Source organism: Schistocerca nitens, chromosome 6 (assembly GCF_023898315.1).
Source record: "Schistocerca nitens isolate TAMUIC-IGC-003100 chromosome 6, iqSchNite1.1, whole genome shotgun sequence".
NCBI classification, from domain to species: Eukaryota; Metazoa; Arthropoda; class Insecta; order Orthoptera; family Acrididae; genus Schistocerca; species Schistocerca nitens.
In genome coordinates this window covers 325,694,977-325,767,065 of record NC_064619.1, presented here as the reverse complement: position 1 = coordinate 325,767,065, position 72,089 = coordinate 325,694,977, and positions in this window count along the sequence as shown.

Here is a 72,089-nt window from a genome sequence, read left to right as displayed (position 1 = left end):
ATGCTCACAGTGTAACACTGCCAAGGAGTTATGGGTTTTAAATCTCCCTCGTGACCAACCTGTTTTTCACAAAATTATGAACTGTCCGACCGGTTATTGCGTGTCTGTTCGCAGTACTCAAATTCGAGTATGTGTCGTGCCGTAATGTATGTTTGCAACAGCGACGTATAACGAATGGAGCTCCAGACGTCCGTACCTCCTATTTGTTGTACACAGGTACCACATTTTACGCCTTCTGTGTTACGTTTTAGAAGTTTTCACTCTTGAATTCCACGGTTGGAACATAGTTCACACCCGTTTAGTTGTCTTAATTTATGTGAGAGGTCTATGCGGAATCTCGCCTGCTCTCACTGCTCATCACATTTACTTGCGACGGTCATATATTCTTACCACATGTCTCATATTCTCTGATGAATAGTGAGCGCAGGCGAGATGCCGCATACATCTCTCACAGAAATGAAATCAACAAATGAACGGGTGTGAATTATGTTACAACCGTGAAATTCGAGAGTCAAAATTTCTAAAACTGAACGCAAGATGCATAACTTGTGATACCTAAGTGGAAAAAATAGCTGGTACCTACTTCTGGAGGTCCCTTCGTTACACGTTGCTGTTGCAAGTGGACATTACGCCACGACAGGTGTATTAATTTGAATAGAAAGAGACGTCAATGACCGGACAGTTCGTATTTTGTGAAAAAAAAAGTTGGGCATGAGGAAGATCTCCCCCTTGGTAGTCTAACACCGTGACCACACGACGACGACATGAGTCTCGTTAATTTTTCTCGATACTGTATATATTGGGTTTTCAACGTTCACTGTTTCTATTTTTCTTGTTTTTTCCACTGTTCAGTACACCCCTTTCCTGTCTTTATCTTTTAACTGTATCAGTTTTTGACGTGCTATCCAATGGGCCATCTTACACTAAATCTGAGGAGGGTGCGATGTGGAATTTGCCTTGTGAGCAGCGGATGGAGTTATGAACGTTACGGCTCATAATATTATAGAAAATTGACGCTCGCAGCCTTAATTTGCCTCGGCCATCACATGTGTATCCGTTGTCGTCAACGACTCGCACACCACTCACATACAGCACCATCTGATACAATTAACATTATGAACGAAAATAATCAAACATACGCGACCGCAGATTACTACGTTCGTCACATATGCGACTGTTCACTTGCTCGACCCAAAACGGATAATGCAACACTTCTTGCCAGTGACATTAAACGCGCAACCGAAGTCGACCAAGGCCTGCACCTGTCTCTAAACAGCGATGATAATGGAACTGCTGTATGAAAACATTCGACCAATCAGGTATAAAGGAAAATACTCGCTATCTTATAAAGGTCGACTCCGCTCAGCCATTGTCTCCAGGTGGGTTGTGACGTTGGAACTCATAAACAAGCTTCGTTCGTCCCATAACATGGAGCGAGTAGGGCTTGCTACGTATTGCACAGTACAACAATTTGATAGATATTCATTTCCCATAAATGTAAAAAGAAAAAATTATTTTTAATATGAAAGTGGGTTTTTTTAATGTTAATATTGTTAGCGCTTTTGATCACTAGAACGTCAGCAGACACGTGAACAGTGTGTCGCAAGCTTCCACTCAAGCATATGACAGATACCGTATGGTATAGTACATCCAAAATGCCTCTACCGCTAGATGTGCAGTCGGGTGGGGAAGCGTAGGGAGCGTGGCAGTGTTGGGGGATCCCTCAGAGTGCTGTAGGGGAACTGCAGAGCGCTGGAGGGGAAAGTGCCACTCTAAACTTAAACACACATTCACAGTTTTGGTGAATACTAAGGAGGGCCCTCCACGCCCACCCTTGCATGGTGACCATTGAAAAAAATTGTCACCTCTTCTTTGATTAGTATCTAAAAAGAATTCCACTGAAAATGCAGCGATTGATTGTTAACCATTTTTAAATTTCAGAGAGGAGTCATGAGTGGGGAATTTTTGGTAAAACCCAAATATTTATGTTGTTGCCATGTTAAAATTTACTTCTTATCTAAACACTCAGTGGATATTACACAGTATCACCTCAATAACATGTTGTGCAGACGCAATTGCGAGAGAATTCTGAAACAGTGGTTTATCCAAATGTTCAAATGTGTATGAATTTCTAAGGGATCAAACTGCTGAGGTCATCGGTCCCTAGACTTACACAGTACTAAAATTAACCTAAACTAACTTACACTAAGAATAAGAGACACACGCATGCCCGAGGGAGGACTCGAACCCGGGCGTAGGGGCCGTGCAATCCGTGACGTGGCGCCTCATACTTTGTGGCCACACAACGTGGCTAGTGGTTTCTTAAGTTTCTTAAGTGAGGAATTGAGGAAAAGCAAGGTCAGCATCTTATGACAAAGCACATACTTGGCACAAAATAAACGTGTAATGATTTATTTTATTCCAAAACCCAGAGCATTTCTCGTTTCACTAGCTATTAATGGACCTTCAGAATTACTTTCTTTCAACAGAAAAGTCTATAGTTAGTGGAATATCACAGTGGATAATGCAGTTTTGCATAATAAGCGTACTGTAAAATACTCTCCTCTTTGTATGCTATCATTTGCAAGATCTCATTTCAATATCTCAAACCGTTTATGAAATACGAGGATATCTCAAACTGTTTATGAAATATGAGGAATGTTGTCGATATTTAAAACTGGCAATCGCAAATGAGTGTGGTACGTCAGATCAATTTTCTAAATATTAATAACAGACCAGTCTAAAGAAAAATTCAGTGTGTTCGCAACATATTATGTAATATGCGCCAGACGCTAAATCATAGCGAGCCCTGTTTTTCATTGCAAGCTTTTTGGAATTTCGGGCAGGGTCTTATTTTAACGGAAATATCACAATAACTATGACCATTAACGAAATTAGGGGTCCATCATAATGAACCAGACATATAAAGCTACAAGAAAAGCAAAAATGAATTTTTTCACTGAATAGTTTCTGTAAAATCGTTTGAGAAGGATTTCAGGTCGTGCGTGTCGATTCTGTCATCGCCGACCGGCCGAAGGTGTCAAACGCTTGTCGGCCTCCCCTTCTGAACAAACTAATGAACTCGCCCAGCTCTTTGGACGAAAACTAGTCACTGCACATTGGCCACCATTCCCTGCGCGACCGATATGACATCGTAGCCCACATCACCGCTGTCTTAAATATTGTGTGACGTGGTCTACCGACTAGAAGCACTGACGACACTAATGTTTAATAAAGACGATTCAGATTTTTTTGTAATAAAGACACAGCGCCATTGTACATCCATAGACATTATGTCTAAAATTATTAAAAATCTTCTAGGTTGTTAAGCTGCATCAGTCTCTGTTGCGACGTGCTCTCAGTGCTGGTGAGTTATATCATTATGAATGGTTGCCCCAAAATAGTGTTCCCAAACCAGCACACAGGAAAGTCAGTATACTCTATTATACCGGTTGGTTATATTGAAAGGTCAGCTGCTCACAGAGGTGCAGTGTGGGCTCTAATTATCGTATGACAACCAAACTTGGTAGACATTATATTGCATTAATGCAGAAGTGATTTACGATGGGAAAATATTAGTTCCAATTTTGACCACCAGGATCAAATCTACAACCATAAATGTAAGAAAAACTTAAAGAAATGTTTCCATATGTAAAGGAATTAGCAACGGGAGATGGGCAGAAAAACTTTAACAAGTGAGAAAGGGACGTAATTTTTATTTTATCATCAACTGCTATTTACACAATTTGTTCAATATCAGCACCGGAGACGTCGATCGCATGCTACATTTGTAAAACGAAGTCGTCATTAGCTGCTTGCAGAATTTCCAGTGGAATATGAACAATGTGTTCCTGTATACTGGCCTTCAAATCAAAGCAGAGACAAAACTTGTCGGTGGGAAACACTTGTTTTCTATATCCCCCACCCAGTAGTAACAAGGATTAAGAATATCTGATCTTGCAGGCCTTGCATCTGGAAAACCACTGGATGTAATACGTTCGTGGAATGTTGCTTTAAGCATATCGTTCACTGAGCGAGCGACGTGAGGTGTAGCCCCATCTTGCACGAAAACTGTGGTTTCTACATGATTACATGCACTTCCTAAGAAGGAATCGCGTGCTGTACAGGGAGTTCTCCATAATATACAGACGTCAAGGTACACCTGACTGGCAAGCTGGGTGTATTCTTTCAAAGGAGGACGGACTGAGAAGAAAGGTGCTTATGAATTCACACCAAACAGTTACATATGGTGAGTGCAATGGCTAATCGTGCACAGCATGCGGTTTAACAGTACCCAAAATTCGGCAATTCTGTGTATTCTATAGTGTAAAATGTGCCTCGTCAGTCTACAGAACATTACCCGGCCACATCTCATCAACTTCAGTCCTTGCCAGAAAGTGAAGAGCAAATTCAGAACGTGGCTGAGATAGTGGGCTTTCGGTTGCTGCACTGTACGAGTAAGAATGTACAATAGAAAGCAAATATTTTCATGCTCTTGACCAAGAGACGGACGTTTCCTGTGACCCTGGAGAACTAAACGAGGTACGGTCAACATGGTCTGTTACAGCAACAGCAACACCATTAATCAATAACTTCTACTGGGATAGGACACCTTCATCTTCCAGGTACCACAACAGGCTCACATGTGTTTTCGAATTTCATTATCATCAACTTTAAACCATTTAATAACATCGAGCCTCTCCTGAGACCTCTCGGTCGGCGACACTCACTCCCTGCCATTCACATAAAACAGTTTCACTAAAAATGCACAGTGTCTCTTCTTGATAGCGTAACTGTTCGCACGTCATGGCTTGTCAAAAGGCAGGTGGATGTCGTACCGTCATACAAACAGTGTACAGCGCCCCATTTGCGCTTGGTGGCCATACTTGGAACTAATTTCTTTCCAGCGTAAATTGGTTCTGCATTAATACATTAGTGTATCTGCCAGCATAGTGAACGCATTATTGTGGCCTAGATAGACACGAAGCCCACGCCTACCACAGTAGTACAAGTTTATATGCCTAATAGCTCCGCAGATGATGAAAAGTATTATGAGATAAAAGAAGTATTCAGATAGTGAAGGGAGACGAAAATTTAATAGTCATGGGTGACTGGAATTCGTTAGTAGGAAAAGGAAGAGAAGGAAACGTAGGAGGTGAATACGGAATCGGGGTAAGCAATGAAAGAGAAAGCCGCCTTGTAGAATTTTGGACAGAGCATAACTTAATCATTGCTAACACTTGGTTCAAGAATCATGAATGAAGGTTGTGTACATGGAAAGGGCCTGGAGATACTGGAAGGCTCAGATAGATTACATTATGGTAATACAGAGATTTAGGAACCATGGTTTTAAATTGTAAGACATTTCCAGGGGCAGATGTGGACTCTGACTACAATCTATTGGTTATGAACCGTAGATTAAAACTGAAGAAACTGCAAAAAGGTGGGAATTTAAGGAGATGAGACCTGGATAAACTGACTAAACCAGAGGTTGTACAGAGTTTCAGGGAGAGAGTAAGGAAACAAATGGCAGGAATGGGGGAAAGAAATACAGTAGAAGAAGAATGGGCACCTTTGAGGGTTGAAGTAGTGAAGGATCAAGTAGGTAAAAAGACGAGGGCTAGTAGAAATCCTTGGGTAACAGAAGAAATATTGAATTTAATTGATGAAAGGAGAAAATGTAAAAATGCAGTAAATGAAGCAGGCAAAAGGAATACAAACGTCTCAAAAATGAGATCGACAGGAAGTGCAAAATGGCTAAGCAGGGATGGCTAGAGGACAAATGTAAGGATGTAGAGGCATATATCATTAGGGGTAAGATATATACTGCCAACAGGAAAATTAAAGAGCTCTTTGGAGAAAAGAGAACCACTTGTATGAATATCAAGAGCTCAGATGCAAACCCAGTTCTAAGCAAAGATGGGAAAGCAGAAAGGTGGAAGGAGTATATAGAGGGTCTATAAGAGGGCGATGTACTTGAAGACAATATTATGGAAATGGAAGAGGATGCAGATGAAGAAGAAATGTGAGATATGATACTGCGTGAAGAGTTTGACAGAGCACTGAAAGATCTAAGTCGAAACAAGGCCCCGGGAGTAGACATTCCTTTAGAACTACTGATAGCCTTGGGAGAGCCAGCCCTGACAAAACTCTACCATCTGGTGAGCAAGATATATGAGACAGGAGACATATCCTGAGACTTCAAAAATAATTTAATTATTCCAATCCCAAAGAAAGCAGGTGTTGACAGATGTGAAAATTATTGAACTATCAGTTTTGGTAAGTTCCAGCTGCAAAATACTAACGCGAATTCTTTACAGACGAATGGAAAAACTGGTAAAAGCCGACCTCGGAGACGATCAGTTTGGATTCCGTAGAAATGTTGGAACACGTGAGACAATACTGACCTTACGACTTATCTTAGAAGAAAGATTAAGGAAAGGCAAACCTACGTTTCTAGCATTTGTACACTTTGAGAAAGCTTTTGAAAATGTTGACTGGAAAACTCTCTTCCAGATTCTGAAGGTGGCAGGGGTAAAATACAGGGAGCGAAAGGATATTTACAATTTGAACAGAAGCCAGATGGCAGTTATAAGAGCCGAGGGGCATGAAAGGGAAGCAGTGGTTGGGAAGGGAGTGAGACAGGTTTGTAGCCTATCCCCGATGTCATTTAATCTCTATATTGAGCAAGTAGTAAAGGAAACAAAAGAAAACTTCGGAGTAGGAATTAAAATCCATGGAGAAGAAATAAAAACTTTGAAGTTCGCCGATGTTGTAGTTCTGACAGAGACAGCAAAGGACCTGGAAGAGCAGTTGAACGGAATGGACAGTGTCTTGAAAGGAGGATATAAGATGAACTTCACCAAAAGCAAAACGAGGATAATGGAATGTAGTCAAATTAAATCAGGTGATATTGGGGGAATTAGAATAGGAAATGGGACACTTAAGGTAGTAAATGACTTTTGCTATTGGGGGAACAAAATAACTGATGATGGTCGAAGTAGAGAGGATATAAAATGTAGACTGGCAATGGCCAGGAAAGTATACCTGAAGAAGTGAAATTCGTTAACATCGACTATAGATCTAAATGTCAGGAAGTCGTTTCTGAAATTACTTGTGTGGAGTGTAGCCATGTATGGAAGTGAAATATTGACGATAAATAGTTTAGACAAGTAGAGAACAGAAGATTTCGAAATGTGGTGCTACAGAAGAATGCTGAAGATTAGGTGGGTAGACCACATGCTTAATGAGGAAGTACTGAACAGAATTGGGGAGAAGAGAAATTTGTGGCACAACTTGACTGGAAGAAGGGATCGGTTGGTAAGACATGTTCTGAGGCATCAAGGGATCACAAATTCAGTATTGGAGGGCAGCGTGGAGGGTAAAAATCGTAGAGGGAGACCAAGAGATGAAGACACTAAGCAGATTAAGTAGGGTTTAGGTTGCAGTAGGTACTGGGAGATGAAGAAGTTTGTACAGGGTAGAGTAGCATGGAGAGCTGCATCAAACCAGCCTCTGGACTGCTAAGTTTCGCTGCTGTACGACAATTACAGTACACACTGCATCTCCGTGAATATTTGCACTTTAATTACTACCACTCAGTATTAAATCATAAATAAGTTGATGAGAAGTATGAAGACAAGTATACAATAGTTCCAGTAATGCAGCCTCTGCCTGAGGCTGGGCCCTAATAACAATACAGTAATTGCCTCTGCTGGTTGCAGTAACAAGTCTCACACCTCTATGACAGATTTCAGACGGTGACTCACTTAACCGGCAGTGACTGAAGAATTGCCATTGCGGTTCCTTGATGTGACTGGGATGGTTGGTTGGTTGATTTGCGGAAGGGACCCAACAGCGAGTTTATCGGTCCCATCACATTAGGGAACGCTGGGAAAGAAAGATGGCCATGCCCTCTCAAAGAAACCATCCCAGCATTTGCCTGAAGCTATTTAGAGAAGGCATGGAAAACCTAAATCAGGATGGCCGGACACAGGTTTAAACCATCGTCCTCCCGAATGCGAGTCCAATGTGCTAGCCACTGCGCCACCTCGCTTGGTACTGTGGTATGTGACTCAATGGTGAGACTCGTTCTGTAGTCCTCAGCCACAGGCTATAATGCCAAGCGGTTGGTGCAGAGGAGTCACGTGGACGTCTGCCACAATCGGAGATAGCGAGCTCGTCGCCTGTTGGCTACCTGGCTGAATTATGTGATCATAATCGTCTGAGGCTTGCGGGAGGTGTGGCAAAGTAGTTCCCCCAGCCGACAGCGACGTCTCTTAAACAGGCACAGGACTTACGCCGTCGACTATGTTACCTGCAAAGCCAGGCACTCAGAGTGCAACGATGTGGGAGGGGATGTGTTTGGCAGGAGCAGCAAGACCATCAAACCTCTAGACCTAACAATAGGAAAAAGAGGTGCACAAAGTGGCTCAAAAATCGCGAATATGATAGGGTTAAGGGCACAAGGGTCGTATCGAATATGGAAATAAAAACACACATTGATAGAGTAAGGCGACGGTCGCGGTATCCCAGCGGTTCTAGGCGCTTCAGTCCGGAACCGTGTGACTACTACGGTCGCAGTTTCGAATCCTGCCTCGGGCATGGATGTGTGTGATGTCCTTAGGTTAGTTAGATTTAAGTAGTTCTAAATTCTAGGGTACTGATGACCTCCTATGTTAAGTCCCATAATGCTCAGAGCCATTTGAACCATTTTTTAAGAGTAAGGCAATAAATCTAGAACGGAGCGCAAACAGGGAGGACCAACCTACCAGTTTCTTCCTAACATAAAAGAAAGAACAGGGACGACACACTATCTTCGAACCAAATGAGCTATACACTGACTCTCGGGACGTGTCCCGTTCCCAGCTACTTACAAAAAACGGGACAGGGCATCACAGACATTTGTGAATGTGGAGCAATCGGTACCTCGGATCACATGATCTGGGAGTGTGTCGTTACGCAAGATATTACACACCTGGATAGGAATGAACATGGAAATGCAACAGCCTATAATATAATAAAGAATTATGAACTGTGACATAACATGAACTCGCTTAGAGCTAAGATATTAAGAAATTCAAACCTACATGGTTGATAGACAACCATGGTAACGAGACTAGCCACGGCAGAACATCCACCCACGACAACCTTCTGGAGCAAAGAGGAGACGAGTCTCGGGAAGAACCAGGAAGAACTTTCTGAAACCATGACGGCCGTCTCTCAAACTCAATACCTTGGGTGGCGCAGGAGCATAGCCCCTGTTAGTCCTGAGTTGCACCTCGATGTGCTGGTGGCTAACCATTCAGACAAATGAGAGATGCAGCTTGATTTTAATACCAAGTACAGTAGCATAATGTAATATAGTGTTGTAATAGTATAGTCCAGAATTAGAAATCACAAAATTTGTGACGTATCAGGGCCAAATTGTGTTAATAGACAAGTAGTGTGTGCCTACTGAATTCCGAATGAACAGATGTCTTTGCAACAGATAGTCAAAGGGAAGTATTCAGATTTTCTTAGTTATTATTATTATTATTATTATTATTATTATTACACACGTTACAGGCCTTTTATCAGACCACTCGAAACATTCATGACTACTTGTTCTTCGAGTACTTCTTCATTCGTTCACTAAAGGAGCTCTTCCTTTCTTCCGTCCACTTTGGCCTTTGGGCTTTAGGTGCTGTTTCTCTGGCATCACTTCCCACTTGTACACCTTGTGTCTATGGACGCCTTTTCAATGACGTCCGCTGAATCTGTTTGAGCTCTTTCCAGATCGGTTTTGACTGGTGTCAACCAGAGAGTAGCAGTCTTGATTCTCTGGATGTTACTTGAGCATTCTTTTAGTGAGTCTGGTCTGTGGAAGTCTTATTATTATTATTATTATTATTATTATTATTATTATTATTATGTTTTGATGTAGTTGTTCTACATAGGTTTCCTCGTTCAGTAGAATATTGCTTAGTTATAACTAACTCATTTGAAATAATTTTAAAATATTACGTGCTTTCTTCCTGCCAATTCACGTGCAACATCCGGTCTGATCTTTTATATACACTGTAGAGTCAAAGAAACTGGTACACCTGCCTAATATCGTGTAGATCCCCAAGAGCACGCAGAAGTACCGCAACACGACGCGGAATGGACTCGACTAATGTCTGAATTAGTACTGGAGGAAACTGACACCGAGAATGCTGCAGGTCTGTCCCTAAATCCTTAACAGTACGAGGGGGCTGGAGATCTCTTCTGAAAAGTACGTTTCAAGGCATCCCAAATATGCTCAATATTGGTCATGCCTTGGGAGTTTGGTGGCATGTGTAAATGTTTAAACTCAGAAGAGTGTTCCTGGAGCCACTTTGTACATATTCTGGACGTATGAGGGTGTCGCATTGTCCTGTTGGAATTGTCCAAGTCCGTCGGAATCCACAAGGGACATGGATGTGTGCAGCTGACCAGACAGGACTTTTACGTACGTGTCAACTGTCAGAGTGTGTTTAGAAGTATCAGGGGTCCCATGTCACTCCAACTGTACACGCCCTATACCATTACAGAACCTACACTACCTTGAACAGTCCCCTGCTGACAAGCAGGGTCCATGGATTCATGAGGTTGTCTCCGTAACTATACACGTCCATCCGCTCAATACAATGTCATACGAGACTCGTCCGACCAGGCAAATGTTTCCAGTTATCAACATTCGGATGACGATGTTAACGGGACTAGGAGAAGCGTAAAAATTTGTCTTGTGTAGTCATAAAGGGTACAAGAGTGAGTCTTCGGATCCGAACGCCCATATCGATAATTTTTCGTTGAATGGTTCGCACGCTGACACTTGTTGATGGCCCAGTATTCAAATCTGCAGCAAACTGCGGAAATATTGCATTTCTGTCACGCTGAACAATTCTCTTCATTCGTCGTTGGTGCCATTCTTGCAGTATCTTTTTCGAGGCTCAGCAATGTCGGAGATTTGATGTTTTACCGGATTCCTGATATTCACGGTACACTTGTGAAATAGTGGTATGGGAAAATCTCCACATCATTGCTACCTCGGAGATGCTGTGTCCCATTAATGTAATTAATACATCTGATGATATAAAAATTTAAAAAAAAGAAAACAAATTAACAGTTTTTATTTAGAATGCAGTAAAATGTTCTTATGTTTCTTGGAGAGCTATAATACGACATATTTGAATGCTTTCGCTAATTAACATTGTTTACAAAAGGAACAACAAGTAACATAACAAAATCGTATTTAATGTTTACAGTATAGAAGTCCAACCAATATTTCTTGCGTATTTTCTGTAGGCCGAGTTAATATTTCATTCCAGAAGGATGAATGACACAATTTCACTGTCAGGAACCAATAACACACATTGTTTAATGTCTTCCATTTTCTTCACCTTAATAGGTACTTTCGTATCCTTTTAGTACTTTTCATCTGGCAACTGTGGTTCTTTCCTTCGGTCAAATTTTAAGATGAAGTTATTGGTCTGAAACCCATTTATGCATTCCATTTCTTTCACAACTCCTGGCATCGATGATTTATAACTGAAATGATGAAACTTTGATATATTTGTTGGTACCTTGTCAGCTCTTGGAATATCTCGTTTCGATGTTTCAATAGAACAGCAAGTCTTCTTGTAAACTGATTGCCACCACTTCTTGAAGTCTACTATTTCATCTCCAGGCACCAAACGTAAGATAAAATTACTGTTTGTAGTTACTGTAAGCTCCATTTATTGATGAATTCCGTACATTCTCTTTCTTTCTTGAGAGCTCTCTTTATTATCCCAAATACGCTGTCACATCTCAGGCATGAATGACAGCGAATAGGGTAAAAATTTTCAGTCTTTTCAAGTCGGTCTAACTGCACAAGAACTAAATGCAGGTGGATCATTGTGTTCTGTTTGTTCTGTTCCGGGCAGTTATCGGAAAACACAAGTGAGTTTTTCATATCTTGAGCTAAAAATTCATTGATGTAGCTTAATAGAAAAGTGCAAACTTCATTGGGTCCTTTCTTCGCATTCTCTTCGTGACAGAGATAAAACACAGATGACCTTGTACGTAGATTATGTATACAAAATACTGCAACAGTTAACAGACGCATATAGAACAGCTCTTGCACCGGGACACGAGGAAGTTGAACATGTTGCATGTAGTCGAAACATAAAGCAGTAATTTTAGGATTAGTCTCCGACTGTATTTTTTGCAGAGCGTCATGAAACTTCTTAGATCGTTGAATATGGACAATCTTTTCTGCTACTGCTGCTCGTTTTGCTTCCTGTTTGAGTGTTTTTGACTTAAATCTTTAACGGCAATTCTTCGCAGGTGCAGCAAATGTCTGCTTTAGGCCTTCCGAAAGCAAGTGAAAAGTTTCCACGAAAAATCTTACCACAGTATTCGTATTTCACTGACAAGTTGGGATGTTTGGCAATTAAAAGTTGGTGCATTTTTTTCACAGATAGTTCGCAGTTGAGGTAATGCATAGTGCGGCTACCATAATGACTTTCCTTACTGGGGAATTATATGATGTGATCTTTAGTTTTGACAGTTTCCTCTGACAGCATAGCATTTCCCTCTTCCGTCTTCAGTGTCCGCCCACTACTCTAGCATCAGTTACTGCATAAATGCTTAGAAAAGCTTTTCTACTTACCCCAAATCGTTTGTCTCCAACGAGGACACAGGTCTAAAAGATTTTTCACGCCTGCACCCCTTTCTCATTTCTTGGGCGGTGTCTATTAACATCACTAGTTGTAATCAGTCTTTGCAGGAAAAAATCCTGGTCAGTCTTGCATTCCATGTTCAGAACATGTGCTAAAGCTTGAGTTCTGTTGTCTTCTGCATAACACTAAAACTGCTTCTTCGACACTTGCAGTCTTATCCTGTCACCTTTTTCGAAATTTATTGGCTGCTATAATTCACGCATTCCTCTCCACGAATCTTAGCTTTCTTCACAATATTTTTTAAAAATTCCGAATAATGTTACACAGTTTCTTCTCATAACGGCTGGTACACGCCACTTCATCCATTTTCACAAGAATACTAAAATCAACAATGCCAATTTCTTCCGTACAGTTGTACCGCGCTTTACGCAGTGGCAAGGGTTGAGAAGAAAAATAACAGAAGTCCTGGACTTCAGACGTTTCTGCACTCAGCTCAAACTTTCCGCCTCTATTTAAAGGCAACAAATGATTATTTCGGCGGTTTTTGTGCACAGTCTGGTGGAGCTACATGCAGAGTAGGCATTTTTGCCGTTAACTCAGTTTTCAGCAAAAGTGCACTTAGGAGGTTTTTGCAATCAGCTGTAGTGGTACCACCGTTTAGGATAGGGGAAGTTAGCTTAGTGCAATATTCTGAACACGAGTTACAGCCGGCTGTGGGCTGGATTGCAGTGAGTTACGCATACCAACAGTTGCAAAGTAGAATAGAGGCCACAGGGCCATCAAATTGCTGAAAGAGTAAACATAGCGGTTTTGCATCTCGCAAATCACAGGCAGAAGGGGCCCACTGGCCAAGCTAGTGTGTTATGAGTACGTGACGTGAAGCGGCGTGTATGGCAAAACAGAGGCGCGCAGCCATGTATAAATAGGTGTGGGTTTCTACCGAGATTCATTCAAGAGTGGCAGCTCTCCTGAACGGCGTGGTGTGTAACACCACCAGCTACACGCAGCAAAGGTGTGGGTTTCTAACGAGAGTCATTCAAGTGTGGCAGCTCTCCTGAACGGCGTGGTGCGTCTCACCACCAGCTTACACGCAGCAGCAGATGGGGCTACAGCATTCCAGTCCACAGCACGTCGCTAGTTCGACCCTCTGAGGCCAACATGGGGCTGTAACCAGCCAGCGGGTGGCCACTCAACAGCTCGCTACCGCGGGCAGTCGTCCTGGCTTCCAACACACGCCGGAGGCATCCCGAGGCGAGGGCCGCTGATTCCACTCCGCGTTGGGTTGGGTTGTTTGGGGGAAGAGGCCAAACAGCGAGGTCATCGGGCTCATCAGATTAGGAAAGAATGGGGAAGGAAGTCGGCTGTGCCATCCCAGCATTTGCCTGGAGTGATTTAGGGAAATCACGGAAAACCTAAATCAGGATGGTTGGACGCGAGATTGAACCGTCATCCTCCCGAATGAGAGTCCAGTGTGTTACCACTGCGCCACCTCGCTCGCTATTCCACTCCGGATCACGGGCGCTCGTTGTCGCCACGATCTCAGCCACGCCGGAGAGAAGGACGCAGCTGGCCACCTACAGTTCACACCGAGCGGAACTGAGTCAGCAGGGACGCAGACGGCCGAGTCAACTGCTGGCATTATGACGACGACGCAACTGTGCTGGCGTACAAGGCTGACACACAGTGCGTGCACGGATCACTGAGGTAGCCATTCCACGCCAAGCCATTTCGCAGACAGTGAAGTGGTGACAGCATTGCCGGACTTGGTAACGCAGACTGAGGCGAACACGGCACTTTAGTTGGAAACAATAAATCACTTGTAAAACTCGGACGAGTCTTAATACTGTGCCTTCTACCTCTTCTCGCTACATTTAGTCATCCTGATACATTTGGTGGCAGAAGTTCCGACTACACAGCGATTCATTTGAATACGCCTGACTATATCAGTTTCTTTGCCTTATAACTGCCCACGTCGTGTTGTACCGACTCCACTGTAACTTGAATGGATTTTTAAGTTTGTTTTATATGCCCGACTTCTAATTTCACCACACAAGTCTCCTGGTTTGAGCAGTTATTGCCCGATGACGACACGCAGTACAGTTTATTAAAGCGGAGTTCACCGTTATAAATTATGTTTTTAGATTTAATTTTATTACTCGTACAGCAACTCAACGTTAGTTTGTTTAACAGCGCGTCATCAAAATAAGTATGAAATGCTAACGTCATTGCAATACATAATGTCGACTATTTAGTTAAAGTTCGTACCTATTTTGCCAGTTTAGAGAAGAGAAACATTAAGCGCTTCTGCTTCTATAGTCTCAGTATCAATTGTTCACTAATTTCAATTTACTTCCTATCTCAGTTCAGTATTTAACACATTTCAGAGATATTAAGTCGGTTCCACACTAACGGAATAACACAATTGTCATTTAACATCACTTTTATTAATAATCCTTTTTCTTATGACGTAAATGTTAATGATCACTATCTAGGTAGAAAGAGGGATTGATCCTAATCATGACATAATAGCTTTTAATGAGCCCGCAATCGTTAATTAAATAAAAAGTCACGTTCAACGATGACATGCGAACAACTTTCGTTACGTCCGTTTTCACGTATCTGTCAAAACTAATACTGTCGGCCACAATTCAAATTAACACTGACGTTAACCCCTTTTATCTGAACATCGAATCGTAACTATTATGTGAAAGTTTATCATAGTCCCCGAATTAATTCCTTTCAGATACGCGCACGACCGAACAGCAGAACGGAACACAAACGACTTGTTTTAACAACCGAACAACGCAATGACGTTACATTACGACAATGTCCACCCAATGAACATATCTTTGACTTTATCTTCTGTACTCTGTTTAATTAAATTATTACTAATTACAATTTATTCAGCTATTTAACGAAAACATCTAACAAAAAATAAAATAAGTTTATCCCAACGTAAAACATCCGTCATAGGCTCTTCAGTGTACACAGTTAACAGGCTAAAAGAAAACAGCAAATAAATAAATAAATCCAACAAGTTCCTTCGTCAGTGTCCCTCTACACCGGTAAGATAAATAACACTCGGAAGATGCCAACAGTTTGGTCTAAACGTCATGTGGTGTGCGTACTGTAACACCTTCGGTACACACACCATCAGATTATTTGACTTGTAGCTCTAACGAAGTAGGCGAGTGTCAGCAATATGTCTCGTGGTCTTATCGTGGCGTGTTTATCTTCTGCTGTTAGGTCAGACGATAGAAATGCCACTTGCACGCTTAGAGTAGCAGATTGACGGTGACCAACTTTAAACAGAACTTGATTAATTTTCACACACATTTATTAAAATAATAACAAGCATAGAAATAACTTAACTTAGTTCTGGATGCTATTTACAATTGACAATCTGAAGTTCCTTTGGTATTGGTACGTTAATCTTATTCTCACATATCTCTGATACTTGACAAAGTGTCTATTCATTTATCTTCATGGCTATGTACAGGAATATGGTAATCGTATTAGGCGCAGATTGAAACTTGACTATAGACTGGTACAGACTAATGCAGACTGACTAATCGGAGGTCTGTACGCTCGTTATAGTACTTCGAGCGTTCAGGTATCACTGCGCGAGTGTGATCCGCGAGGAGAAGAGGTTCTACGTTAGCAGCAATCTCATTGGCTGCGTTACATATTAATACGCGGATCGGCGGAAGCAGAATTTGGTCCGTCTTTATGGCAGCTGCGCCTGCGCTGTTGTGCTTAGCGGGGCGCGCTCTAGTGGGGAAGTTGTGTACGCGCTGACTACGCGGAACTATTTACACAACACGTCGCCTGTGTTAGAACAAATTATACCTGCAGGGGATGACTGTTTCGTCAGAAGGTGCATGTGATAACGATTATGATAATGTGGGCGTTGAGAATGTGTCACTCCTGAACGTGAGAATGCTGGCAGTGCACGAGGATCAGCGGAATCTGCGAGAAGCGAAGCTCGAGAGATGGCGTAAGCGTCCTCTTGTCTCGCCACCCGCCACGCGTCGCCTTCACGACGCGGCCCACCTAGGCGCCGTCGGCGTCGCGTCCGACTCCGGTTTACCCACCGGCGGCGCTTATGCGGCACGAAATGAGATTTCGGACGTGGAGGCGCTGCGGTTTCATTTGAATACAGAGCCGGCGCGGCGGCGCGTGTTTTTCTTCCGGCGAGGGTGCGGGTGCGCCTGCGGCTGCTGCCGCGACCTCCGCTGTGTGGCGCGGCCCTATGCGGCAGCCACCGGGCCCGGAATACGTAATGAGCGAGCGGGCCGTGCCGCGCGCACGCCTTAAAACTCTGAAAGGCCGCGGCCTTCAGCGGCACGCGGGGGGGAAACGCTCCTGTAAGAGAGCTGTAACGAAGCTGCAGTCTCTCCGCGGCAAAGCGAGGCGCCCGTCAGCGAGACGGCGACGCGGAAATTACGCGAGACCGCCAATTTGTGCCCTGTGACCTTTGCACTTCTTGTACTTTTGTCTCGGGGCTCTGCCTTAGCGGTTTTCTCAATAGTGTCGCACGGAAGCAGAAGTAAAAGGTCTGCACATTTGAGTTTAGATGAAATCATTATCCGTTCATTAAACTCTAGTGAATGTGTTACTGGCGACAGTTACGTCAAAAGAGCGGTTGAGGGGAAACTGTTGAAAAGAGATTGTAAGATGGGTACCAACAACTGTAATGCAATGCTAACGGTAGTATAATTCAGTCAGACAATGCTGAGGGTATTACGAGGGCGCCGGCAGCGGTGGCCGAGCGGTTCTAGACGCTTCAGTCCGAAACCGCACGACTACTACGGTCGCAGGTTCGAATCTTGTCTCGGGCGTGGATGTGTGTGATGTCCTTAAGTTAGTTAGGTTTAAGTAATTCTAAGTGCTAGGGGACTGATGACCTCAGGTGTCAAGTCCTATAGTGCTCAGAGCAATTTGAACCATTTTGATGTTACGACGGCGCACTGAAAAGTGGTGCCTTTTTTATGTGGATTCGTTTTTTGAAGAAATCTTTTCCTTGTCATTCACATACTGTCCGCCCCGATAGCTGAGTGGTCAGCGTGACGGACTGCCGTTCTGCCAGCCCGGGTTCGATTCCCGGCTGCGTCGGGGATTTTCTCCGCTCAGGGACTGGACGTTGTGTTGTCTTCATCACCATTTCATCCCCATCCGGCGCGCAGGTCGCCCCATGTGGCGTCGAATGTAATAAGACCTGCACCAAGGCGGCCGGACCTGCCCCGTAAGGGATCTCCCGGCCAATGAAGCCAAACCCCCATTTCCATTAACATGAATCAGATGCTTCTCCATGTGATTCTATAAATTTACAATTTCAGTTGAGAAACTAGCAGGAATAAATTTGCATACACACACATGAAATTCACATCAATCGCTATAGCAAGTGTTTGAGCCTTAAACAGCTCTTCTCAATTACTCGAATCAGGGAAACACAAAAACAGCCACAGATGTTTCGTTTCCTGTAGTTCTCAACATTCATACACTGCTGCCCCTTGTAAGGATCCCATTTTCGTTAGGCTTTCCTTAAACTTCTCTTCGCCCGGTCGTAACCTGTTAAGTGATCTCAATGTGGTCCAGTCCGCAGTGTGTACGGAGACGATTTATTTGGCTGCCCACAGAATTTCTCTTGCTTCCTTGGCTGATGTATTTAGTGCAGCTACTGACTGTAAAAAGTTCTTCCTAGTCTTCAACCTAAGTCTTGGTGGGCTATGTTCATGCGGCGGGTTTAACTCATTTCGTTAGACTTTGTTCCTTTCGGCATTTGCTGCTATCTCCAGACGTGTGTCAGGAGGAGGATTGCTTGCCGTGCTATATAGTTTATCAGACATCCACTTATACGGTGTGGGCGGATTGATGCCATGTAGGGCAGTCATATTCACCAGCCAAGGACCACAATTTCGTAGCAGAAGTACGAACCATCTTTGGTTGGGCACCCCAGTTGCAAGTAACTCTTGTTTGCTAGGTGTTTGGTACTTTTAATAAGAAATGCTATCTTTCCCAGAGCTAGAAACGGGGGGTTTAACGCCCTGTCAACAAAGAGACGGACGACAAGCTCAGATTAAGGAAGGATGGGTGAGGAAATTGGCAATGCCCTTTCAAAGGAAACATACCTACATTTGCCTGGAGTGATATAGGGAAAACACGGAAAGCTCCAATTTTGATCGTCACATTGGGATGCGAACTGTAGAAATCCCATCAGTGTTAGTGGAGTTCTTATACTCTATTTGCTTCGTCCAGCATCGGTTATTTAGCTTCCAAGCTAACAGAGTGGCTCCATTTCATCTACTACATGGTATACAATTTTGATATTTGTCGCAACCATTATTTCAGCTGCTTCTGAATACTTCACACTTCTTTACTTTACTCTCAATATATGTTCTGTGCTCAATAATCTGTTTATACCTTCAACAAATCTTTCGCCAAGCTGTTGTTTGAACTACTCCTCTGCTCGTGATAGTTTTTCGTTCGTGACTTCTTCAATGTACTACTTAATGTCCTCTAACATATTCCTGACATGATGTGACGAGATTGTTTAGTTCCGAAGTTCGCAAGAAGGCTGCTGTTTTAGGGGATTGTAGTACCAACGCTAGTAGCACCTTCAAGCCCTGGTTAGTGAAACTATTCGTTGTTATGAACAAAATCATAATCCAATAAACAATTTCGTAGCCCTGTCTGATTCTGAAAATGAGTAAGAAATTAACTCAGTATTTTACACTTACAATAAATCACACGAGTAACAAAAGGAAGGCATAGCCTGTGTATTTTAACATCAACCACTGTGAAGCGTCTACCTTAAACTTTTCCACTCTAGTTCTTAGTCGCCACAAGTTGACTAAATCGGAAGCCTTCTTTTATACAGCATATTTGCTTCAGGACCCGCTGGCCGACCCCTGGGATGCTACATTACCGTAACGAACTAGCGGCAATAACTCCGTAGTTGAACATCAGCTACCTGTGTAGGTGGCAGCTATATGATCCAAGCGCAGTGATTACATATGTGACGTTTGTTTGGTAATACTCATTTCTCTCTCATGCCAAGGAAAAGCTTCTCCTCACCGGCAGAGGTAGGTACAGAAGGTCAAGTACCTCTCACGGTTAATGCTTAACTAGTATTTATTGTTTTTTATTCTTTTCTTTGTTTTATTTATTTCTTCTTGGTCGGTTTCTGCACCGTCTTTTTCCTTGCGCCCTTGGCAGAGGAGGAGGGGAGGGGGAGAGAGGCAGATCTTTTCACTATCTCGGTACGGCCCTGCTTATGAGTGTTACAAAACCCCTTGTTAGCGTGAAAGCTGGAACATATACATTAAGACCTACAGAAATAATTAAAATGTGAAATTTATGCACATTTTAAAAGCTATAAAATATTGATTTTTGATGCCATTTACATAAAAATACAAATCACTATTCTTATTTTTTAAATTAAAATCAGGAAGACTAGAGGGCAAAAATAAAAAGTAAAACGTATTTTAAGACTTATTGAAAAAACCGTGACGTTAATTGCATTGAGATAAATTAGTTTTAGCGAGGGGAAACGTTGGATGTTCTGTAAATATAGGGCCCGCTGGATGCTGTCTGCGGAAATGATGGTATGTGTTGGAGTGGATAATGGGAGGAAAGAAAGGGGGCAGGTCTGTGGTACAAAGAGGAGAAGGGACTGGGAAAGATGGGGAAGGAAGAGGGAATATTGAGCTCTGATGTGCAGTGGCATAAGACGCCATGAGAAAATACGGATAGGACGGATAAGTATATTGGCAGATTTCATCGTCTGTCAGAGGGAGTCGATCGAGGTTGCTTTGGGAGATTGCCGCTGCTATTGTGATGGACTTACGTAACCTATGGACCGACGTACGTTATCATCACGTCGTTCTGCGACTGATGATGTCAACGTCTGCGCTGGAGGTTCCACGGCTTCTATAGGAGCCTAAACAATCCGGCGAATAATTCCCTGGTATTGACGTGCTTACCGCTTTCATCATACAATGGGGGACTATCATGTTGATATTTATCATTAGTTGCAATGAAAACATTACTAACTCTGCGTACTAGAATAGAGCAAATCATTTTGAATAATGCCACCGTTCAGCCGAACAGTTTTAGATCGCGATCTTCTGGTAGTGACTGCGTTTTATTATGTTTGATGTGTACAATAAATTAAATCTATACTAAATAACCACTGGCCTTATACGAGAATATCGGCTTCTAAGCCTGCCAGGCCTTGTAGTCAAAGAATATAACAGCGCCGCAGATGCAGCAGCCTTCGTTTCGCTCCTCTGGACAACGTTTTGGGTGGTGCAAAATTCAGCCAATCTCTGCTATGTTCAGTTCTGCTCATTAAGTTGAATGTAACCAAATGCTAGCAGGAAGAATAAAAACCAGGTGGGAAATACCAAGTGCGGGGTATAGCCACTAACGTCAATTACTCTCTCTCTATGTGGTCTAAAGCGAAGCAGTCGTGTCTATCCATTCTAAATGTGACAGAGGAATGGAACGCGAATAGCACCCAACTCCAGACTGCTTCTGCTTCCAGCAGTCCTTTCAAAGTAGAAAAAAAGGAATACTGGGAATGAGTATCGCTGGAAAACAAAGAACCAATATTGCTGACTCCGAAAAAATGCTTCAAATGGCTCTGAGCACTATGGGACTTAACTGCTGAGGTCATGGCTCCCCTAGAAATTAGAACTACTTAAACCTAACTAACCAAAGGGCAGCACACAAATCCATGCCCGAGACAGGAATCGAATCGGCGACCGTTGCGTTCGCGCGGTTCCAGACTGTAGCGCCTAGAACCGCTCGACCACTGACTCCGAAAAGTTTGTAAATATGTGGAATAAAAGTACAGTTAGGAATGTATGAGTAATTTTCGCTTTATATTGTAAGGAATTTAGGGTCGCATAATAGAAAAAAAGCTGTTTTCAGACCAGTAACTAAAATTCCAAGCTTTGAGAGGGAGGTCTAAAGAAATGAGCCTATAAGACAGGTATTCCTCGCAATAAAATGTATATGATGTTTTCAGCAAACAAAATAGATAGGAGTCTGAACGAATAACATTCTACAAAAGGATGATGCCCAAATGGATATTCAATGTAGTAAACAGGATGCTGTACAGTCAGATGGCCATTTTGGAACACCCACACAGCGACGAGGACTTCATGCGCCACATAACAAGTGCGATCCACCTTTCAGTTGACACATCCATTTCATATCCCTTAAGATAGAAAATCTGGCAGTGAGTCCCCTGATACAACGATAAACCTGGTTCCGCAATCAGGGAGAGGAGTGCGAGGCAGCATAGTACTGTATAAACACTACCTTTAGTATGCTGGGGCTAAGGCTCGGTGGGTAATGTAAGGAATTAGAAAGAGATCATGGAAATATTTCGCCGGCCGAAGTGGCCGTGCGGTTAAAGGCGCAGCAGTCTGGAACCGCAAGACCGCTACGGTCGCAGGTTCGAATCCTGCCTCGGGCATGGATGTTTGTGATGTCCTTAGGTTAGTTAGGTTTAACTAGTTCTAAGTTCTAGGGGACTAATGACCTCAGCAGTTGAGTCCCATAGTGCTCAGAGCCATCTGAACCATTTTTGAAAGATTTCCTGAACTCCATGGCGGCCAAGAAAGTACCACAGTCAGTGTGGTAGATTCCAGCAAGGAAGAGTAAAATGCACCCTCGATCTTACAGGTAAGAGATTTTCTCACTATATGTGCATAAATAATTACAATTAAGGGATGTGAGAGAGACTTACCTATCCACAAGGTCCATCGCCAGAGTGTTGTGTAACACAGTGGGATATTTGGCCGTCAACGTCTGTAGACCAATTCGTCTTCATCATTACGTTATCTAGCGATCAGCAATTACAAAAATCAATTTTTTGGGTTCCAAACCTCATTCGGTAAAACACGAACCGTTATAGGATCACTTTGTTGTCCGTCTGTCTGGCTGTTAAGGTCTCTTCTTCACAGGAACTGGCTCAAATTTATCTCACATACTAGGGTCTATATTCCCTCGGTGGTGTACGATATTTAAGAGTTCAAGTCAATGGAATCAAAAGATACGGCCACTGGTGTCCTACATTCTGATAGTCGCAAAGTCACTCATCAAAACCTTTAGGTTACTTGCCCGTTGACTGAGAATCATGAAATGCGAGGAGCGAAAAGCGAGGTATCACAGTAGAAGTAAGGAAAACATCCGTCAATTGTTGATTTGTAATTATACCATAAGAAAAAAATATTTTTATGCCTTTTATTATCCGAGTGTCTGTCTGTCTGTCTGTCTGTCCGTCTGTTAAGACCCCTTTTCCTCAGTAACAAGTACACCTGTCAAGTTGAAATTTGCATCACATGTCAAGGTATATGGTCCCTTGGCGGCGTAAGTATTTTTCGGGATTTCTTCCGTTACTTGTACCAGGAAGTACACTACCGATTTTGAGGAATGAGTTTGCGAGTATCAAAATATGAGACTCTAACTATAGTAAAATAAAAAAAAATTACAACAGAAAATCCAAAATTACACAAAATATACTCTTAGAATTTAACATTAAATCGTTGTCGAAAATCTTGATATTCATGGGACCGATATCTTGCCGGTATCGATGTCTATTTTAGGCAAATATCGTAGCGGTTCTCGACTCCCCGGGTGGACGAACTTACTGTATACATACTCAATTTTATACGGAACCGTCGATGCCCGAGTCCTATTCACATTTAACTTTTTTTGTCACCTGAAACTTAACACAAATGGTATTGTTATGTTAACTATTGGATTTTCCTTCGCTTCTTTACAAACAGATTTGTAGAGACACTACTCCTTGTGATGGAAACAGATTTTTAACTAACCACTAAAATGGTCTCCCTCAAGCTGGTGGCGTAGAGCTATCAGTATCCAGAAACCGCAAAATGAGCTTATTGGGGTGATAACAATCCTCAAAGAGTATTATAGCCACGGGCTGTAAGATGAATGTGCGTTATATTCAATGCTATGCAGCTAACAAAGTGCCTGAAGGAGAAATAAAAGATGCATTTGATACAGAGTTAAATGGAGACCCTAGACAGAACATACGTCACATGTATGTGTTTCAGGCGAGGACGGTTAATGCTCTCTTCAGTCCTAATGCACACCAGGCTCTAACTCCTACGGGAATCGGTGAAGTGCCACGAGTAATGAAAATTATGGGCAAGGGGAATTACATTTGTAATGTGTGTAAGTCGGAAATTTAGGTCTGACACAATGCGTGCTAGGCTACTCCGTGCCGTTGCGAAGAACACTGTGTCCGTATGGCTTAGTGATACCGGCACGGTAGCTCAACGTGTTCGGTCAGAGGGTTAGCTGTCCTCTGTAATAATAAAAAACATGATTGAATGAATCAACGATGAACTTGAATAGGTGTCATGGGACGTCCGCCCCGAAAAAGTGCAAGGAACAATAATGAACAAAATGAGATCAAAAAAAAGAAGTGGTCAGATCACCTACACAGTAAGCAGGAGGCCGGTTTCGATTCCCGGTCCGGCACAAATTTCCAACATTCCTCATTGATTTAATTAATGTCCACTTGCAGCCAATGTCTGTAATGCCTTCGTGTCTTAATCTAATAATAGATAAATTTTAATGGGAGATTTGAGCCACTTATTGGACACACACTGTTTCCACATCGCCACTGTCGTAAGCTAACGTAGGTCTCGCCAGATCATGTTACCGCAAATCAAATAGATACATAGTTGTAAGCCGTAAGTTTCGACGCTCTCTGATGAATGTCACCAACAAAAGAAGAGCGGGTATTGGAAGTGACTGCCACCTAGCTTTGGCGAAGTTCAGAATGAAGCTAATGGTAAACAGAACCAAACTCAATCACAAGCGCAAAAATACATTTGATGAACTTAAAAGACCGTCAAATCGAAGTTAGATTTGTCCTTGAATTACAGATTAGATTCCAAGTCCTCTGGGATGAAAACTTCCTGCAGGAAGGAGTTGAAATAGGTTGGCAATAGCTGTCGATGTTACAAAAAACATCTTAGGATTTAGGGTATGCCAAAAGAAAGAAGGCATCTCTGATGACACGTTGTTGTTGTTGTGCTCTTCAGTCCTGAGACTGGTTTGATGCAGCTCTCCATGCTACTCTATCCTGTGCAAGCTTCTTCATCTCCCAGTACCTACTGCATCCTACATCCTTCTGAATCTGCTTGGTGGATTCATCTCTTGGTCTCCCTCTACGATTTTTACCCTCCACGCTGCCCCCCAATACTAAATTGGTGATCCCTTGATGCCTCAAAACATGTCCTACCAACCGATCCCTTCTTCTAGTCAAGTTGTGCCACAAACTTCTCTTCTCCCCAATCCTATTCAACACCTCCTCATTAGTTATGTGATCTACCCATCTAATCTTCAGCATTCTTCTGTAGCACCACATTTCGAGAGCTTCTAGTCTCTTCTTGTCTAAGCTATTTATCGTCCACTTTTCACACTCATACATCTTGTTCACCAGATGGTAGAGTTTTGTCAGGACTGGCCCTCCCAAGGCCGTCAGTAGTTCTAATGGAATGTTGTCTACTCCCGGGGCCTTGTTTCGACTCAGGTCTTTCAGTGCCCTTGTATAGACCCCGTAAGAGGTCCGAGCAGATGTAATTTCGATGTATAGCTCATACGCTGCCTGCGACATGCAAGGTCTGTGACCAGAGACCAGTGTTGACTGCAGTAGGAACTGTGTAGCTGTAGCAGTAAGTTGTGGCTAGTCTGCAGTCTGCTCTGGTCTGCTCTTGTGCATCGTGTTGGGTGGCCCGGTCGCGGTGCAGCGATTCTGGAGCCTGAGCATTATTATATAAGGCAAAAAACAGCCTCGCGCATATGTAGTAATGTTATTTCAACTCCCATGTAAATGATTTAAAAATGTCATAATAATAATCTTTCTCATATAAAGTAATTTTAACAACCATTCATTTCAATTTAAAGAATTTACTAATTTATCCAATCCTTGATCATCCCGATTATGGCAAAAGAAAAATAAGTTGTTTCCCTTTCATGAATGACAAATCTATAGGCCAGCTTTGCACAGGGCTGTGCCAGAAAAATTTATTGTAAGAGCAGATATATATGCGTTATCCGGCAACTTCATTGAGTTAAGAATTTTTCTTTTTTTTTATTCAGAATGATCTTTCAGGGCAATGACGCAGCACTGCTGTCATCCAAAATTTACCAGGTTAAATTCACAGTCAATTATTGAAAAGTGATAAGTGAACGTCAATTTAATTAAGAGGTTAGTTACATTGTATTATTACCAGGTTACTGATTTTTTTGTTTTTTTGTTGGGACGTTACACTAAATGTGAACGACATAATTATAATTTTTGCTGTTGAAAGGTTTAGGAGTTTTTTTTGTTCTGAGGTTTCACTACATTACAATCATATTCATATTATTTATTAAATTTTGTGGGGAGGTTACACTTGGCGACAACCGGCCAGGATCGTATTTTCTTTGTGAATTTCTGAGAAGTAGTCATGTATCTGCTCTAATTTACTTAAATGTAGTTTGTATCTGGCGCAACGCATTTACTAACATGTCACTCTTTCTTTCAAAGGTCATCGGCAATTTATTGCTCTTTGTTGTAATTGTATTTGTTCCATTTTTGTTTTGACTTTGATTGATTTTGTGTTTAATTTTGAATTGTGATAATGCCGCGAAAAACTGTTAACAGTACATCGCGATGTGCAATGAGTGAAATAGCCGACTCGAATAATTTGACCGATAATACTAGTGACACTCAGTGCAATAGTGATAATCGTCTAATTACAGATAATCAGTGCCTGCCGATCACTAGTATTGAGTTAAATCCTAATGATGAACAAACAAATTCAATTGTGTCCACAGTAAATGTAACAATTGATGACGCGGCACGTTGCGATACAATAAACGCTGCCCAGTTTGACACGCCCGGTTTGCAAAACAAGTTGCGTTCGAAAATTTCATTTCGGCGTCATTACGAGATATAGCACAAGAGCAGAGTAAAGACAACGTATGGAAAGAAATTAAACACCTTTGGCAAGATAGGAATAATGTTACCATCAGAAACTATTACACTGTACGCAATAACATTCTGTTTCGCCGCTCTCACCCTGACAGCAACAACTGGTTACTATGCATTCCTGACGAACTGGTTAACAAATTAATTTGGTATACTCATTTAAGTTACGCACATTACGGAGCCATAAAATGTTTTCTTTTACTGAGACATGTTATTTTTCCAACATGGAGAAACGTATTCGACGAGTTTTAGCGTCATGTAAAATCTGCCAGAAAGCTAAGTCAGACACGACGTCACATATTCCTCCGTTACATCCCATTATACCTGTTAAATTGAGACACATGGTCGCTGTAGACATTTTTGGTCCGATTCCCAGATCTAATAGAGGTTTTTGTTACATCTTTGTCGCTGTTGAACTCACTTCGAAATTTGTAACCTTCACACCGTTACGCAAAGCTATTGCTAAAACTATTTCGAATGCATTTATAAAACATTTTCTATTTCATGTAGGGCATGTATTGAAAGTAATTTCCGACAATGGACCACAGTTTCGATCTGCTATATGGACACGTATGTTACGAACAAGAAACATTTCTCCGATCTATATATCCAAGTATCACGCTTCTTCGAACCCTTGTGAACGACTAATGAAAGAAATTGGTAAACTATGTAGAATATACTGCCATAAAAACATATTGATTGGGATACACACATACTCTCATTCCAGGATGTAATTAACTCAATACCAAATGAATTTACTATGCTATCTCCGACTGGTATACTGAAAAATGTTGAACCACCTAACAAAATTAAAGAATTAGTATCCTTTCCTACATCTCGTCGACTACGACACCATGAAATAATTGACATTGCGCTGTACAACATCAAACGTGCCGCAGAGCGCCGGAGATGACAGTAAAAACAGGTTTGTACACGCCGTGACTTTCACGTTGGACAGAAGATATCAGTACGTACACACTATTTATCCAACAGAGGAAAGAGTAGATGCAGTAAATTTGAGCTTCTATACGCAGGTCCACATCGAATTCGCAGCATTCCTCATCCCAATGTAGTACACGTCGAAACTTTGAGAACCAGAAAAAGCAGGGGCAATCACCATGTCTCCAATATTAAACCCTTTATTGAATGAACAAACTTTATGATTTATCACACTGTAATGCCATTTCCTGATTTTTATATGACCACTTATGCAATTATATTTGTATGACTACTTACTGATGATTATCATATTTTTTCTTGGCAAGTGCCCGGCAAGGTAAGGTTAGCAGGTCGCTTTTCTTGTCGTTATATATCAGACCGTGCACATTTTCCATTTTTCGTGTATGTATGATTGTTTTCCTGTTTTGTTTGCATGCACTACGAAATCTTTAAGATATAACAAACACCAGTTGACTTTGACATTTTTCCTTATGATACCTCAATATCTTGACTATTCTACACTTTTGGCTACTGCATTATGAGACTGTGTGTACATTTTTGCACCTGAACACTCTCTATGTTTTTGACATAATACGTTTTCTGTCATACTATGCTGTATGCTTAATTATATCACTAGAAACAAGTTTTTATTTAATGGGTGTATGATTTAAATGCAAGATATTAATCCTTATTCATCATTTTCAGAAAGCAATAACGTGTAAAAGAAATAACTTAAACAAACCACAGTGTATTACTATGAAATGGGAATTTCACCTTCGGAATGAACGAAAGAAAATGCAATACCTACTCATGAAGAGTAAATGGATCAGAATTAACAAGCATTAACAAGAATATACTATACACATCGTATGATAGCAGTCTTAACTAATTATTTTTCTTTCAGAATACGAGGCGATTGATGCAGACTGTCAGACAGAACTACACATCTTAGTTTTAGTGATGAAATATGCTAGAAATAAGAAACACTATACTATGAATAATTATATGAAGTAAATGGTAATTTGAATAATTAATAATGAAGTGTCTTTTTTGCATATGATAATGAATGATGATGAATAGTTATATGAAGAATATGCTAATATGAATAATGAAGTTTTTATTTGCAGATGAGTATAATGATGAAGTTTATATATTTACTGTTAGTTAAGAAATGCTATGTAGTTATTTAAGTATTTGTTGCAGTTCGTTTTGACAGTATGTCTTATATCGCATGGTATAATGACTGAATGTTTTGGAAAGGACAGCTGGAGTACATACATATTGAGTACAGGTTTCATTACCTGTTAATTCGAAGTTCACTACTTTTCAGCATAATATGCGTTTCTTCTTTCAGCTTAATAATCCATTTTGTATTTTTTCCAGAAGAAGCTATTCATGAAATTAATGTGCTATAAGCAATTAGTCATTAAACCTGTTCTAGTACTTGCCTTTTTTTACCCATTTGTGTGTGTCATTCATGAATGTGATCACATATACTCTACTTGTTCATAACCTTGCTACAGCTGACTCATGACAAATGACGTTATTAATCGTTATTTGCAGCAATAAGTCAAAAGCAAATATTTTCATGCCCCAGCAATTAATTATCGATCCCAACGCAATGCATTGCTAGCACAAAAAAATGTATTACCAGTCCCAAATAATGCTACTAGTTTAAGAGATATTTCTAGTACTAAATATAATGCAAATTTCTCAGATGTATTGAATCCATTATATCTATGTATTATTGAGCAACAGACCTAGAGTAATAGTTATAGTGTGTTACATTTTAGATATGTCCTATGTCACTTGAATGATGAATTCTGAGTAATACTGAATGATGCTTTGTAATAATGCATAAATGCTATGCCAATAATTTCTGTAAATAATATTTTTGTTATGCTCTATAAATGCTATGCCAATAATTAACTCTAATTTTGAATGATGACTTGTGAATAATACTCAATAATGTTTTATAAAACTATATGAATACTTTGTAACTGGCCAATGAATGCCACTGTTTCTTATATTTTAAATATGTCTTATGTCACTTACATGCTATTACATATGAATACCAGTAGCTTGATGCTACACTCATTAGCTCCTGTTTTGAATGATGACTTCTGAACAATGCATAAAAATGTTTAGTAACTGGCCAATGAATGCCAATGATTACTATAACTAGATGAATTATGTAAATGCTATGCCATTAATTAACTCTTGCTTTGAATGATCACTTCTGAATAATGCATAAAAATGGTTTGTAACTGGCCAATGAATGCCAATATTTACTGTAATTAGATGACTTATGAATAATGTTCTGTAATACTCCATACATAGTACAAAAATGTTTAGTAACTAGGCAATGAGTGCCAACAATTACTCAAATCGATTGATACACTAGTGTAATTTTCAATGATGACTAGCATAAGACTTAATGTCCTACACCTTCTGACCTAATTACCAGAAATTACTGCAATATCCGTTTGTCCTGTCCATCCTCATGATCATGGAGCACTATATTTGGATTTTGCACTAATTCTACGTTGGTGAAAGAGTATGGATTTTACAAAAGTGTGGTGCCGACACATCATGCTGTCCACCACCTTGAAAGATAGAGATGTTATTATGGTCCCACTGATTGGTGTACCTAATATACTACCAAAATTATAACATTGAATATTAATACAACATTTCAGTGTCTTGGCTACACTGATTAATACTTCAGGGAAGAGAACTTCAGATTGTCTCACATGGTGTTGTGCTTCTGTAGAAGATATGGACTTTCAGTGCAGCTACGTGCAACCTACTGTGCTACAACCATGATGCTATCCTTCCCTTTCCTTTTCTAGTTCTTGTAAAATGGTAAAAATACATACAGTGTGTGTGCACTTTATGTTATTTGTTAATATGTTTTGTACTCATTGCGTGTCCTAGTTCTTGTAAAATGGTAATATATATATATATATATATATATATATATATATATATATATATATATATATATATATATATATATATATATATAGTGCGTGTGCACTTTACGTCATTTGTTAATATGTTTTGTACTCATTGCGTACCATAGTTCTTGTAAAATGGTAAAAAAATATATACAGTGCGTATGCACTTTATATCATTTGTTAATATGTTTTCTACTCATTGCGTATACATTTTGTCATTTCTTGATATGTTCTGTACTCAGTGCATGTGCACTCTATTTCATTTCATGTTCTACACTTATATATATGTATATACTCTGTGACTGTAGACTTAGTTAATTAAGTAGATTATAGAAAAATTTGTTGCTCATGGCAAGTCCAATTGACTCACCAGCGCTGCCAAATTTTTGCCCCCCCCCCCCCCCCCCCCCCCCCCGCAGTAGAGTGTTATGTAAGAGGTCCGAGCAGATGTAATTTCGATGTATTGCTCATGCGCTGCCTGCGATATGCAAGGTCTCTGACCAGAGAGTCGGGATGATCATGGATGGGAGAATCCCTCCTTTTTGCAGTTTCTTCAGTTTTAATCTATAGTTCATAACCAATAGATTGTGGTCAGAGTCCACATCTGCCCCTGGAAATGTCTTACAATTTAAAACTGGGTTCCTAAATCTCTGTCTTACCATTATACAATCTATTTGATACCTTTTAGAATCTCAAGGGTTCTTCCATGTATACAACCTTCTTTCATGATTCTTGAACCAAGTGTTAGCTATGATTAAGTTATGCTCTGCACAAAATTCTACCAGGTGGCTTCCTCTTTCATTTCTTACCCCCAATCCATATTCACCTACTACGTTTCCTTCTCTCCCTTTTCCTACCTCCGCATTCCAGTCACCCATGACTATTAAATTTTCGTCTCCCTTCACTATCTCAATAATTTCTTTTATTTCCTCATACATTTCTTCAATTTCTTCGTCATCTGCAGAGCTATTTGGCATATAAACTTGTACTACTGTAGTAGGCGTGGGCTTCGTGTCTATCTTGGCCATAATAATGCGTTCACTATGCTGTTTGTAGTAGCTTACCCGCATTCCTATTTTTTATTCATTATTAAGCCTACTCCTGCATTACCCCTATTTGACTTTGTATTTATAACCCTGTATTCGCCTGACCAAAAGTCTTGTTCCTCCTACCACCGAACTTCACTAATTCCCACTATATCTAACTTTAACCTATCCATTTCCCTTTTTAAATTTTCTAACATACCTGCCCGATTATGGGATCTGACATTCCACGCTCCGATCCGTAGAAAGCCAGTTTTCTTTCTCCTGATAATGACGTCCACTTGAGTAGTCCCCGCCCGGAGATCCGAATGGGGGACTATTTTACCTCCGGAATATTTTACCCAAGAGTACGCCATCATCATTAACCATACTGTAAAGCGGCATGCCCTAGGGAAAAATTACGGCTGTAGTTTCCCCTTGCTTTCAACCGTTCGCAGTATCAGCACAGCAAAGCCGTTTTGGTTAGTGTTACAAGTTCAGATCAGTCAATCATCCAGACTGTTACCCCTGCAACTACTGAAAAGGCTGCTGCCCCTCTTCAGGAACCACGCGTTTGTCTGGCCTCTCAACAGATTCCCCTCCGTTGTGGTTGCACCTATGGTATGGCTATCTGTATCGCTAAGGCATGCAAGCCTCCCCACCAACGACAAGGTCCATGGTTCATGGGGGGTGATGACACGTGGAATGAAATTAATCTCAGATCAGAACTAAACCAAATTTAAAATTTCTTAAGAGCGCAAAACATCGAGGTGCATAAAGAATACACAGAGGCAGACAATGGATGAAAATAAGGATAAGGAGTGATTAAAGGAAATTGATGGACTAACAAGTGGAATTAGCATAACAGGTCGCACGATAATAAAGTATTAACAACGGCTACCGATGTACCAAAGGTGAATATTAGAAGTGAAGGATAAGTTAAGAGCAACGATGGATTGATTATTGCGACCCAACAGGAACAGTTGCAGATGTCGGAGGGGTATTCCGAGGACCATTAAATCGTGAAGGCAACCAAGAAGAACGACTGAGAGATGTTCCAGAGAAAGACGAAGCGGATCAAGATATAAATTTGCAGTGTGGCCAAATGAACGAATTTAGAAGTGGTTTGAAAAACTTAAAAAATGCATAGCCTCCGTGTTTAGACATTGTAACACCAGAGCTCTTGAAATTTGTTACTGAAAGTCGTGTTAAAATGATCCACCCCTTGATGAAGCATATTTGAATTGAAGAGAAATGCCCAAAGGAGTGGAAAAATACGTTGGTGGTAAAGTTACCATAATAGGGAAATATGTCTGACTGTAACAATTGGAATGGTATTACATTGCTGTCAGTGTCCAATAAGATCCTCACAAGAACTAATCTAAATATGCTTAAAGATTCATTAGAAGCTCGAATTCATAAAGAAAATGCCTGTTTCGGGCCACAACGCGGTAGTGTTGATCTTAGTCACGGTCTCGGGTTCATCTTAGAGCAAAGCAAGGAACCCCAACAATCGTGTACCTATCATTCAATTCTGTGAAACATCAAGTTCTGTGGCAGATGTTGTAGAAGTATCGTATCCCACAGAAGCTTCTAAACATCATCAATGATCTGTATGACGGCTACAAATGTTGCGTGATCCACAAGGAAAATCTCACAGAGCCAATAGACGAAACAACCGGAGTAAGACAAGAGTGTATTTTCTCACTAAAACTTTTTCTACCTATCGTTGATTCAGAACAGGCATGAGACGAGGGATCCAATGGAGGATCCATGAACGTCTGGATAATCTGTATTTCGGAGACGACATAGTCTCACAGACAGCTGTCAGGTCACAGGTTGACAGATACGAAAGCTAAATTCAACGAAATGCAAAAAGAAGCAGTGACTGCTCTTCCCATGGTAAAGTTAGGTAAAACACAGGAATGAGAGTAAATTCGGGAAACATTGAGGAGGCGCTGTTCATAGGACAGGAGCAGATGGAAACAGTCAAGTCATTTCCTGTATCTGTGTAGCGTGGTCCCAGATGATCGAGGAGCTGGTGAAGATGTAAAAAACGAGATAAAGACAGCAGATGCTGCCCTCATACACCTGTATTCAGTCTGGCAAATTAGAAACAACATATGCAAAACTAAAACTTGTATTTTAATACAAATGAGAAATCTGTCCTTTTGTACAGTAGACAAGAAGATAATATCACGCTCAAAGACGTTCATAAATAGGTGTCTCTGGTGCATCATGAATATCTGGCGGCCAGAAATATAAGTAATGAGGAGCTGAGGAGAAAATATGACAAATGACTAGAGAAGAACAGCTACGAGAGAGAAAGTGGAGACTCATTGGCCACACATTGAGAAAACCAGTCGGAGTAATCGAGAAAAAGGTACCGGAATGAAATCCCCGCGTCACAGGGAAGAGAGGCCGGCCTAGAGGTACATGTAGAGGAAGATGGAAGGTGAGTTGGCAAGCCCTGGAAGGAATTGAAGGAAATCGCCGAAGAAAGACATGGATCGTGAATGTTGTGGGTGGTTTATGCCCCTATAGGAGACAAAGGAATTAAGTGCAAGCCAGATTAAAATGGCCATTACCTTTTCTTTACAGGTCTGTGCTCAGGTTTAAAGAGGTTATTATGCATGTGGCCAGATTTTAAAATCTTATCAGACATATAAGAACACTCTTATTATTCTTTAGTAAAAGACCGAAAATGCTGATAAGGAGTGGTACCTTAAGCCTTCTGAATTCTGCAAGGAATATTGTTCTCTATCTTCCTTGAACAAGGAAGAAAGGAAGATTAAATGATTAGCACCTCCAACCACTGAATTAGTCCAGTCACAAGTCCCTCAATTTCTTAATTGTACGCAATGCAAACGAAAAGGAAATCTGTCGTAGTTGAAATCACGTCGGAATGATCGTTGGGATAGAACTGCGACGAACTGACGTCAGTAAATCAAGGTAACTGACGTATGTGGGACTGAACGAAACGATATTATTTCCCTTTATTAGTGTTTGACATTTTCCATTCCTCTTCCCTCTAGGACCTGACGTCCATTTTAGGTGATGAATAAAGTCTGTGAAAGGTAACTAAATTTCACGGGAAGCTGCTGATATAGCGACTTCCTTGGCAGCCCCGTTCGCTGATTCGTTGCACCAAATGCCAGGATTGCGCGGCCTCCCTCGGGCATGGGTGGGTGTGTCTTGATCTCAGCATAAGTTAGTTTACGTTAGTTTAAGTAGTATGTACGTCTAGGGACCGATGACCTCAGCAGTTTGGTCCCTTAGAAATTCACACACACCTTTGAACCAAATGTCAGCATCAGCTTTTATCCAAAACATATAAATATATTTACTTTTTCGAGAGCATTCTGCTGCCTCTTGTGGTATATAGCTAACAAGCTTCCTGCTGTGTTTCCATAGTTTCTGTTCTTTATGGAACTGCGACTGCTTTTTGACTCAAGAATTGTCTAAATCTGTTAGTCGCTCTGCGTTGCAGAACACAGGATGATTTTTACTGATTCCACTGCACAAGAAGGGGTTGGTCGTGGAAGGTTATACTGTTGGTAGTGACACGTTCTTGGACACAAGGAACCACATCCAGCGTTACCGTCCAACTCGATCCTCGAACTGTCAGTGTATACATCGACATCGCTGCACCATTTTTCACTGAAGTATGTGCTGGATATCAAGTTGAAGTTTCTACTAGTGTTTATACTGAAGTCCATCTGGAATACTGGAGTGCAAAACATGCAGATATGAAAAGGCCGTTCATATACAGATTTTCAAACGTCATTAAAATAGTAAAACAATAGGAAAAGAGACATAATTTTCTGTCATCGAGAGGAGTGTATAGCATTTCACATTCCTTAATGACAGTATGAGGCGTTAACGCCATATTTTCCAATGTAGATCTGCTGTCAGGGATTACTCCTTCTGGTCCATTATAGTTCCGCAGTGCCTGTCTAAGTTGCCCCTCTGACGCTGCTGCTTGCCACATGACTGCGGCAGACGAGGAACGAGGCATTCATCTTGTAGCGGGAATTTTTCCATCAGGGCGCAGCTGCAGCGGGAATTGTTGCCGTCTGTTTGCCTAGGCCGCTCTGTTTGTGTGGAAAGGAGAGGCGGTGGGCGTGGAAGGGAAGATGCCAACAGTTTTCGATTATATTGGTTTTTTTCCAAGCCAGTTTACCCCAAGTGTTGAAACCAATCTAAATAGCCGGTTACTGAAATAATCGATTTCGATTTTTTATTCCTGTTATTTCCTGTAATTAACGTAGACATCGAACAAATATTGAAAAATTTCATGTTTCAAGAAACATAGAATCAAAATATTAAATTAAGTAGGAAAAAAAGAAAAGAAAAAAAGAAAACTTAGCCCATCAACGGTTCCCTGCTTTCCTTGAAACATGTTAAGTGACTTAATACTACAAAAAGTGACCAGTATTCTCCTATTGATTCCAATTTTGTGGAACTCCTCTCAGAAATCAAGTTGTAATCGAGGAGCATGCCACTATTTGGGCATTACGAACAATCAGTGCTAAAGGATGAAAACTAAGATTGAAGAATATTTTTCATGTTAATTTGTCCATTTTAAAGGGCTACAACCAGATAAAGGCATATCATGTAGACGCAGGCAGCAGATGAGTTACTTCCTATTTTTATTGTATACTCTGAATGAAAGTTACTTCCTATTTTTATTGTATACTCTGAATGAACTCTTCTTACGTTTTTAATTTGTTACTGTTATCACAATGTCCATTCTCTGTTATTATTTGATAGAAATGGCAGACAAATCTTCAAGTTTTAGAAGCAAATGAGGTACTGTACTTCATTACTACGTCGCTCTGTAAAAATATTTCCAGACTAGCGTTGGTGCCATTCTGCAATACTACGGACGTCCGGCGACAGCAGCGAGAAATTACCGTATAGACCAGGCGGGGGAAAATCTTGCATACTGCATGTGCACACTTAGCTTAAGCCACGTCACACTGCAACAAGAACAATATTGTCTCAACAAAAGTGTTCCAGTAACTATGCCATATGTTTGTTGCTCGTTCCTATCGGCGTTGTTATTAAAATAGCACTGTTCGCTTTTCCCATTCTCTATGATAATGGAATATTTCAGTTAAAGTGATATACCGCTTTTTTTACCCACTTACAAGTAATTTTTTTTTTTAAATCCTACTATAATCGAGACCAAAGAAATATCGAAAGATACGGGTTATTCAAAACTGAAATACCGGTATCGGTCTTAACCGATCGGTTTTTCTTCCATCCGTACACTCAGTGTCGCCAAGTCCGTCTCAATAGCAGAGTGCAAGGTCTGTGGAGTGCCGCTGTGTCGCTGCAATAGTAGACTAGGGGTGGGAAAAACCAGCTGGTTACAACGAGTACCGATATTTTAGTTTTTGAATAACAGATATTCTTTGGTATTTCTTTGGTCTCTTTTATTTTTTACTCATAGCTAGCTAAAAAATAGGCATATCAATTTTAGATAGCAGCAGTGCTAAAATTTTTGCTTTGTGAATAGAACTTTATTTTGAAAACGAGATTTTTTATTCGTAAAATTTCCATTGCTTTCAAATATTGGGTTATTATGGAAAATGGAAAACGCGAAGTGCCATTTCAACAAGAGGCAACAATGTTCCTGTTGTGTGCGACGTGGCCTATTGGGCAGTACATCTGGTCAATACGGTATTTTCCCACAGTCGCCATTGGAGACCGGTTGTGTTGTAGAATGGCATCATCCGTTGTTCGGAAGTATTTTACGAAGTGTAGTAGCAATGAAGTGCAATGTTACATTTGCTTTCAAAGATTAAAAACGGGAGGAGGCACAAGAAAGTTGCGACTTGACGTGAGGAGGAATCATCAACAATGTTCGTTGGAAGAGAAAGTAAATTTGTGTGAGATACCTACAAATTTGTTGATGTGCTATAAACTTGGGATGTTAACTGAAACCTTAGTGTAGTGGTTGCTTGAGTGTGAGAAACTGATACCATCCAAAAGTGACGGTACAGGCAGGTAATCATCTTGTGAACTTTCGCTCTCGGTCTCGCCACGCCTGGCTCCTTGCTCCTTCACTTTGCCGGAGACTTCCAGACCGGTTTCTGCCACAGTCTCAATCTCATATCGATCGAAGTTTCCCACTTCTTCACAATGATTAGAGTTTTTTAATCTTTGTTTATTAGTGGAAATAACAGTAATAAAAAATCGAAAGTCGATTCTTCCAGAAACCGATTATTTTGAGCCGTCATAACTATCAGGCTACACTGCAGACTAGAAAAACCGATTATTTCGGTGATAACCACCATACCTTAAGGAGACACACTCCTAACTTTCTTGAAATGTGCCTCTTTATCCATGGTTTTCATTACTTTCTCTTTATCTTGCTCTATAGCCTCCTTCCCACTTTCTTACAGAATCAGTTAGTTGTAGAGGAAAACGTTCGCAAGGTAACTTGGCATGCCCTGCTTGTGAAATACCTTCTCTAGAATTTTCGCATGCATTACTTTCTTCTCGTCTACGCATCCACGTAGCTGCTACTCCCAGCCGTGTTCTAAAATAAACGGCGATTTAACATTCGCTAATTGAGAGGGCCACGATAAACTGCGAGTGATCGTAGGGCAATGAAAATGTGTGGAAATATTTGGGATGACACGCAGAAAACAAACAACGAATAAACCATTGAATAAAACGCGTTTTAATTTCCAAACGATACGATAACGTTTGCTAATTGCGTACAATGTTTACGTTCCAGGTAGCAAATGTTGTTCAGTGTGACCACCACCTGCATGCACTACAGCTTGCTGCCGCACAACATATACAATTTTGACAATTGCTTGTAGCACTTTTCGAACGGTGAACCATGGAATGACCAGCTTTCATGACACAGTTCATGCACTGCCTGAAGACCGCATACTGCGTCCAGTATTCTTAGCCACGGTAACAGTAACGTGTTCAATACTTTGTGGCGCTATTGGCCGTCGGCCTTTCCCAGAAGCAATTCCCAAATCACCCGTTGATTGTAATTTCCGAATCATGATCCTCGACTCCAGTGCGGAAAAAGAACGTCTCCGTATGTCATTAATGCGCCAGTACTCGCGAAGAGTGGCCGCACTATTGCTGTAGCTCTGATAAACGGCTTTACGAGTAAAGCGCTGCTTATCTTGTCTACATCTACGTTATATGCATACTCCGCAAACCACCATACGGTGCATGGCTGTGGTTATCTTCTATCTTTACGTCATTTCCTTTCCTGTTTCAATCGCAAATAGAGTGAGTTTAAAACAATTGTTTTCGTAGTCCCTACGTGAAATGTACGTTGGTGGTAGTAGAATCGTTGTGCAGTTAACGTTAAATGCCGGTTCTCTAAATTTGCGCAATGGTACCTTAGGGAAAGAATATCGTCTTCGCTCCAGGGATCTCCATTCGAGCTCACGAAGAATCTCCGCAATATCTCCGTTCTGGTTATAGGGCGTTCTGTGGGAGCTGTGCTGGTCCCAGGGTAGCATCTGTTGGGGTCTGTGGTCTGCTCCGATGTCACTAGTGACTGAATACCCCTATGTACCATCCTGGAAGCAATAGTGGCCAGAGTGAAAACAACTCTGGCAAACAGCAGTGCAGCGTTTGCCTCCATCCAAGTAGGCCCCTTCCTTATGTTGAACTGTCTACCTTAATTCAGCAACTCCTGTCCTCATTTCTCCTCACTTCAATGCCCACTATCCACTTTGGGGGCCCCTTCCATGGGTAGGGGTCACCTAAGTGACCAACTTATTACAGACCTCGATTTGTGTCTCCTCACTGACGCTTGTGGCTTCCCTACATTGGTCATCTAATGATGACCTTTGTGACAGTGACCACTTTCTGGTGACTCTATCGTTCCACTGCTGCCGCCAGGCAGACAGTTCCCCACGCTGGGCATTCTGCAGGGCCTTTACATACGTCTGCTGTGCACTTTGACACCTCCCTCTGGAATTGCATTGATGTGGTCGTCCAAGGTGTCTCTGCCACTGTTCTTCATGCTGCTGGCACTTCTGTCCATAGGTCCCTTTCGTCATCGACCTGTACCATGGTGGACCAAGGATGTAGCAGTCGCTGTCCAGGTCCGCCGATGGGCGCTGCAGCGATTTAAAGAACATCCCTCACAGAGCAACCTCCTTGCTTTAAGTGACTCTGTGCTAAGGCTCATTACATTATTAAGCTGGAAGCGCTATGTTCCCTTGCTGGGGATGTATGCCTCTTCATCACAGGTCTGATCCAAGCTGTGTAGCCTTCTGGGCCGCCAGCAGCAGTCAGCTATCCAAGGTCCTAGCATAATACTTCGCGACACACTTTGCGACCGCCTCAACACCCTATTCCTATCCTACTACCTTTCTCTGGCAGAAAAGGCGAGATGGTTAGACCTCCATCTATTTCATCCCACACCATGCTGAGCCCTGTAATAAATCATGCACTGAATGGAATTCTTGCAGGCTCTTATCTCTTCACGAGACACGACCCCAGGCACGGATTCCATCCACAACAAAGTACTACAACACTTGGACGTTCTCCAGAGGCAACTTCTACTCAGGGTCTTCTTCAGCATTTGGCTTTCAGGTGCTTTCCTAAGACAGTGTAGTTAGCCCTGCCTTGAAGACTGGGAAGAACCCAACTTCTCTCGATAGCTACAGCCCAATTTACCCGATGAATGTCCTTTGTAAACTGCTTGAGAGAATGGTTAGCTTTTTGTCCCCATATTAGTGTGGCTTCCAGGCAGGACAATCGCCAACTGACCATTTACTCAGATTGGAAACAGCAATCCGACATGCTTTTGCTAACAGCTGGCACCTTGTCATGGTCTTCTTTGACCTACATCACATTTTAAGTACCATCCATTATTGGGGCTTCCATGGCCGCCTCCCAATTTTTATCTGCAAGTTTCATCGCACTAGGTTTGAGTTGGCACTTAGCAACTCTCGGATTCATGAGAATATTATCCTCCAAGATTTTGAGCTAAGTGTTACTCTCTTCCTCATAGCCATCAATGAACCTCTGTTGGGCCTAAGGTTACCCCAGTTGACGATTTTTGCATCTGGTGCAGCTCCCATTCAGAAGCATCTGCTGAGTGCTGGTTCCAAGACGCCATCTGACAAGGCTCTGTGAGGGCCATCTCTAATGGCTTCAGGTTTTCTCCCTCCAAAATGTAGGTTATGCATTTTCATCATCGATCCACAGTACACCCCAGCCCATAAATTAATTTAGGTGACCAGTTCCTCAATGCCGTAGCACAATTCCGATTCTATGGCCTTACTTTTGATGAAAAGCTGACATTGCTGCCCCATATTCGCCACCTAAAGACTGCACGCATGCAGAAGCTTAATGCACTCGGCCTCCTGGCCTAGCTCCTTGGTGTGCTGACCATACCACTCTTCTTCATCTTCACTGTGGTCTGGTCTTGTCCATACTAGATTATAGTACTCAGGTTTATGGCTCAGCTGCTCTTTCCACTTTGCAACTACTTGACCCTGTTCACCATTGTGGGGTGCATCTGGCTATTGGTGCCTTTCGCACTAGTCCTGTTGACAGCCTCCTCACTGAAACGGGGATTCCCACTCTACAAATATGTCAGAGGTAACTCCTGGTTTCTTACGCAACGTCATTCGCCAATTTCCTGACCATCCACTGTTCCCTGTCTTCTTTGCGAATGAGGGATTTCTCCCTCCTGATAACCGCCCACAGGTGGGATTGCTGGTTGGCATGTGTCTTACTTCCCTCTGTCAGGATCTCCATCTCCACTCACAGGAATGTACCCCATATCTGTCCTCCCAACCCCCCTCCAACCCCCTCCCCCCTTGGATGGTGCCTACATTACGGATTGGGACCGACCTATTCCAGCGTCCTAGGGTTTCTGTCACTACTATGGTTTTCCAGCGTCTTGTACATGTCATCCTTCCAGGGCGCCACCATCTTCTACACTTATGGTCCCAAGACAATCGATGAGATGGGATACGCTTTCACGTTTCCTACTGCCTTAGAACACTAATTATTGCTGGGGTCATGTAGTGTGTTCACAGCAGAGTTTCTAGCCATTTGTAGAGCCCTCTCTTTAGTTTCTCATGCTTCCCACTGCAGTGTTTTAATTTTTTCAGACACAACCTGCAGCCTGTAGGTTATCGACCAATGCCACTCTCGTCACCCTTAGGTCTTTGCTATCCATGGCCTTCTCTCTGTCCTTGGCTGTGCCGCCTGCCCAGTTGTCTGTCTTTGGGTTTCCATTCCCTGGGAATCCCACGGAATGGCTAGAGAAGCAGATACTTAACCACCCCCCTTTCCCTTTCATCATTCCAGTTGGAGGTATGCGGATAGACGACAAATCTCTCTCTACCCAAAAGTGGAGTGACATCTGGTGCGCTACTGCTCATAGTAGTAAATTCCACACAATAAAGGAGTCTACTGCAGTTTGGCCTCTTCCTTCCACTTCTCTCGAAAGGAGTCCTGCTTTATGCTGTGTAGGCATTGGTCATACCAGGCTCACTCATTGTTTACTCCTGCTTAACGAACCACCCGCACAAAGTGGCTGAGTAGCCAGATGGACGGTGTCCCACATAGTGATGGAATGTCCCCTTCAAAAAAATGGTTCAAATGGCTCTGAGCACTATGGGACTCAACTGCTGAGGTCATTAGTCCCCTAGAACTTAGAACTACTTAAACCTAACTAACCTAAGGACATCACAAATATCCATGCCCGAGGCAGGATTCGAACCTGCGACCGTAGCAGTCTTGCGGTTCCAGGCTGCAGCGCCTTTAACCGCACGGCCACTTCGGCTGGCGAATGTCCCCTTCTTTTGGCCCTTCGTGCTAAGTATAATCTTCCCGATTCCTTAATTTTAATATTAGCAGACGATCCACGGATGGTTGAACTGGTCCTCAGTTTCCTCTGTGAAGTGGTTTTTGTTTCGATATAAGATTTTGCTTTAGTCCTGGAACAGGCGCTGGGTGGTTGTAGTTGGGATCTCTCTTTGTGTCTTCTTGGTCTGGGACACCATGACCACTTGTCCATGGAAAGACCGCACTTGTTTTCCTGTTATTAGATTTGGTTCACCTTTTATGCCTTTTACTGTGTGTGTTTTAACCTCATTATTTTATAATGTGACTCCTCTGACTGTATCCGTAGTCTTTCTTCTGCGAGTAACTTCGGAATTGCGGGAATGATGACCTCGCCGTTTGGTCCCGTAAACCCTATCGGTCAATCAGTCAATCGAATTAAGACTTATACTTGATACTAGCATTCTTCTCCGCCAGGAAGCTCTCTTTGCGTGTGCTAGTCTGGTTTCCATGTCATCCTTCCACCGTCCGTCGTAGGTTATTTTGCTGCTTAGCAAGCAGAATTCCTTAAATTCAACTACTTTTTGATCCCCAACCGTAATGTTAAGTTTCTCGCTGGTTCCATTTCTGCTGCCTCTCGTTCTTTGCGTCTTCCTTCGATTTACTCTCAGTCCCTATTCTGTACTCTAGGACTATTCATTCTATTCAGCAGGTCCTGCAATTCTTCTTCATTTTCACTGCGAATAGCAATGTTATCAGCTAATCTTGTAATTTTATGTAACGTTGTCGAAGAACAGCGATCTTATAGTGATAAGATTATTTATATCAGCCGATGTTAAGTTTTGTTTCGGCCGTTTAATTACGGGTCATCATCAAAGTTTTGACCATCTTAATGACGGCGATGGCGCCTGAGCCGCTGTGGACGCCTCATTCACTCTGACTGATCACAGTCACAGTGACTGAGGCATGCACAGGCGGTCAGGCGCCGTAGCCGTCATCCAGATGGTGTAAACTCTGATGATGGACCATAATTAAAAGGCCGAAACCGGTCAGAAGTTAGCATCGGCTGCGATCAGAGCTGCTTTTAAACAATTTTAGCGAATCTTATCACTGAAATCGTTTCACCCTAAATTTTAATCCCACTGTTGAATTTTCGTTTTATTTGCGTCATTGTCTCTTTGACGTATAGACTGAACAGTGTGGGCGTAGGACCACATGTCTATCTTACACTGTGTTTAATCTTTGCACGTCGTTCGTGGTCCTCCACTCTCTTTGTTCCCTCTTTGTTCTTGCACATTTTGTATATTACCTCCCACAGCTTATCTTTACGTTTCTGAGGATATCCAACGTCCTGCGCTATTTGACATTGTCGAAAGCTTTGTCCAAATCGACAAATCCTACGAAGATGCCTTGATTTTTCTACAATCTTGCTTCTATTACCAACCGCAACGTCAGAACTGCCTCTCTGGTTCCCTTATCTTTCCTAAAGGCAAAATGATCCTCGTCTAACAGTTACTCAAGTTTCCTTTCCATTCTTCTGTACATTATTATTCTCAAGAGGTGCTCAATGTACTTCTTTCACCTATTAGCTCTCTCGTCTGCATTTAACAATGGCATTCCCATTGCACTGTTAATGTTACTGCTCTTGCTTTTCATTTGCCCGAAGATTGTTCTGACTTTTCTATACGCCGAGTCAGTCCTTCTGACAGTAATTTTTCTTTCGATTTCTTCGCAATGCATCTTTACTTACAGGAACTCCACGTTGGGAGCAGCGTCACCTCCATGCCCATTGCGAAGTTTAGTATGGACCGCAGTCGCTGCTGTGCCGTCGTCAGTTGATCGGCGTGCCAGGCAGCGCTAGGCCGCCAGCGCCGCTACGACCGCCGCCGCCGATGCTGGAGCCCGCACCATGCAGAAATCGCCATCGAGTACTCTTACGTACCGGGTAGTTTAGCGCAAGAATGAGTCAGTATATTGCGGCACGGTGCTCGAACACAGTTTTGGACGGCACAGCACAGCGCACTAGCTGGACGGTACAACATGGCGCTGTACCAGAACATGACTTCGGACGTGCCTATACAGCCAATTCCTTCCAGAATGCGGTAACACTCAGTATGGATGGTCTCCCTTCCTGAGTGGTTACCTGTTCATATTGCAATTCCAGTCTATTCAACACACATACGAGGGTGAGTCAAATGAAAACCTTAAATATATTTTTAAAAAATATTATTTATTGTATAGAAGTGGTACAGAGCTGGATCACTTTTCAAAATAATCTCCCCCACGCTCAGTGCAAGTCCTCCAGCGCTTACAGAGTGCATAAATTCCTTTAGAAAAAATTCTGTTGGTAGTCCGCGCAACCACTCATGCACCGCGTGGCATACCTCTTCATCAGAACGGAACTTCTTTCCTCCCATTGCGTCTTTGAGTGATCCAGATACGAGGAAATCACTTGGGGCAAGGTCTGGTGAGTATGGTGGATGAGGAAGACACTCAAAACGCAGGTCTCTGATTGTTGCAACTGTCATACGGGCAGTGTGGGGCCCCGCATTGTCATGTTGCAAAAGGACACCTGCTGACAGCAATCCACGTCCTTTTGATTTGATTGCAGGCCGCAGATGATTTTTTAGGAATTCTGTGTATGATGCATCAGTGACAATGGTCCCTCTAGGCATGTAATGCTCCAAAATGACGCCTTTTTCGTCCCAAAAGAGAGTCAGCATAACCTTCCCACCCGATGGTTCTGTTCGAAACATCTTTGGTTTTGGTGATGAGGAATGGCGCCATTCCTTGCTCGCTCTCTTCGTTTCCGGTTGGTGGACGTGAACCCAGGTTTCGTCCCCAGTAACGATTCTAGCAAAGAAGCCGTCACCTTCTCGTTCAAAGCGCCAAAAACGTTCTTCACAAGCATCAACACGTCCTTCTCTCATTTCAGGAGTCAGCTGCCGTGGCACTCATCTTGCAGACACTTTGTGAAACTGGAGCACATCATGCACAATGTGGTGTGCTGACTCATGCCTAATCTGTAAACATGCTGCAATGTCATTCAGTATCACTCGGCGGTTTTCCTTAACTATGGCTCCAACAGCTGCAATGATCTGTGTGTAGTCACAACTCGTTGTGCCTGACCTGGACGAGGAGCATCTTCCACTGAAGTCACACCATTTGCGAACATCCTACTCCATTCGTACACTTGCTGCTGTGACAAACATGCATCACCGTACTGAACCTTCATACGTCGATGAATTTCAATAGGTTTCACACTTTCACTACACAAAAAGCGAATAACAGAACGCTGTTCTTCCCTGGTGCAAGTCGCAAGTGGGACGGCCATCTTTATGCTGATACTGCGACGGTATGTGTGCATCTGCACTATGCTGCCACCTACAGGCCATTCTGCACGCTGTTTGTAGCACACTTACCAACTTACAGGATAACGGCGAGAAATTTCGATTTGTTATTACAAATTTAAGGTTTTCATTTGACTCACCCCCGTAATTCCAGTTATGCATGACTGTCATTCTTTATGTATGCTTGCTCTGTTCTCGAACTTCTTGGTTGGATGACAAGTGCAAGTGATAGACGCTTTGCAATGTGTGTGCCACATTTAACAGCTATCTACGTAGTAAATTCTGCACATTCATCTCCGTGAGAGACAGTGTTAAGGTTGCAAACGATTTTTCCTATATGAGGATAAAAATTCAAAATGAAAATCGGTTTATTTTCAAAATGTCCATTAAAATTTCTCAAAGAAATCTACAATACACCCTTACTGTCGACCAGTCATCCGTATCTACTAGTCTGAAGTTGGAAAAGTTCGTCACAGTTTCTTATAACCCTGTTTAATAAACTGTGGTTGTGGATAAGAACTGCCACATTCCTTTCCTTCTTCGAACCTATGGCTGCAATATGACGTAACATTTATTGCTTCGCTGTGAGAGTTCTAAAAAGCATTGTCTTCACACATAGAGTACCTATATGATCTGGCCACTATTGGACGACAATGGAAGCATGGCAGAATAAAATGCTGTTCATGTACACAATACCGTTTATGAAATTAATACTGTTGATCAATAAACTATGATGATAACGATTCTTGAAATGTCTCTTTAGGAAAATATACAGTGCGTTGTATCCCCTTACTTTTAAACAGTAGCGTGTTCGGAAGATACAATGAACATTCTTCGTTGTGTTTCCACAAGAAAAATTATGTTTCCTCAAGCTGCTTTCATCTTGAAGACAATTATCTCATGAATAGTATAGTGCAGGTGTAAAAGCAGGTTGATGAGAGCAAATAAGATCGCCATAAATTAGTTAATCGTGGCCTATTAGATATATTAACGACGTCCGTGAAACGTTAATGAGAATGGAAAGTCTTCCTCGGTATGGTTTTTTGTTTCTTCCGTGCTACTTGTTTGCTGTTAATACAATCTAAAGAAGTAAAACCGTCCGAAATGACTAAACATTCAGATACAATCTAGTAATTAACTGATGGTAACGGCAATTCATCTAGAGCCGTCTGAATCACCAGTATGTTTAAGGCTGATATTGTTCGCGGCCACTATTGTCGCGATTGTACGTACTGTGAGCCGCTACGTACTGAGGTACCGGGAACAAAACGACTTCCGTCCTTCCAAACAGCATGGATTCCGAAAGGATCGACCAAGCGAAAGTCGATGCGTTCTTGTCTCACACGACATCCTGAAAGTAATGGATCAAGATAGTCAATGGATACAGTATGTCCTGGCTTCTAAAGAGTATTTGATTAAGTACCAGACAAACGATCATATGTGGGGCAGGAAACAAAATCCGTGACTAGACCTCTGGGCAAGGACAACGAAAAATTGCAAAATAGTATCATGGATGGAGAGTTATGGAGCGAAGGAGAAGTAACTCCGGGCGTGCCCCAGGAAAACTTGTTGGAACTATTGTCGTTCATCTTATGCAAAAGAAATTGTTCGCAAAACACTCATGCGACTTATCATAGGTTATTGCGTTAAGTGCGTAGGACACGCGCTAATGAGGGGACACTGAAATCATACAAAAAAGTCAAAAATATTTTTCACAGATTTGTTTGATCCATGAGAGAGTGTTAGGAGATACAGAGAAACGATTAGCGACAGTTGCTTGGAAATAATCGGCATATAGCCTGTGATAGTCTACTTAGAAAGTTACAGGAATCAGTACTAAACGAGGAGTCTAAGAATATTCTATAACCCTAGCGTGTAGCTCCCGAAGAGGCCACCTAGACAAGAATAATAACGACTCGCACAGAGACATTTCAGCAATTCTTCTCGCACTCCGTTTCTGAATGGAAAGGTAGAAAACCAGAATACGTGATACAGTGGGAATTACTGGAACAGGAGAAAACTTTTATACGTGATGCATTGGGAATTGTTTTTTGTCACGCTCTTCAGCGGTTTCAAGAGTATAGCTATAGATATAGTTTCTGCTGTAAGGATTTTTATTTAAATAATGCAAGTAATGCACGGTATCTCGCAGCGTATCTCTATTTATGCCCACTTGTCTAAATAGAAAGTTCAGTAAACTGCCAATAAACACACCACTCGCTAGGCTGTCAGCATAGCACTTCCTAAAATAAAGCTCATAAAGAGAATGCTGCTGGGTATTGGAAGTTATCGTTTCATATTAAAGTCAGAAACTAATTATTCCGTGAGTTAATTACGGGCTTTATAGATGCTGCGGAGAGCAATTCTGTGGCAAGAATCATAATAAAGCAAAAGTTGAATGAAATTTTTAATTGGATTAAATGTTGATGGGCTGCTCACTCAGTTTGTGAAAGTCTGATAGCGTCCCTTTTCAGAGGCAAAGGGCAAGGTTCGTTAAACAGCTATTTTTATTTGTTCATTTATTTGATTTAAGATTGTTTCATTATAAAGGAAAGCTTCTGAAATCATTTTGCAGATTTAGTTTCGCAAAAGATGGTTTCCTACATTGTAACTTGGCCAGTAGGAGCCCACTGAGTCGTAGTGCTAAATATATACTAGTGCCGTCGGCCATGTATCTCGGTGACTAGTAAGAAAATAAGTTGTTGACAGAAATTCCAATCGTCGCTATTTAGCCTATTACGTGAGGATGGATGCATTCATGGTGAAATCACAGACCGAACCATTATGTTTTACGTGACAAGGACATGGTACATTGTAGGAGTACTGATACATAAGACGGGGTGGTTGAATTAGATGTATTCACCGGTAACAGTCTAGAGTAGTAGTCTATATGCTGATACGGAGTGTCTTTTCCCCTTTCATTTTGTTTCCACGTTCACTCATTACACAAAGTCCTGCATTGCAGACGTAGTTGCAGCCACCCTAAACAGTATCCGGTTCAGAAAGCAATTATTTATGCTACAGCAAGTGACAGAAATACAGATAGATGAGAAAGTCACTAGGATCAAAAATAACACGTTAGGGGAAGATCTTATCAAAAAATAGCTATTGGCTAGTGTTGCGATTACGACTGCCTGAATTTGAGTATATTGAACCCTTTAACGTGTTCCTTCCTACAGCATTGTGATACTTCTTGTCATCAAACGGAGCAAGTCAGCTGATATTAAGACTAGACCATATAGAGGCTACCTAGTAAGGTGTGCGAGATGTGGGGATCTAGGTCTACAGATATGCTCTTGTTTGCGTGAAGGAATAATCGAATGCATCCCAATATCTCGTTAGACATTTAGTTGAGGCACCTACGATAAATGTCAGATGTAAGCTGAATTATTTGATAACATCAAACCCTAAACCACACACCAAGTGGAAGGGGCGGAAGCAGATATCGCACTTTCCGAATATTAATCTTTGGTAAGACATGTCGTAATCGGTAGCTGGACATCAATTTTATCGCAAGCTCCAGCCGACGAAGTAATGATAAACAGAAAAGGAATACTTGAGGTGCCAGAGCGCATTTAGAAAATGGTAAACAGTAATTAGTATAGAGACGTTTCTATCAGACACTTCATAACAACCTATGTCTATCGTAACTTTTTTCGTTTAATTTCATATTCCAATAAATGTATTATACAAATACTCTGTTCGTGTCTGTTTCTACATGTAAAATTTGTTCTTACTATTCACGTTTACTTGTAACTTAGCGTCATTTACCTTTCCAAAATATACGTGGCAACAGTAAAGGATGAAAATGTAAAAGAATAGGTAAGTTACTTTTTCGAATTGATTAGCATGTTGATCGAACGCATGGAATCTGGAGAGACAATGAATGGCGCTCTTTTTGCACTCCGCTCGAGTTTTCCCCCATCTTGAGGAGCTGCGAGCCAGCCATGTACGCTGTACTCTAATTCCACATTACTCTGTCGCCACCCACTCGAACTTTTTTATAATAGGATATAAAGGGTATTTCGAAAATACTTTTACAAACTTTAGAGACTGGATCTTTACAGCAAAGCAGAAAAAAATGGTTCGTATAATCATATGTCCTAAAATGCTTCAGTTTCAAGTTATTAATGGTAGTTGATTTTAACGTTTATATTCATCTTTCATCTGTGTTCGACGTGTACATTATCTACATGTACTAAAAGTAGTGAGTTAACTGAAACACATGGCCGGATATAATTTCTAAACAAGCAGACGTGGTCCCTATGTACGGCCGCGCAAACGCTAATGGACACGAGACTGCACGGCTGTATCCGATGGCGTTTTCAGACCAAAGACAGTTGAGTCTTCCAATTTTTGGTGGTGCGTATTGTAGCGTTTCCGAACAGGATCCTTAGCCTCATAGGAAACTGACCAAGGAAGACCGAGTGTTGCTCGTACGCTTGACAAGGAAGAGCACATTCTATGGACTACAGAAGTAGTGCCGGATATCAGTGCAACACAAGGGACCTGGCTTGTGGGACTTCTCCAAGAAAGGCATGAAGTATAATCCACATAACAACACATACGAGGGTGAGTCAAATGAAAATCTTAAATTTCTAGTAAAAAATCCAAATTTTGCGCCGTTATCCTCTAAGTTGGTACGCATGCTACAAACAGCGTGCATAATTGCCTGTAGGTGGCAGCATAGTGCAGATGCACGCATACCATCGCAGTATCAGTATAAAGATAGCCGCCGCACTTGCGAATTGCACCAGGGAAGAACAGTGTTCTGTTATTCGGTTTTTGCGTAGTGAAAGTGTGAAACCTATTGAAATTCATCGACGAATGAAGGCTCAATACGGTCATGCATGTATGTCACAGCAGCAATTCTACGAATTGAGTAGGAAGTTCGCAAATGGTGTGACTTCAGTGGAAGTTGCTCCTCGTCCAGGTCAGGCACAACGAGTTGTGACTCCACAGAACACAGCAGCAGTTGAAGCCATAGCGAAGGAAAACCGCCGAGTGACAGCCGAGTGCAGCAGGTTTACAGATTATTCATGGGTCAGCACACCACATTGTGCATGATGTGCTCCAGTTTCACAAAGTGTCTGGAAAACTGGTGCCACGGATGCTGACTCCTGAGATGAGAGAATGACATGTTGATGCTTGTGAAGAACTTCTTTGGTGCTTTGAACGAGAAGGTGATGGCTTCCTTGCAAGCATCGTTATTGAGGACGAAACCCGGGTTCACTTCTATTTTGAGTGTCTTTCTCATCCACAATACTCACCATACCGTGCCCCAAGTGCTTTTCATATGTTTGGACCACTCAAAGACGCAGTGGGAGGAACGAAGTTCCTTTCTGATGAAGAGGTACACCACGCGGTGCATGAGCGGTTGCACGGACTAACAAAGAATTTTTTTCTAAAGGAATTTATGCACTTTGTAAGCGCTGGAGGACTTGCATTGAGCGTGGGGGAGATAATGTAGAAAAGTGATACAGCTTTGTACCACTTCTGCACAATAAATAATATTTTAAAAATTATTTATGGTTTTCATTTGACTCACCCACATTTGTTGGTTGTGGAAAGTTGTTATTCCATCTCTTCCAAAAGTTACCTCGTCTGTAAACTAAACTGAAGGGACAAAGAAAGGATAACAGTTTGTGCAAAAACCATCGTCAGAAGTTTTCCCTAGTTAGGTAAGGCCCTGCACACGTTGAAGATAATACAGGTACGTCAGTTGCCCGTGATCTATGTTCCGTCTATGTTGAACCTAGTAACAGTTTGTCTTCCTGGTTAAAACATCAGCGGCCAATTTATTAGAAATTTTTATTTAAAAAGCGCACAGTTGGCGAAGACAATATATCATACGTAGGTTAAACAACGAGATCCGTTTAAAAGGTCTCAAGTGTACTTAAATGTGTCCATAAAACCAACAAATTTTTATTAATATATTACGTGTTTTTATGGGCGCTTGATTTTCTGCAGTTTCCGCTTAAAGTAGGCCATGCAGGAAGATAGCAGCGGAAATATAAAAATTCATAATAAAGAATAAAGTGCAGCTGTGGTGAAATACTTACATAAAAATTCTTTGCGTATAACTAATTACCCTTGAAGTTTTCATTTTAAGTAATTATTTCCCCATTAGCAGTATCGGATTGATTTTGTACGCTTCTTCAGCAGAGCAGCCAGTCAAGAAGAGAAGAAAGAGAAATGAATTGACGCCTTACTGTTACTTTCAGTTTACTGCGAGCGTTCCGTCATTTGTTTGATAGGAGTACAAATTTCACAAATCAAAAAAGTCGCAGATGCAAGGAATTTTGATGTGTCTTTCCAATTGGCTTATATCAGTGACGTACAGTAGTGAACATGTGGCAAACGACGTAAACAGCATGGAAACTTCAACGTCGTATTATCGGTGAAATTTTGAAATACATACAGCCCAGATAGTTATTATTACGAGATTTTACTACATCGTAAAAAAAATCGTATAATGACAACTATTTTGAGCAATCGCGTGTAAGTACGAGAAGCAGTTCTTGGAAATAAAACGAATACTGTATCGAACAAACGAGTTCTACAGTTGCAGTGGACACCACATGGCACAGTTCGAACAAAAAAATACATTTATCTCAAAACACACTTGATCTATGTAGATAAAGTGAAGATAGCCATACCTATTTCCCAATATACATGCTTATCAGTAAGTAATCGATATGGTTGTCATAAGAAGCGCTATAGCTGTAATGACATGACTTAAAAAAATACAAACTAAATCGTAAAAAGAAGTAACTGATAAATCTGTTAAAAATTATATTACTTTCCTAAACAGAAGAGACACTGTTTTGTCATTCAGACACAGCAGAGATTAGAAACCTAGTTTCTCTCGAAATCAGTGAAAGATGACATCAAATAGTGCTATAAAAAGATGCAGTTCAAAATGTTCCCCAAGAAGTCGAACCACAGTATCCATTACTATAATGTCACTGGTCAAAGGCAACTGTTAGCATCGAAAGTTCCTCTTGACCTGCCAATTTTTGTTACTAAAATACCCCATTCTATAAAAACGTCGCCTATGGAGCCAGCTGCGTTCATCAAGCTCCAAGTAGGGCACTACACAGTAATAGACTTGCAGTTTGTTGCAAGTTTTGTCAGTGCATTTCTCTTGCGTCTATTACCAATTTACATGCTATGACCACCGATCCGCTGTAATACATCGGAACAAGACATCTGAGACAATGGGCATGATTTGTTTATCATCTTACAAAGGTAACACAAGTGGCCGTTGACTGCTTTTGGAAGGAATGTCTCTTCTATCACACAGGTATATGACTTTTTCCCCTTTGAAATTGAAAAATAGATATCAAACGGTGGCAACGGACTGCCCTTGTATTTTCTGGCAAGGTGGAGAGCTAGCGCTCTAAATTCATAGAGCGGAAGGAAATACGAAATGAAGTGACACTGGTTGACGAAGATGTTACAGAAGTGACCCCTTCCGTGGATCTTCATGTCACGGGTGATATGATTAGCGCAGGCAGGTTTGTCACAATCGTTTACTTTCCTTCAAAAAAAAAAAAAATGCGTAAGAAGGTCGCACAAAGTACGGCATAATTGGTGATTATTTTTAGGGAGAAAATGAGCATCATTCGGTTTCTGGACTGCGAACGTAGCATCAAAATGAAACGGTACACTGATACACACATTTAAGCCTAGAGCAGTCGTGTTTGTTAACGGGACACTCAATAGTCTATGAGTGATATAAATGCTCCGTAACAATATATAATCATGCACATTTATAGTAAAACATTAGATGTTCGAGATTTTGGACGGCCAGCGTTATGCCATCTACAATAGTGTTCAAAATGAAAGCAACAAACGGAAATTTTACAAGGTTACGTTTATTTTGTCTCAAAACACTATGAACAGGTGACAGTAAAGTAGAAACATTGTAAGCATACAGAAATTCAACAACTGCAACATGAATAATGGTAGACAAAAATGTTCTTCATTTCTTTTTCAAACTTAACGGATTGGCGCACACATTCTTAACAACTGCTTAGTTCTAGGCGCTCAGTCCGGAACCGGTCGCAGGTTCGAATCCTGCCTCGGGCATGGATGTGTGTGATGTCCTTAGGTTAGTTAGGTTTAAGTAATTCTAAGTTCGAGGGGACTGATGACCACAGATGTTAAGTCCCATAATGCTCAGAGCCATTTGAACCATTTTGAACAACTGCTTAATGTGATCAACATGAGGCGTGACTACCTCTGTCACCAATACAGGCCTGACAACGAAGGGACATACTGTGAATCATGTCATCAGTTTCATGTTGAGACAATAACGCCCTTTCTTCCAGCAGAGCTGCTCGCAGTCTTGGGAATTGGTTGGCGGATGCTGACGTGATGCAACCCGTCTCCCTAGTGCTCTATGGGATTCAAATCGGGAAAGCGAGCAGAGCACGCCGTATGTCCAATATCTTCCGTTTCCAAAAAAACATCAACCAGCCGTCCTCTATGAGGTCAGGCATTATCGTCCATCATTATCAAGTCTCGGCCCACAGAACCTCGCAACAACCACAAATGAGGTCCCAAGATATCAATATACCTGACAGCAGTTAAACCTTGCCGATTCCGTCCGCCCTCGGTAGCTGAGTGGTCAGCGAGACAGAATGTCAATCCCAAGGGCCCGGGTTCGATTCCTGGCTGGGTCGGAGATTTTCTCTGCTCAGGGATTAGGTGTTGTGGTGTCCTCATCATCATCACTTCATCCCCGTCGACGCGCAAGTCACCGAAGTGGCGTCAAATCGAAAGACTTATATCTGGCGAACGGTCTACCCGACGGGAGGCCCTAGTCACAGGACATTTACATTTACCCACACAATTTCATGAAGAGGAGTTCGAATGGTCAACATAATCTCTGCCCACACCATTAGGGATCCTCTTCGATATCAGTTTCTTTACACAATGGTTGGATCCAGAAATCGTGTTCCATATTCCCTCCAGATGCGAATCCATCGAGAATCACTGTCCAGACCAAGTCGGAATTTATCTGTGGAAAGAACATTTGCATAATGTTCTACCGTCCAGGTGTCATGTTTACGGCTCCATGCTAGACGTTCCCCTTCTACGAAGACGCGTTAGACGTACACACACAGCACGTCTCCGACAATAAAGGCCACTCTGGCGAAGCCTGCTGCATACCGTTTGCCTCGATATAACACATCCAGTGGATGATGCGAGCTCACACACCAGTTGCTGTGGTGCAGTACTAAAGCGGTACTGTGGTGCCCTTACAGCCACATAACTATTCTCTCTTATGAAGTCACAAGTGGTCGGCTCTGCCATGGTCTTCGGGATACAGTTTTGGTCTGTATACACTGTCGCCACGTCCGAGAAACAACAGAACGATTCACACTAAGCCATCGGACCACGTCAGTTTACTACTGTCTTGCTTTCTTTCTTTCTCTGGCCCTCCGCCGCAGAGAGTCTGGCAGACATCTTCTCTGTGCTATACTGCACCGTCTGTGGCTGTGTACAGTGATTGTGGATGCGGGGCTACCAGGCAAACTACCTCGTTTCATAGGCGCCATGACGTTATCATTGGCATGGTTAACCATTGACTGGAATGCGATCTTCTGTGCAGAATACGATCGTACGGACATCTGGTTGACAGTCTGTATGATTAAGTCTTGAATTAGACACAGGACTGGGAAATAGCTGTTTGTTGCTTTAATTTTGGACACCAGTGTACGTTGCAGCCCAGACACTGTCCACTCAGATCAGACCTTACCTGTTTCGCCCGATTAAGGATGGGTTCCAGGAGCAACTATTTGATTACTCAGACTTGGCGACATCGGCTTGAGGAACTATAATGCAGAATTGTAAGGATTAGTGAGTTGGATTCAACAACGGCTCAAAACATCGCCTTTCACGTAGGTAATGCTGACTGCCAGTTCGGTACAGAAACAGTCACACAAACTGCTACTGCAATTAAAACGATCTTAGATGTTCTGGCGATTACTACATTTATTTTGGTACCGAAATAGTTTCTTGTAGTTACAGGGCATTAAGTCAGGCACTGTCAGGCATATTAAATTTGCAGTGACAGTTCCCTATTAATAAGTATTAATTATGTGACATAATCTGGACGGAGAGAATCGATCTCAGATGTATTTTCTATGCACTCTAAGCCAAAAGAAGACGAGGCACGAAATAATTATCCGAATGGGACACAAATCAGTAGATATAATGTACATGTGCAGACAAGTAAATGATTACAATTTCAGAAAAACTGGATGATTTATTCAAAAGAAAATATTTCACAAATTGAGCACATCAATAACGCTTTGGTCCACCTCTGGCACTTAATGCAAGCAGTTACTCGACTTGTCACTGATTTATGGAATTGTTGATATCCTCCTGAGAGTTACGGTGCTAAATTCAGTCCAACTGGATCATCAGAATCCTGACCTGGTTGGAAGGCCCTGTCCACAATGCCGTAAAAGTTTTTAGTTGGATAGAGGTCCTCGTATCTTGCTGACCAAAGGAGGGTTTGGGAAGCAAGAAGACAAGCTGTAGGACCTTCGCCATGTGTGGGCGGAAATTCACTTGTTGAAATGTAAGCCCATGATGCCTTCCAATGAAGGGCAACACAACGGGGCGTAGAATTCGTCGACGTATTGCTCTGCTGTAAGGGGGCTGCTTATGAAAACCTGAGATGTCCTATTACGAAAAGAAATGCTATCTCAGACCATCGTTAGTAGCAGTCGGAACGTATGACCGGCGACAGTCAGGTTGGCATCCTACCACTGGGGCGTATCCAGACACGCTTTCGCTTGCCATCGGGGCTCAGTTCGAAGCGGGTGTAATCGCTGAAGACATTTCTGTTACATTCAGTGAGACGTGTCTGGAGATGCCCTGGACAGTGGCGGAATACGAACCTGACTGTCGCTAGCTGTACGGCCCGACAACCAGGAGTGGTGGTCTCAGATACCATTTCCTTTCATAGCAGGTCCCCTTTGGCGTCATCAGCGGCTTTCTTACAGCTCAGCGGTACCTCGACGATATTGTAAGCTTCTGTTGTTGCCACCCTGTGCTTACATTTCACCAACATGATGCCCGCCTGCACACAGCAAGTTTTGCTGCTTTTCTTCATGTTTTCCAAACCCAGTTGACAACGTTCGGAGCATTATGAGCAGGATTTTCTGACCTTCTTGGGGTTTTGCCGATTTAATGTTTTAGTTGGACTTGGCACAATATCTTTCAGGAGAACTGCGAACGACTCTATCAATCAATGCCAAGCCGAATAACTGTTTGCATAAGGACTAGATGTGGAAAAACGCATTATTGACTGGCTTATTTTGTGAAGCTCTCTCTCTTGAATAAATATAACAATTTTTATGAATCTGTATTCATCAGTTTGTCTGTACATGTACTCACATTTTATTTTAGTTATAGTTATTTTATGTATTTTTTTCAGTCTTGTCCCTGCTATTCAACTGCAGTGTTACATATGGTAACATTAATTTTCAACAAACTGTCTAGCCAATTAGAAGTCCTTAAATATTTTTAAAGTTTTTTATATACATTCTAAGACAAAAACGATGCTCTACGAAGGCATTATCCGAATGTTGTGTCCAAAAATCCAAGAAGAGGTATAATAGGAAAACGCCGTGTGATACGGGAAGATTTCAGTTAGATTACTTCATGGTCAGGCAGAGATTCCAAAATCGGATAATGGATAAGTAAGTCTTACCCAGGAGCAGTTATAGACTCAGATCACAATATAGTAGTGATGAAGCGTAGGCTGAAGCTCAAGACATTAATCAGGAAGAACCAATATGTAAAGATGTGGGATACGGAAGTACTGAGGTATGACGACTACGAATAACGATCTCCACTTGAATTTCACTAAGGCTATAGATACAGCTATAAAGAACAGATCAGTAGGCAGTCGAGTAGTATTGGAAGTGTAGGAAAGCTAATACGAAACAGCTGCATGAGAAAAGTGAAGAAATGGAAAAAGAAACGATTGTCGGAAGGACTGACTCAGCAAAGGGGAAAGTCAAAATAATATTCGGTGAAATTACAAGCAATGGTGGTAACGTTAAGAGTTTAGCGGCAACTCCACTTTACATGCAGAGGAGAGAGCGGATAGGTGGAAAGGGTACATTGAAGGCCTTTATAAGGGGAGGAAGATTTGTCGATTTGATAAAAGAAGAAACAGGAGTCTATTTAAAAGAGATACCGGATCCAGTATTAGAATCAGAATTAAAGAGAGCTTTGGAGGACTTAAGATCAAATTAGGCAGAAGGGATAGATAACATTCCATCAGAAATTCTAAAATCACTGGGAGGACTACTCACGTTGGTGTGTTGTATGTATTATTCTGGCGACATACCATCTGACTTTCTAAAAAATGTCATCCACGCAATTCCGAAGACTGCAAGAGCTGAAAAGTGCGTGAATTATCGCACAATCATCTTAACCCCTCATGCATACAAGTCGCTGACAAGAATAATATACAGAAGAAAGGAAAAGGAAATTGAGGACATGTTAGATGACCACTAATTAGGATTCAGGAAAGATAAACCTACCACAGAGGCAATTATGACGTGGTGTTTGGTAATGGAAGCAAGACTAAAGAAAAATCAAGACACGTTCATAGGGTTTTTCGAACTGGAAAAAGCATTCGATAGTGTAAAATGGTGCAAGACATTGAAATTTTAAGAAAAATAGGGGTATGCTGTAAGAAAAGACGAATATATACGGTACAAGAGCCAAGAGGGAATAACATGAATGAAAGCCCAAGAATGAGTGTTCGGATTACGGAGGGTGTAAGATAGGAGTGTAAGATAGGAATGTAGTCTTTCGCTCCTTCTGTTCAGACTGTAGAACGAAGAAGCAATGAGCAAAATAAAAGAAAGTTTCAGGAGTGGAGTTAATATTCAAGGTGAAAGGATGTCATTGATACGATTCACTCATGACATTACTAGCTTGAATGAAAGTGAAGAAGAATTACTTGATCTGCTGAATGGAATGGCCAGTCTCATGAGTAAAGTGTACGGATTGAGAGTAAATCGAAGAAAGACTAAAGTGGTCAGAAGTAGCAGAAATGAGAACAGTGAGAAACTTAATATCGGGATTGACGGTCACGAAGTAGATGTAGTTAACGAATTGTACTACCTAGACAGCAAAATGACCAGTGAAGGACGGAGCACGGAGAGCATAAAACACAGACTAGCACTGGAAAAAAGGGCATTCCTGGCCGAAAGAAGCCTACTAGTATAAGACATCGGTCTTAATTTGAGGAAGCAATTTCTGGGAATGTACGTTTCGATATTCTATAGATATTCTAAGTTTAAATATGGTGGTGAGACATGGACCGTGGAAAAACCGTAACTGAAGAGAATTTCAGCATTCAGACGTGGTGCTAGAGGCGAATGTTGAAAATAGGATGACCTGATAAGGTAAGGAATGAGGAGATTCTGCGCAGAATAGGAGGGGAAAGGAATAAGTGGTAGATACTGACAAAGAAAAGGGTCTTGATGATAGGACATCTGTTAAGATATCAAGGAATGATTCCCATGGTACTAGAGGCAGCTGTGGAGGGCAAAAACTATAGAGGAAGGCAGAGATTGAAATACACCCAGCAAATAATTGAGGACATAGGTTTCAAGCGATACTCTGGCATGAAGAGGCTTGCACAGGAGAGGAATTCGTGGCTGGCAGCATCAGTTAGGAGACTGATAACTCAAAAAAAAAAAAAAAAAAAAAAAATGCACTAAAGGAATTTTTTGCACACACACTTGTAAATTATAATTGAAGACTATTTAGTTAAGTTACTCTAATGGCAGCAACGACTTTTTTAAGCGTCATTAAAAAACAAGAGTAGCAGGATGTTTATGATACTGATAACACGGACGATAAATAGAGTGCTTTCCTCAACGCATTTCTCACGCTCCCTGAAAGCTACTTTCCATTAAAATCTTCAGCACAAGATTCTAACACTATCAGGCTGTTTCCGTTAGGTATTTTCAATATTTTAGGATGTCATCCATGGTTATGCCAAGATATTTTGCGAATATGTTATATTACAGCAACTGATTTCTGAATGCAATTTGTGATTTATAGCCACCATGCCTGTTCCTGAGATGGAAGGTGTCGCCACATATAAAAAAATGATCCAGTTTTCGCAAATCCATACGAGAGTTGTTTCTGAAGTTGTAAAATCGATATACTGGGTCATCAAGACTATGTCATCCGCATAGATAAATTTTCTTACTTCGCTTTTGATAAGTCGACAACTTATAAAATGAGAAGCAGAGGGGCTAATATGGATCCTTGTGCTAATCCGTCATTTAATTTGTACACTTTTTCTTACTTGCCCATTTAGGTCAACCTGGAATTTCCTCTTGGACAGCATGTTACCGAGTGGTTGTGTCATTTTTCTTCCTAAGAACTATGGATGTATGTCTTTCCTGCGCACTGTTGTATCATATGCTGATGTTAAGTCAATAAACACTGTCATTGTTTTCTTCTGATCTTGTAAGTTGAAAAGGTAGCACTTAATTGCCGCAGCTACGGTCTGGTCTAAAGCCGGCCTGTTCTAAAGCAATCAGTTTCAAGGTAGTTGGTGTTCCCCTATTGTAGAGTATCTTCTCCAAATGTTTGTAGTACACACTTAGAAGTGCTATAGATCTATAATATTTGGGAGTGTTTTCAGATTTTGACGGTTTCTGGATGATAACTGTCTTCCTTCTCTTAACAAGATTCGTTTTTCTGCTTGTTTTTAGGACTTCGTTAAACCGTGCAGTTTAACACTGCAGTGCACCTCGACCAGCATGTTTAAGGAACTCAGGGTACATGCCATAAAAACCAGCCACCTTACCGGGTTTCAACGTGCCTGAGGCTGAAACAACATGGGCCGTAGAGACTTTTTGTGACTTTCGAAAGGGTGTACTTGAGTCGTTTTAGACTTTAGCCTATGGTTCACTACTTTGACTTTCTGTTTGTTATTGTTTCTTGGCGTTCTTGTTATTCTGACATTCACAGATGTTATTTCGTCTGGTAAGGTGTCATTAGCTTCCGCGACACTAACTAACTTTCTTAGTAGGCTCCATTCTTTCTTTGTCGGGTGCTGGAATGACACGTTTTCGAGTTTTCGATTAGATCCCTCTATTTCTTTTGCCTAGCTGAAACTATAGCCGAGATCAGCTCATCTGCTACCTTCGGTGTCTTGAGTGGTTTTAATTTCTTCACACAATTCCTAGATTCTAGGTCTCCATCGAGGAATGCATTTCTCCCTACAGCCCCATGAAATATACACAGAAGAGTAACAGAAACTGATAAACCTGCCTAAAACCGTGTAGGGCCTCCGCGAGCACGTAGAAGTGTCGCAACCCGACGTGACATGGACTCGACTAATGCCTGAAGTAGTGCTGGAGGGAACTGACAACATGAATCCTACAGGGCTGTCCAAAAATCAGTAAGAGTATGAGCCGATGAAGATTTCTTCTGAACAGCACGTTGCAAGGTATCACAAATATGCTCAATAATGTCTATGTCTTGGTCGTTTGGTGGCCAGAGAATGTGTTTAAATTCAGAAGCGTGCTCCTGGAGCCACTCTGTAGCACTTCTGGACGTTCTGGACACGTGGGGTGTCGCATTGTCCTGCTGGAATTTCCCAAGTCTGTCGAAATGAATGCACAATGGTCACGAACAGGTGCAGGTGATCAGACAGGATGTTTACGTACGTGTCACCTGTCAGAGGCGTATCTTGAAATATCAGGGGTCCCATATCACTCAGACTGCACATGCCCCACTTCATTACAGAGCCTCCACCAGCTTGAGCAGTCCGCTGCTGACATGCAGGGTCCACGTATTCATGGCGTTGTCTCCATACCCATACACGTCCATCCGCTCGATACAATTTGAAACGAAATTCATCCGACCAGGCAACGTTTTTCTAGTCGTTAACTGTCCAATGTCGGTGTTGACGAGCCCAGGTGAGGCGTAAAGGTTTGTGTCGTGCAGACATCAACGGTACACGAGCGAGCCTTTGGCTCCGGAAGCCGATATGGATGATGTTTCGTTGAATGATTCGCATGCTGACGTTGATGGCCCAGCAATGAAATCTGCAGCAGTTTGCAGAGGGGCTGCACTTCTGCCATTTTGAACGATTCTCTTAAATCGTCGTTAGTCCCGTTCTTGCAGGATCTTTTTCCGGCCGCAGCGATGTCGCAGATTCGATGTTTTACCGGTTTCCTGATATTCACGGTATACTCGTGAAATCGTCGTACGGGAAAATTCCCATTTCATGGATACCTCGGAGATTCTGTGACCCATCGCTCGTGCGCCGTCTATAACATCATGTTCATGCTCACTTAAATGTCAACCTGCTATTGTAGCAGCAGTAACCGAGCTAACAACTGCAACAGACACTTGTTGACTTATATAGGCATTGCCTACCGCAGCGCCGTATTCTGACTAAGATATCTCTGTATTTGAATCGCAAGCCTATACTAGTTTCTTTGATGCTTCACTGTAATTTCTGGCAATGAAATGAATTCATCTGAAAGAGAGGTCATAATGCCTAACTTTACGTGGAATAAACTGGATATTACAGTCAACTTCTTCAGAAAAATTTTCCTAGTAGACTTTTTGAAAGATTCACCTTGGCTTTGGTATAGACTTATCTACTGGGATTTGGAGTCCAATATTAACCAAAACAGTTCGGAGTTGGTTTCTAGGAAAATCACTGAACACGTTTCTGCTGCCCTGGAAGGGTAATTCTTTGTTGTCAGTGATAACGAAACAGAGGTTTGAGTTGTAGTCTTGAGACCATCTGACTGAATGGACTATTCTTTTGTCCTTCGAGTTGAATAATAACAGAAGACGTTCCAGTTCACCCCACTCTGATATCTTCGCACCATTTTCGTTTGTGGTTCTGTAGCTCCATTGTGTGCTACGCCTGTTGAAGCCTCCAATTACTACTCTTGGACGTATGATGTTTTGAGCATTTCTTTTATGCACCAATGTACTGTGGGTTTGTTGATGTTCGCAATCTCTGTGTTGGCGACTTTCAGCCTGATGGTGTAGATGTTATTTTCTGTTTTTATTATGGCATCTGTTCTCTCTCGGATGTCATTTTTAATGTATGTTGCAGAGCCATTGCTTGAGGGATATATACCAGCAGCTAGCATATATCCAGAGATCTTACACATGATTTTCCTGCAGTAACACGACATCCACCTTGTTGTTGTTGTGGTCTTCAGTCCTGAGACTGGTTTGATGCAGCTCTCCATGCTACTCTATCCTGTGCAAGCATCTTCATCTCCCAGTACCTACTGCTACCTACATCCTTCTGAATCTGCTTAGTGTATTGATCTCTTGGTCTCCCTCTACGATTTTTACCCTCCACGCTGCCCTCCAATGCTAAATTTGTGATCCCTTGATGTCTCAAAACATGTCCTACCAACCGATCCCTTCTTCTAGTCAAGTTGTGCCACAAACTTCTCTTCTCCCCAATCCTATTCAATACCTCCTCATTAGTTACGTGATCTACCCACCTTATCTTCAGCATTCTTCTGTAGCACCACATTTCGAAAGCTTCTATTCTCTTCTTGTCCAAACTGGTTATCGTCCATGTTTCACATCCATACATGGCTACACTCCATACAAATACTTTCAGAAACGACTTCTTGACACTTAAATCTATACTCGATGTTAACAAATTTCTCTTCTTCAGAAACGCTTTCCTTGCCATTGCCAGTCTACATTTTATATCCTCTCTATTTCGACCATCATCAGTTATTTTGCTCCCTAAATAGCAAAACTCCTTTACTACTTTAAGTGTCTCATTTCCTAATCTAATCACCTCAGCATCACCCGATTTAATTGGACTACATTCCATTATCCTCGTTTTGCTTTTGTTGATGTTCGTCGTATATCCTCCTTTCAAGACACTGTCCATTCCGTTCAACTGCTCTTCCAAGTCTTTTGCTGTCTCTGACAGAATTACAATGTCATCGGCGAACCTAAAAGTTTTTACTTCTTTTCCATGAATTGTCAAATGAGACCTCATTGGAGGGCAGGGTGGAGGTCTATTGTGTTCTCTGATGAACGATGGTTCTGCCGCGTTGCCAGTGAAGGCCGTATGTCGGTTAGATGGAGGTCAATTTGGGACCTGTTACCAACATTTCCGCGTGCTAGACTCCTAGATCTATAGATCTACACCTGCAGTTCAGGTCTGGGGTGTGATTTCATATGACAGCAGGAACACTCACGTGGTTATCCCACACACCCTGACTACAAATTTATACGCCAGTCTGGTTATTGGACCAATTGTGCCGCCACTCAAGAACAAAACTCCAAGGGGTGTTTTCCAACATGGTAACGATCGCCCACATACCACTGTTGTAACCTAGTATACTCTACAGGGTGTCGACATGTTGTCTCGACCTGCTTGACTACCAGATCCTTCTCCAGTGTTGCACATATGGAACATCATTGGACGAGAACTCCAGTGTCATCCACAATCGGCGTTAATCGTCCCTGTATTAACCGACCAAGTGCAACAGACATGGAACTGCATCACACTAACCGACGTCCGGCACCTGTACAACACAATGCACGCCTGTTTGCACGCTTGCATTCAACCTTCTTTTGATTACAACGGTTATAAATGCTCCAAGATTTCACATTTGCAATTGATTATCTCACACTGTCTTCTTCTAATGTTAATCACTTAAATATGTTACCTTGACAAACGTATTCCCGAAATTTTATTACTTTATATTGATTATTTTTTGGTATCGCGACTTTTTCCGTCAATATATAATTACTTCCTGAATATAGCGGATGATTTCAGAAAGAGCTTTGTTTGTACAAGAAAAGATATATCGCTCTTAGAAAATGGCTTTTCGAGACCGTTATCTTTAATACTCCTCCCGTGATATTAACAAGGGATGACTCGGTCAATAGTTAAGTAACCGAATGCTAAGGACCCTCATGGATGCAATTAGGTATCTAACGGCATTCTAAAGTACTGTGCTATATATGTTAGTCCACTACTTAGTCATATCTGTAATTTTTTCTTTAGGAATGGTCAATTTCCAAATCGATGAAAGTACTCGCAAGTGGAAGGCCTCAGGCGCGGTAACGCATTAGGCTCATATTTGACAAGTCATTTGTGTGCAACGTAAAATGAAAGTCTCTAGCATATTTTGACTCAGTACCCCTCCATTTTTTGAGAAAATCACCTCCGAATATGTGGAACAGTAGTCTCAAAATTGACGCAATTGATACAGATTTAAAACTGAGTATTTCTCATTAACGTATATGGTTTCAAAACGCATACTTTTCTAAAAATCGTGGAAGGAACTTTCAACATTGCCGCTTATGCATCCGTAAGGTAAACACTGTTCCACGAAAGCGCCAGTAATGTAACGAGAAAGACATCAGACTGGGGGCCAGAGGTCTTGGGTTCGATTCACAAAGGCATTCTGCATTTCTTTTACTCTTTTCATCCGCATATTTTCCCTTATCTAAACTGGTAGGAGTAAGCAGAAGACAGCCTTGGTTTACGTTTAATAATATTGCTCTTTCAGCAATAAATTTTCATGCGTACCCCTCCTGTGGCGCTGTAAACAAACGTTGTGCAGTGGGGTGTATGCAGTCCCTCGCGACAAACTCACAGCAGTCCCACTCTGAAGGTTTTTCATCAACGAGGCTTAAAATTTTAATTCTTTACTCATCCATGCCTTTTGAGAAATTTGTTTACCTACCTTATTATTACTCATTATTGATTTACTTACCTTAATAATCCTCCTATTCCCGTATTTGGTTTTAGAAGTGGTTCAATGACAGGAAATGCTGTATTTTCTTTTCTCCGTGAGGCACTGGACTGATTAAACAAAAATTTCCTTGGCTTCTTCCTGGTTTTAATTAAAAAATTTCGTTGTGTTGAGCACAAAATATTACTGCAGAAATCGGATCATTAAAGAAAAAGAGGAGTGGATCTCTTACTTTAAGAACAGATAGCAGATAATTCTCTACAGTAGTGGAATGGCTACCACCTGGAGTCCATCCTGCTTTTTGTAGGTACCTTTAGTGCCGGACGGGAGAGTTTACGTGCCTCAGTGTCTCTGAAGACTATGCCGGCCGTAGCATACCTGTAGCTACCGGCAGGGTGACCCAAGCCGGACAGACTTGGGCGTAGGAGCCTGAATGTGCCACAATGACATTTTCAGTCTGCAGCAATGCGTGTACTGACATGTAACTTCCTGGCAGATTACAGTTGTGTGCCGAACCGAGACTCGAACTCTGGACCTTAGCCTTTCGCGGGCAAGTGCTCCTGGAAGAAAGGAGTGCTACTCTCGTGAGTTTCACAGGAAGACTTCTGTGAAGTTTGTTGGAAGGTAGAAGATGAGGTACAGCCGAAAGTAAAGCTGTGAGGACGGGTCGTGAGTCATGACTAGGTAGCTCATTTGGTAGAACACTTATCCTCGAAAGGCAATGGAGGGTTGTGCTTCTGCCAGGGAACTCGGCCAGGAAAGATAGGGTACGGCTACGGCGACTTCGGGTTACCAGAGCTGAGACTTGTGAGCGTCATCTGACCTCTTGTAACGCAAACTCTGGGAGTGCTTCAGGGACCATCGCTTGGCGCGGTGGTGGAACGTAGTGTGTTTCGCCGAATGGGGGTCTTAGCTTCACCGTCTGGACCAGAGGATGATACACGTCTCTCAGGTAACCCCTCAACCCCATGCTGTGCTATATGCTGATGAGGTGAACGGCTATTGAGGTAAAAGAGCCTCCAGTGGGCAACCTCTTTGCCAACTGCCGCCTCTCCTCTCCACCACACAGCCTTGCAGGGCTTGCAGAGGCAGACGGGGCTCTGTGTGGGTTGAAATTTGTTTCCCTGGCGGTCTTTGGGATCCTTACGGAACGACCTAAACTCGGGTGGGTACTGCTTGTTTGTGCATCCGCCTCTTCCGAAAGTCGCTTGGACAAGCTAATTTCAGCAACTTGCTCCAAGTGCTGGATGTGACATGCTGAAAACGAGAACAGCCGCCATAGTTGTTGCATACTTGCGAAAAACAGTGATGAAAAAAAGCAAGAAAAAAGAAATATTTGCGTAAAGAAATGGATATAGACGTGTACATATTTATCAGAAAACACTACTGAATAAATTAAAATCAGGGAACTACGCTCAGATTAAAAACTTTGAGAATGCCGCACGCAATTTTTGAAAATCTCTGGTCCGTTGCACAATAAAATACTCGAAACAAGGCGTTGTAAATCCTATTTATTGCTTTTATTACAAGTTCAACACATTAGAGAACAAGACAAAAAAATGCTAGAAGATAGAGCACAAAGAGATCGCCTTTTCGTTAGTCTTCGATTTTTTAAAACATTTTTTATTGCAAACTTAATGCATTTATCTTTACGCTTAGATTAAAATTAGCTAATATTTTAAGATGTCTCTACTGCCATTCTATTTTCCATTCTGGTGAACCAAAGTAACAATTTTACCCCCTTTCGTGACTGACGGTGGCCAAGTATGTATGTTTATGGATTCCCACGGTACATAGGTTCCGGTTTATCTTTCTTCGTGCCATTCTCTTTTCTGCGAAAGACATTGTCGTAGCGGCACTGAATGCACAAAAATTCTCTAAGTTTGTAAAAAAAACTTCCAGCAACGGGCAAGTTCAGAAAATACTTGCAGTAAGGTGGAAGAAACTGTTTCCATTAACTTGTTGAAGCTATTTCTACACGTAGACGGAACTTTCGAATGTCTACTTCATGAGGTTTTTTCCATGTAAAGTAACTTTCAGAAGTTACGCAAGCGATTTTCGGACGTTCGGACGTATACTTGCTATCGGACACGTATCTTAACGAGTAAAAGTGAAATTTAAGAGTTTTACATTACGCATACCCTCTAGTGAAGCTAAGATAGCTTCCGAAGCAATGCAAAGGGGTGTTAGGTAGTTCTTCTGCATCGGCTATTAAGAAGCCAGCCCCCAAGTGTGATGCCTCCACACAAACTCAACTCAGACCAGAGACTCAAGAAGGAGTACTTGTCATTGTAGACTTGGAACCTCAGCTACATCCCACTGCACACCATCAAAAGTCCACAAAGAGATCCTCTCTACCCGTGGAAGCAACTCCTCCCATCAGTAAGAAGAAACGATACACAAAACATCGAAGTGGAAGAGAGTGGCAGAATTCGCACTGGATCGGAGAGCAATCTTCGATGGTGATTTTATGGTTGAGGATGCAGATATCCACGATTAGAAACCGAGGAGCTGCGAACCGTATCGTGTTCCTCCTGATCTCTAGGGTAAATCATCAGTGCCGAGGGAGAACTACAAGGAGAATCATCGCTGATCGATGGCTACTGTAGGGACTTCCGTATTGCAGTGGAACTGAAAAGCATCCGATCGCATTTGTCTCCTGATCCAGTAGATACCGTACTGCATGTGTTTACAAGAAACTCATGTTAGAGTCACCGACAAACGTGCATTAAGGGGCCACCACCCCTACAGGAAGGACGATGTTACTTTAGACAAAGTTAAGGGTGGAATGGCTGTTTTCGTCGATGACGGATGCCACTTCTCTCCTGTCCATCTTTCCATGGCCATACAATATAAACAATTGCAGAGGAAGTTCTACACGTTATAATCATAGTGTTTTCTTCATATCTTCTACCTCACGATCCATTAGATGCAGATGTACTGAATCCCCATCCCGCTCCTCGTCCTTCAGTGCACACCATATGCCGTGGGACTCGGTTGCCACTTTCTCGAGAAATCGAATTAACGAGCGCCTCGTCGATTCAGAGAGTATCTGCCTTTTGACCTCTGGCCAGATGACGCACTTTTCTTCAGCTACCTTTGTTTTTGCTCCGTAGCTATTGCAGATTCATTTTAGTAGGAAGTGGCCACAGATTTGGTTTCCAGTCACCCCTTTCCGGCGTGGATGCTTCTGCTGATTCGACGTGAGACAGCACAGGTGGATGGTTCAAACATCAATCTGGTTGCCAGCAGGCCATCTTAGAAAATAGGATTGTGTCCAGGATATGATGGACTATATCAGCTGTGTGATCCAATGAGCTACCGCAGATTCCGTTTCCCAGCCTAGCATCCACATCAAACGACGCCCTGTCGCTTGGTGGAAATGACGAAAATCGCTCTACAATCAGAGCCAGTTACGAAGCTTTGCGTAACGCAAACACCATCCAACAATGGAAAACCTTCATGCCTTCAGGTCTCCAAGGGCACAAGCGAAGCAAGTGATAAAAGATCGGAAGAGAAACTCCTGGATGTAATTCGCGACTTCCACTGAGCACGTTTCGGACTCAATATTTCGAGAATTGCATCGGCATTGACTTAAGAAATTCATGTCCAATCCTTGACTTTCAGAATCTTGTAAATATGAGGAAAATCTAAAAGCGTAGAGTTGTCCGTAAGGCCCCCTCGTCAGATAACTCTGTCAGCTCGATTAATACACATACCTGCAGAACTCTCAGATTAGCAGCGGACATCGCCTTGTAGCACTCACTCAGTTTACATTTGACTTATAGCGCAATCACATGTAGATGGTTTGTAAACACTGATTCGTGATGCTGTCTGCCTCTCGAGTTACTGAGCACACCATCAATAATCATTCCCCACAAAGTTTTCTGTCAACGTTGTTACGCTACGAGTACTTCCAGCTGCACCAAGTTAACGTCTATATTGGACATGTGCATCTACTCGAATTGTCCCATTTACGTTTGTTACAGACTTCTCTCCCTACCTTTCACAATCCTGTCGCATTTACATGCTTTTAAATAATCAGAGTTCCGCATGACGTCAGCTCAAATTGTGCATGAAATTTTCCGTTACTTGACTTTCGAGGATGGTACTATACTTGAACGATCTTAGCCGGCCAGTGTGGCCGAGCAGTTCTAGGCGCTTCAGTCTGGAACCGGGCGACCGCTACGGTCGCAGGTCCTAATCCTGCCTCGTTCATGGATGTGTGTGATGTCCTTAGGTTAGTTTGGTTTAAGTAGTTCTAAGTTCTAGGGGACTGATGACCTCAGCAGTTAAGTCCCATAGTGCTCAGAGCCATTTGAACTTTCTTTTCTTTTTTTTTTTTTTTTTTGAATGATCTTGGGCAGTTACTGACTGATGTTGTGTATTAAAACTGAAATACTGAAATTCTGTTAGCAGAATTTTTCCTTGCTTTACTGAATGATGTTGCTGTCAATGAACACTTCCCTATTGCATAAAAAAAGGAAACAGAAATTCAAATGTAATTCTAAATCGACCACACGTACAAATGGTTGTTTAAATGTAATTTAAAACAATAAACTATATCATCTGTACAATAACTGGCTATTAATCAATTTTCCAAGAGACATCTACTACAGCAACTATAGGAAGCGTCCTCTTCCCAATTTTCTTCTGTTCAGCACTTGTTCCAAGCACTTAAAGATGCTTTATTAGGCAAACGCTTTAAGAAATTAACTTGCTTGGACAGGGATTTTATAATCCTATCTAGCTCGAGAAACTGATGTACACGAAACAAATTTATGAAACATAAAATTAGCATTTGAGCGTAGCATTTCTAGTCAGTACCATCGTAAAGAAATAATTCGATTAACTGTGGAAAGGGAGTTAAACTGTATTACAATTGCTTTTAAAACCACAGTTATATTAAACGTAATTGCCCTTTACAGAACATATCCTTGCACTCTCTTTTAAAAATATTTTGTTCTGAAAACGTTCCTGGTAAAGGATTAATTTTGTAATATCACTCTCAGCACCTACCTGCCCATTGCCTTGTCAAGCTCAGACTCTTAATTTCATTCAAACTAAACGATGTTTTACGAAAGCCTGAGTCAATAATACACTCCTGGAAATTGAAATAAGAACACCGTGAATTCATTGTCCCAGGAAGGGGAAACTTTATTGACACATTCCTGGGGTCAGATACATCACATGATCACACTGACAGAACCGCAGGCACATAGACACAGGCAACAGAGCATGCACAATGTCGGCACTAGTACAGTGTATATCCACCTTTCGCAGCAATGCAGGCTGCTATTCTCCCATGGAGACGATCGTAGAGATGCTGGATGTAGTCCTGTGGAACTGCTTGCCATGCTATTTCCACCTGGCGCCTTAGTTGGACCAGCGTTCGTTCTGGACGTGCAGACCGCGTGAGACGACGCTTCATCCAGTCACAAACATGCTCAATGGGGGACAGATCCGGAGATCTTGCTGGCCAGGGTAGTTGACTTACACCTTCTAGAGCACGTTGGGTGGCACGGGATACATGCGGACGTGCATTGTCCTGTTGGAACAGCAAGTTCCCTTGCCGGTCTAGGAATGGTAGAACGATGGGTTCGATGACGGTTTGGATGTACCGTGCACTATTCAGTGTCCCCTCGACGATCACCAGTGGTGTACGGCCAGTGTAGGAGATCGCTCCCCACACCATGATGCCGGGTGTTGGCCCTGTGTGGCTCTGAGCACTATGGGACTCAACTGCTGAGGTCATTAGTTGGCCCTGTGTGCCTCGGTCGTATGCAGTCCTGATTGTGGCGCTCACCTGCACGGCGCCAAACACGCATACGACCATCATTGGCACCAAGGCAGAAGCGACTCTCATCGCTGAAGACGACACGTCTCCATTCGTCCCTCCATTCACGCCTGTCGCGACACCACTGGAGGCGGGCTGTACGATGTTGGGGCGTGAGCGGAAGACGGCCTAACGGTGTGCGGGACCGTAGCCCAGCTTCATGGAGACGGTTGCGAATGGTCCTCGCCGATACCCCAGGAGCAAGTGTCCCTAATTTACTGGGAAGTGGCGGTGCGGTCCCCTACGGCACTGCGTAGGATCCTACGGTCTTAGCGTGCATCGCGTCGCTGCGGTCCGGTCCCAGGTCGACGGGCACGTGCACCTTCCGCCGACCACTGGCGACAACATCGATGTACTGTGGAGACCTCACGCCCCACGTGTTGAGCAATTCGGCGGTACGTCCACCCGGCCTCCCGCATGCCCACTATACGCCCTCGCTCAAAGTCCGTCAACTGCACATACGGTTCACGTCCACGCTGTCGCGGCATGCTACCAGTGTTAAAGACTGCGATGGAGCTCCATATGCCACGGCAAACTGGCTGACACTGACGGCGGCGGTGCACAAATGCTGCGCAGCTAGCGCCATTCGACGGCCAACACCGCGGTTCCTGGTGTGTCCGCTGTGCCGTGCATGCCGTGCATTGCTTGTACAGCCCTCTCGCAGTGTCCGGAGCAAGTATGGTGGGTCTGACACACCGTTGTCAATGTGTTCTTTTTTC